Source organism: Phycodurus eques, chromosome 7, assembly GCF_024500275.1.
Source record: "Phycodurus eques isolate BA_2022a chromosome 7, UOR_Pequ_1.1, whole genome shotgun sequence".
Classification (NCBI taxonomy): Eukaryota; Metazoa; Chordata; class Actinopteri; order Syngnathiformes; family Syngnathidae; genus Phycodurus; species Phycodurus eques.
In genome coordinates, this window is record NC_084531.1 from 13,682,551 (window position 1) to 13,749,807 (window position 67,257).

Here is a 67,257-nt window from a genome sequence, read left to right on the forward strand (position 1 = left end):
GCAATCCGCCTCCCCACAAAATGGCTGCTTCGACCGGGACAAATTGGCTGCACGTGCCGCCACAAAAGGGATGAATGAAACGTTTGCACACTGCGACATGATTCGACCACTGGGCAATATTTTTGTTTGGTCTGAGGTTCGTAAATGGAATAGTTCGAACATTGAGGCGTTTGTATATCGGGGTTCCGCTGTTCAATAACGTTAATGGTAATTTATTTTAGCCCGTCCAACGCATTTCACATTAAATGGACTTTTGTTAATTGAAATTAGATGTTTTGTTTGGACATTTTGGTGTTTAAATATACAGTGTTTAATTCTCTTATGTTTCGTGTCTGTTTTACAGGGAGTGACAGATAGAAAGCTTGCAGCAAGCTTGCGTTGCCACTTATTTGGAGAACTTTGCAAGCGATAGTCTTTTTGTTTCGTTAAAGTAATGTTATATGATGGTCTCCCATTTCTTGACAGCGGGAGAGTGAGAACAAGTGCTCAGGAATTTAGTGATGCCTTGAAATACGAGTGACCCGACTTCATAATCAGAATCGTATTTATTGGCCAAGTATATTCAAAACACGCAAGAAATTTGTCTCCGGTAGTTGCAGCCACTACAGCAAACAAACCACTAAAACAAAACATTCATTGAGGACATAAACACATAAGTACAGAGAGTCATTAAGTAATGCAAGATTTCCAGTAATGCAGTAATACTGATCCAACGACAATTGCGCAAATGATGTGGAGAGTCCTCAAACAATTTAAAGTGTCCAGTAGTGTGGTAATACTCATCACCAGAAGTGCAAACAAAGCAGAGTGAAGAAGCTACAATGAGTACAGTAATAATGTCATTACAGAGATGTGCAAAATTGGCACGACACAGCAGGTGAAGCTGGGGGACACAACCTCATCCACACATACCAACAGCACTGGGGCGCCCCAAGGATGTGTCCTCTCTCCGCTGTTCTTCTCTCTCTACATGAATGACTGCACCTCAACGCAACCAGCTGTCAAACCCCTGAAGTTTGCAGACAGACGACACCACAGTCATCGGCCTCTTCAAAGACGGTGACGAGTCTGCGTATTGACAAGAAGTGGAGTGACTGGAGCTGCGGTGCGGCCAACACAAGCTGGAGCTGAACACGCTCAAGGCATAAGAGATGATCGTGGACTTCAGGAGGCATCCTTCGCCACAGCTGCCCCTCACACTTTCCAACTGCCCTGTGTCAACCGTCAAGACCTTCAAGTTCCTGGCAATGATAGTCTCTCAGGACCTGAAGGCTCTTCTTCCCCAATTGCTCAGTTTGGCCAGACGGCTAGCTCTAGGAAGGGTTCCGGTCGGCCCAAACGTCTTCCATTTAAGGATTATTGAGGCCACTGTGGTCTTAGGAACGTAAAGTGCAGCAGAATTTTTTTTGTAACCATGGCCAGATCTGTGCCTTGCCACAATTCCGTTTCTGAGCTCTTCAGGGAGTTCCTTTGACCTCATGATTCTCATTTGCTCTGACATGCACTGTGAGCTGTAAGGTCTTGTACAGACAGGGGTGCGGCTTTCCTAATCAAGTCCAATCAGTATAATCAAACACAGCTGGACTCCACTGATGGTGTAGAACCATTTTAAGGATGATCAGAAGAAATGGACAGCACTCAGGTTAAATATATGAGTGTCACAGCAAAGGGTCTGAATACTTCTGGCTGTGTGATATTTCAGTTTTTCTTTTTTCGCATTATATCCAAATTTACCACACCGGTGTGCTTGGTCATGGTGTGATTGTTGATGTACAGTACTCATCAAAGTTGCTTTCATGAGCTGCAAGGAATTAGTGTGCTTCCTAATTGCCAAAGGCGGACAGCTTGACAAAAACAATTCTAGTAATACTGTAGCAGAAATAGCATGTTCCACACTCCACAGACTTGTGTTTTGTATTTCTCAGAGTTAACACTGCACCCATGCCGCTCTCTTTCTGCACAGCGCTCCATTCACAATATACAATAGATGTAACTCTTTCATCACCATGGCTCCTGCGTCGATGCCTCACATTCAACATGACCACCACGTTGGCATGCGAGGCACGTCTTTTGGAATTGGATCTAGTCATGTTGTATATCTGTGACCTGGAAATACGTGAGTCCCATTCTCTGCCCGCATTGCACCACAGCGTCAATAAACAACATCGGCATATTCTTGAACTAAAAGACTTTGTCAGCGGCAGTTTAAGTGACAAATGGAAACTATTTATGGGCACATTGTTCAGTCCTGTCGGTCAGTTTTAGCCGATCTCCGTTATATCAGGGTCCGTTTTATCGAGGTTCCACTGTAGTTAGTTTTTATTTCGTTTTGACTTTTCTTTTTCAAATTCAGAGAGTTTTAATTTGTTTTAAGAGCAAGTTTGTTTGTTTTTATTACTTACAATAACAACTCAACAAAAAATACAATTTAATAAAATGTACTAACTTACGAACAGAATAACAACCATCCACAAATCAACTACAGGTATTGTATAACAGTCCACAGAATTTGAAGTGCAATAAGTGCAGTGCATAATATTGCTTCTCAGGACAGATTAGATGCATCGCAACACACTATAAAACCATTCATGTGACACATGCTGTAGTATGGCCTTTTTAAAAAGTTCTTATTTGCATGTTTTCCATCCTTTGTTGCTAAACTGCAAACTTCTCAAGTGGACTTTCAGATTTGTGACTGTTAAAATGACAGAGAGAGAGTAAGCTTGCTTTTACCGCTTATATCTCCAGTGGCATCCATTCTGGGTTTTTTTTCTTTTTCTTCTTGAGTGCATAGTTATTGTAACAAAGCTTTTCAAGTTTTCCTGCTGTTGCTGAAGTAGTGCTGTGAAAATGTCCTGTTGTTGCAGTAGTTCAATCGCCTACAGTGTCAGCGAGGCAAACTGCTTGCTTATCTGCTTTCACATCTGTATTTCGTGGTGGGAAACAGTTGCATTATGAGACTCTCAGCAGTTGTCCGTTTGTCTGAGTTTTCTACAAAAGACGAATAACCAACGTGCAGGTTCTGCGATGGCGCTAGCTAGTTGATAGCCGTCTTAGCCATTTCCGTCAGCAAACGTGGCAACAAAAACAGCTTGGACGTAAAAGTTAGCTTCGCAGCAAAAATTGCACTTGGTCTGGCGAGCCGTCAATAGGACGGCGCTGCCCTGCTCACTTCTCGGCAACACACGAGTGAACTACAGTTCCCAAAGGACTGTTCGACCTTCCTTCTGTATCCGTTCTGTATCTATGTATTTATCCAAAATAAATACATTTAAACTCAACGCAGAAAGCTGATGTATAAACTTAACTGACAAAGACGAAAACAAAGGACATTTTTGCTATAATTATATTTTTTAAAACTCTCATTTTTATTTCGTTTACGAAAATGTGTTTTCAATTTTAGTTTTAGTTATTTTGTTTGTTTTCATTTACTGTAATAAATAACCTTGGTCTAAAATCTGTTTGGCATATTACTTGAAGCACATTACTATTATTTATTTTTTTCTACTTATCTGTTAATACTTTGTGAGGTGTCTGTATGGGGAAGTTTCTCGATCCTTTCTACTCCCTATTTTGAATTCTTTTGGCCTCATGGAGAGTTTAAGGTGGGGGTAAGGGTGGCTAAAGAGGGGGATGAAACTGACTGGCTGTGACTTGCTTTCTCGCAGTAGTGCCCAGGAGAAGGCCTGAGCTAAGAGGTATCTGTACTTCAAAAGGAGGACATGTCTGTGGAGGGCAACTGGTGTATGGGGTGCAACTACAGTACTGCAGCAGCATGCTTTGTAACATGCAAAGTCAGTTAATGTCGACGAGCTGATGATGCGTTTGAGGGCTCCAGTGTACTTGCGCATACTGGAATTGTAAAATGATTCCCCAAACCTGACCATTTAAGAAAAATAATAATAATAACTTTAATTGTATTAGGGGTTGAAACGATTAGTCGACTAGTCAATGAGTCGGCTTTACTACTTTGCATTGCATTTGCGACTTTGCATTTTTAAAGCTTGAAGTCGACGCACCACGTTTTCAGCATCTCGTCCTCCAATCGGCCGATTTACAGAGGACTTTCGACTTGCCCGTCATGGAAGTTGTAAGTTATAACACGTTCCAACATGCCATCACTAGCCCTGTCAGAAAGCTCTTATATTTCCCATTTGCATATACATTATTTGCTTGGAGTTAATTTATATATATATATATCTATTCAAAAATACAACATCAAACCAGTGACATTTCATGTAACGTTGTGTGCTTGCAGCCAGAGGTGCATAGTAACGCGCTACAATTACTCCGTTACATTTACTCAAGTAACATTTTCGATAAACTGTACCTGTCAGAGTACTTTAAATGCACTGTACTTTTTACTTTTACTTGAGTATTTATGCGAAGAAGGATCGATACTTTTACCCCATTAGAATGATCAACTACTTTTATTTATCCATTCATGCGTGTGCGCCTTCGACTTCCGCATAGAGCACAGGGGGGACAGCTGCGCAAGTGTATTTACAGACCAAAAAACAACAGCTTTGTCATGCAGCTCTTCAATTGTGTCTGCCCAAACTTGGATATTTCAGCCCACTTCTAACTTGAGAAAACACCTTGCGATTAAGTTGCAGATGTTTTTGCTGTTGTTTTGGCAGTGGGTGTGGCAGAATTAGCACATGCACACACACAATCACTAAGTCTGGTCAGCAAACAGCTTCTTCATTTAAGTGAATAAAGCAAATAATGTTTCTGTAGAGCCCAATGCATGTGTTGTTGGTTTATGGGCAGTTAAAAATTTAAGTGGTGGCAGGTGTGTGTCGACTCCCATTTATTATTATTTTATGTGATGTTCATGCTCTGATTTTAAAAAATAATAATAATTTTAAAAATCTGAAATTACTCTTTTTTTTTTTTTTTTTTTTTTTTTTTTTTTTTTTTTTTAGTAGTTTTTCATTGAGTACTTTATTACTCTTACTCAAGTAACTATTTGGATGACTACTTTTTACTTGAGTCATATTATTCTAAATTAACAGTACTCTTACTTGAGTACAATATTTGGCTACTCTACCCACCTCTGATTATGTCACACTACAAGGAGTTTTGTCGATCCGGGAAATCGGCCGCGATAGGTCATCGGACCAATATCGGGACTAAAATCCTGTAGTCTGATCTAGGCATTACTACTTTGAATGTGTCTGGTTACTTCATGTACATTTCTGTGTAACCCTCTTATCTTAAAATCCCTAATTCAGCCTAGAAAAAAAAAAAAACATCCTTTTGGCGGTGTTAATCCTCTTAAATGCTGTTGTCCAATTTTTGAGGTGCATTTCTCCCTAAAACATTGGTCAATGGCAAATTGGACTTGAGAGGTACTGCTGCACAATTACAATGAAGCAACACGCTGGAGATAGCAGACCAAACCCTGACACAGACGCCTCGCGATCACCAGAAAGTTGCGCTAAAATACGGGAAGTTGTTCTTTTGCACGGCTCTAGCAGATGATGCCTGCCCTGAATTCTGACACCAATTATTTTTAAATCACATCCGTCGCCTTCCAGAGGAGGAATGCCAATTAAAAAGCGGTCGAGTCAGATGGCTAGAGAGCAAATAGAGGGACTCACACCTTTCCTTTTAATTAAACTGAATGTTGTGAAGAAATGGTCATTAATCAGTCAGAGACGTGAATTCCAAATGGAATTTCAGGATGGCATTGATTGAAATAACATACTTGCTGGGTTTGTTCTTAATTGTCACTCTTCCACTGTGTGTTTTTGTGCTTCCTAGCTGGAAAAAATACGACAAACGAGGAGCTGGAAAGCATGCTGGAAAGTGACAATCCAGCTATCTTTACATCAGGGGTAAGTCATGTAACTTGCCCAAATTCAATGGCACTCAGTAGAGCGTTGACCTCTGCGAAGGCCAAATTGTTCACCTTCATAACTAGCCACCGCATTCTTATGGCTAATTTTGGTCGTTAAAATGTACACATTGTTACTGAGACGTGAAGGAAAATAGGTTAAAAAATGCTGAAGGAAATCATGGAAATTAAGGAACATTTGGGAAAGGTTTCTCCCACCCCAAAATCCTGGAAATTATGGTTATGTGGGAAAAAAACTCCTGGAAATCAAGGCAAATGGGATGTAAATTGAAAAATATCGAAACATTAAGACAATGAAGAAAATGCCAAAACAAATCCTGAAAATTACTGAAAATGTGGTGGAGGGAAAAAAACAATTGAAATCTTGGAAATCAAGGAATATTATGATAAAATGCCTGAAAAATCCTGGAAATTAAGGAAACTGTAGAAGCATTATTTTATCCTGGAAAGGTTCTCAGCAGAAACAAACTCAGGAAGCACAAGATACAAATGCATGGCATTTATTCACAGGGTAAAGGGACACAGGTGGAGACAATCACCGTAATGAGGCGACAGGGACAGGAAGTAAAACTTCTGAAACGAGAGACAATTACTATGGCCACGTGCACACATACCCAGTAAGTGGTGCTCAAGCACCTGTCCTTTAGCCCAAGACAAAAAAGTGCCCTTTTTTCTGCAGCCCTTTTTGTTTTTCTGCAGAGATTACCCTCTCTGTCATCAATTCCATCCTAGGTGTTTTAATATCGAACAGGCATTTATTTGAGTCATTGGAAGAAGTGTACATATGCTGCTATTCAATCCACCTTGATTAAGGCCCCATTTCCAGAAGAAAAACCAGCCCATAAGCATGATGCTGCCATCAGTCTCCATGTTTCACTGTAGGCATGGTGTTCTTTTGGTGATGAGCAGTGTTGTGTCTGCAGTGCAAACTTTGGTGCAAACTTTGCACCAAACATACCTTTTGGAATTATGCCCAAGAAGTTGAACCTTGGTTGCATCAGTAGATTATACATTTTGAACTACACACATCCGGGAGATTGTGTGTTTTGTAGCCTGACTTAGATAAGGTAAGGCTATCTATCTTGATGTCCACTTCTTGGTAATGTCACTACCATATTTTCTCTTTGATGATGAAAGTCTTCACTATGTTCCCGGTTCTTTTGATGCTTTTGAAGAAAATAAAAATACCCTTCTTGTGACTATTACCCTCTGCACATTGAGTTCCCACTGATGCTGCAGAAGGTAATTGCAGACCATGACTTGTATTGCAAGATATCACAACAGAAATCTCAGCAAAACACGATGAAAACATCTTAAATATATTTGGGGTTAATCAGAATTACTTTAAATGGCAGGTGTGTGCTGACTCCCATTTAAGATGTTTGAACGTGCACACTTCATTCTTAACACAGCGACATCCCCAGTTACAGTATAAGAGGGTGTGCATTCTTGTGGTCTAATTATTTTACATCACAAAAACCTGGCATTTGAACAGGGGTGTGTAGATTCTTTTATATCCACTGTAGCTTCCCATCACCTCATTTGTGACTGTGTTGATTGTGTTCACAGAAATAAATACATAAGTTAAATATATACTACGTTTTTTTTCTTAATTGTATGAAGAGTTTTGCCGATGGGTACCTTTTTTGGGCTTGAGCACCTGCCCCCAAAAACGTCTGTGCAACGTGCCTGCCCCGGGAAAAAAACAGACATGGTTACATGAAAGACAGGACTAAAAACTGGTGATTTAACATCAATGAGAAAACATGACAAAAGGTGGAAAAAAAATTCCCCCAAAATCCCATTCACACCAAATGGAATCGGTTCCACAATGTTTTTATTTGCTGCTTAATCCTACTAATAATCTAGCTAACTGCAATGGAAACTACTAATAAACAAAAACCTCCTTTTCTCTCTTCTCTTTTTTTTTTTTTTTTTTTTTTGTAAGATCATCATGGACAACATCACCCAGCAAGCAATGAACGAGATCGAGACGCGGCACAATGAGATCATCAAGCTGGAAAACAGCATCCGAGAGCTTCACGACATGTTCATGGACATGGCCATGTTGGTGGAAAGCCAGGTGCTAATGCTTCTGTCGTACGTCATTTTGTGTCAGTACACAGACAAATGCCCTTGGGACACAAATCTGATCTTTGAATTCTGCCTTGAGGTTTCACAATATTCAGTTGTCTGACCAGCGGGTCGTCCCAGCGCATATTGGTTTAGCCTAGTGCTTCACTCTCTTACATTCTACTGTAAATGATGCGAACAAAAGTCATTTGAATCCCTTACTGTGGAGTATGTTGATGGATAGAAAAAGTTTATCCCTTACTCTTATTTTCAGTTGCTTTAGGTAGCTTTCAAGCTATCGTATCAACAATTGTTTGTTAGCTGGAAATGTTTTCTTCTGTGCACATGAATGCTTTAATCATCAATAATAATTGAATGAACTAACCTTTCTGTCATGAGGTGCCACATGATTGTGTGTTAATTTTACTTGTCTGAGCTTGCCCCCCCCCCCCCCATTCTTTTCTGTTAACGTTCCATGTTTCTGTCCCTCATTTTTCCGCACTTTGTCTCCACATCAATGGCACTAAGCACTAGAGATCACAGCAGCCAGCTAACGCACAAAGGTAATTTATTTATTTTTCTTTTATACACTTGGAGTCATTGTTGTGAATGCAATCACTTGTTCATTCAGGCTTTTGCCTGGAATATTATTGGGGATTTGCGTTCAGATATGAATGAAGCATTGTACTGTGTCTGCATTGTGAGTGTATGACTAGATAAACCCTCGTAGGAATGTTGTGTGATAACACTTAATACAAAGTTAATACGCAAAATACAGGGGAACCTCTGTCGGAAACACTTTGTTCTATGATGCTGGTTCAGTCGTTCACATTTTGAATAATTGTTTCCCCTCGTGGGAATAAAAAGAAAATAGCTCCATGGTCAAACTGTGGTCATCATTTCACAAAGTAAGGTGAAGAAAGTACAGATAACTGTGTTCAAATGCAGTGAATACAAGTAAAAGATTTCAAATACTTGAGTGAAGAAAAATCTACTTAAAGTCCCTGTAAATTTTAAATACATTTCTTTTATATTTGACATACCACAGAGAATATAGTTATATTGAAATGAGGCTTGAAAATCGGGGGAAATCAAGATATTCTCTCCACTCTCAAACGCTGCGGGCATGTCTGCTGAATAGGCTGAAAGCATACCCCACTCAACTACTGACTGTCAATCAAATACCACTACTACAACTTTCAAAAATGAATACTACTCCATCTAATATCTTGCTTATTCCTACACATACCTACACGTTAGAGCCACGAAAATACAGTATATCCCATCGTCGTTGTGGGGACGACAGCACAAAGCCCATCGCCACACGCTGGTTGTTATCTCTGACATTTTTACCCCCTTGTGCTTCCACCTTCTCTCTGTGTGATGCGTGCACTTACAAAGAGACAATGAGGCGCTTCAGAGCAGTCACCCCAGCCGAAAGCCCTGGACCACACGCTGGCTGTAAAGCAGAAATGTTTATAAAAAAAAAAAAAAAAAAAAACTTTTTTTTGTTGTTTTTTTTTTTTTTATAAATTCCTCCTCCTCCTCACTATTCCTCCTTTTCCGTATGACATGCATGCACTCACAGAAGACAACGTAGTGCTCTAATGCTATCAAGCCACCCCGAAGGCCTGGGCCACAAGCTGGCTGTCAAGTCGGGTTCAGAAAAAAAATAAAATAATTCCCCCCTCATTTCTATTCTGCCTTTCTCTGTGTGACATGCACCCATTCACAGACAACAATGAGGCCCTCTAAAGCAGCCACACCAGCGGACTATCTGAAGGGAAGAAGCATGCTTGGGGTTTAGGCATGGCTAGCTAGCTAACTGTAGGTCGCAATTGCAATGGAGAACCGCTGATGCAAATGAAAGCACCCAAGTTCTTGTATAGTGATGCAGGGATGCCTCATGCCGGACTCCCAAGTGTATCACTAGGCACCGTTTCAGCCACGCCCAAAAAATCAGGCAAACCGAACTTGTGAAAAAATGCTTAATGCTATATCCCCACAATTGAGTACTAGAGAGTTCTCAGTCTTTGCATGTTTCCGGGAGTTATCTTCAAGCATGTATGTATAACGTATTCAGAAACAAATGTCTGAATTTGAGGTCTTTATGTACAATAGAAAAGTATTTGTACTTGGTTCCCTCCCACCACTGGCACTGACTACTGCTGCTTTTGTTGTGTAGGGCGAGCTGGTGAACAACATCGAGCGCGTTGTGTGGGAGGCACAGGACTACGTGAAGCAAGCAAAGGACACCATCCCCAAATGCAAGAAGTTAAAAAAAACCAGCAGGCGGGTGAGAGGCACTCACAAAATCAGGAAACTAACTCTTCTTTTTCACCCCTCTCTTTACCCCACTCTTCTCTTTCATGACATCCACCCATTCTTCCTTCCCTTTCCTGGCCTCCTCCACTTGCACACATCTGCTCCCCTCTTTTCTGCTCTTCCAACCCTCTGCTAGGGAGAGATGATAGACCGCATAGAATACAATGTGGAGCACTCGGTAGACTATGTGGAGAGGGCCGTTTCAGACACTAAGAAGGCGGTTAAATACCAGAGTAAAGCTCGGAGGGTGAGTGACAAGCGGCCAGAGAATGTGACGACAAGCATGTGACGTGTGTGTTGTCGTGCAAGTGTTGTGTGCATGCACGCCGCAGTGTACGCTCTGCATGTGGAGCTTGTTTGTTGTGTGTTGTATTCATCTCAATTCAGATCTAAAGCGCTATCTTTGGCAGCTTTACACCCACCGGACACTTCATTAGGGACACGTGCACATCCGTTTTCTAAAACACGCAAGCTTGGGCAGAACAGGCAAACTCTACACAGAAAGGTCAGAGCCAAGGTTCCCATGTGCGGTGGAGATTATCCCAGCTGAATTTGGCGAAGTACACCCAAGACCGGTTGCCAGTCACTCGCAGGGCACAAATAGACAAACAACCATTGACACTCATACCTATGGACAATTCAGAATCTTCAATGAACTTAACATGCAGGTTTTTGGAATGTACCTGGAGAAAACCCACAGAAGCACGGGGAGAACAGGCAAATTTCTTGCTAGGCACACATTCTAACCACTAGGTCCCACCATGGTGACATCTACACAATCACCTGTTTAAAAAAAAACATAAATCCCAAAAATGAAGTCAACCCACTCAAAAATGTAATACCCATAACTCCTTACTGTCCATTTTGCAACTTGACTAAAATAGTCAATATTTGTTTTTTTACTTGCTATAGAAACTATAGCAGCCAAGGCCTATTTGGCTTTGTGGAAAAACTGCCACCGACTGGTTTCGACCAGAACAGCAACCATCCCTGACAATAATCAAAAAGTGAAAGGCATGTGTGTACAGTACTTAGCAATTACAATGTATTTTATTAGTCTTTGATCTAACAAAAACATAAATTCTTCATCAGCAGAGGTGTGATTCGCTTTTACTTAATTCTAATATCTAATACTACAAGTCCCATAATGCATTGCAGTCGCTGTCACAACCCCCCTCTTTTGGCAGCTTCACTTGTGAGCGCTTATGTAGTTCATAATAATTTTATGGCACACAAGTAGAGCAAAGGAACAACTACTTAGTTATAAGCTTAGCCTCTGCCGTTTGTAGGTGTCTCAGCCAGGAGGTACGGTGGCCTTTAAGGCAGGGGTTCCACATGGTACGGGAGCTGGAGCTTGGAGGTTCGCAAAATAATTCGCAAAAAAATTATTATGTTTTATCATTTAAAAAATGGCATATTTCATATGGGGACCGGTGGCCAAGAAAACAAAAATAATCAATAAATGTCTCTTACCTACCTTATCTTGGGCAAATTAAAAGCTCTGATATACAGTGGAGCCTCAATAAAAGGGACCCCAATATAACAGCTATCGAACAAAACGGGCCTTCGGGATTGAACGTGTCCAAAAATAGTTTCCGTTTGTCAATATTACTAGATCCAATTCCAAAAGACGTGCCTGCATGGCACCCATTTTGATTGTGGGGCTTTGACGTGTTGGCCATGTCATGATGGTTGTATCTACTGTCTATTGTGCTGTAGAGCGCAGCAGAGAGTGAGAGAGAGAGCGGCACTGCTCCAGTGTTAACGCTAAGGAATACAAAACAAGTCTCTGGAGTCTGGAACATGCTATCTTTGATGCAGTAAAAAAAAAATGTTCGAGCCATTCGCCTTCGGCAACAGATTTGGAACTAGGAAGCACGCTAATTCCCTGCAGTTCATGAAAGTGACTTGCCTATAATGAGTACCGTACGCCAACAGTGCCACCATGACCAAGCACACCGGCGTGGTAAGTTTGGATAAAATGTGAAACTTTTCAGCTTTTTTTATATATTTATTTATAATAACTTTGTACTGTACTGGGTGTTTTACTCCACACACAAAAAAACCTCCAAAACAATAATTTTGCACTGTACACTAATATGGGTGCATATGGCCTAAAAAAAAATAAAAATAAATAAATAAAAGTGCTTCAATGTGACGGCTAATCGGCTATATCGGACGACCCCCCGCCCGTTAGTCCGTTCTGTCGAGTTTCCACTGTAGTTGTGATGTATCCCATAAATCTGACATCCCAGCATTAATAAAGTCGGCTGTATTTTTTTCAAGAATATAGTACTATTTTTTTTGTGTATCTTTTCGGGAATAAAAGGCGTATTATGGCATTTAGGGGTTCACATGGTCATTCTGTTTAATTGTCATTAGGATTAGGAGGGGGTTCTTGGAAATATGTCTTTCCTGTGAGTGGTCCCTGCATCCACAAAGTATGAGAACCCCTCCTTAATGGGACCAAAAAAATACTCTTGGAAAATGGCACCGTTATAAAAGTCGAACTTGCAATGAGTTACCGAATGGTCCCGTAAACCAGGTCAGGGGATTAAGTCGTAAATAGCAGTGTGTAATGCCTCCTCTCGACAAAAAGTGATATATATATATATATCAAGGATTTGTTTTTAATCAAATGTACAGGTACTAATTTACAAGGTGGGCCATCATTTCACTGAGATTAACCCCTGTCAAAAAAACAACTGTAAACACTCTCTCCCTCTATGTTTGCTCTTAAACATTCCTGACACTCCCTTCCTGTCCCATTCCTCCCCCACGCAGAAGATGATCCTGATAGGAGGTTGTGTCGCCGCTTGTTTGAGCGTCCTCGTAATTTCTCTGGCGGTTGGCCTCAGCTAGGACACGAGAAGACCTTGCAGAACAATCCGACCCCTTTGACCCATTTTACTGTTCATGTGTTGTCAATGGACTTTCTACCGAGTGCTGCTAGCAAAGAAAGTGGGCCAACATACAGTATAAAAAGCCTTGCTTCGTCATTGTTTTAACAATGTTTAAAGATGCTACAGATTTCCCACTGCATGATTCTCATGCCTGTCACACGCATGACTGCTGCAGTGTTTGTATGGTTTTCCCACCAAATGGAAATCCACACACACAAAAACAAAACCAAAAAACTTAAAGGAGACATTATTATGAAAATTGACTGATTGTTTGTACAGTATACAGATAGTTGCGCCTTCGGACTGTACAGTGTAAAATTAAGCAACCGAGTTAATCTTTAGTTACTGTAGCTACATTTTTCTGAAAATGTTCACGGTTAAATTAGCCAGTGGTGGCTTCACGCGAAAAGGTTTTCCCAATTAGTTAACTAGCAGACTTTGCTACTTGATGTTTAACGTTTGAACTCGACTAAGCGCTAATAATGCTTTTTGGCCATCTCGTCTTCCACTCAGCCAATTTAAGGAGGACTTTCAACTCTTCCGTCAGCGGACCATTAACGCTCTGTGGAGCAGCAAAATGTCCGGCTGACAAAGCGGCACGTCTGTGCAGGTCCAAGAGTACAAAAATAAGATGGTTGTGGGTGACAATAGCGGTTAGTCTCACTAGCTTTATTCCAACAATATCAAGAAGGTCATCGATTAATCGACGACACTCATCGCTTCAGTCATCACTTTATAATTGACTACAACAAAAATCTAGTCGCTTCACCCCACATGGTGCACACGTCGTACGTGTGCTGTCTGGACGCGAAGGGGGGAATGCTCTGGAAAGGAGTCCCAGACTTCCCAGAATATTTACACCACAAAAAGTCAGTAGAATGTTTGCGCATTGCTTTATTTATGCAAATATAGTCAGGAGAGAGGTCACAAAAGTCGGCTCGCTTCATCGTATGTTCTACCTCAGCCTCTGGTCGTCAAGGTAACGAAAGGTGTATTGGGATTTCCAAGAAACAGAACTGCCTCTCCAAAAGCGGCCGATCCGATCCAGAGGGTGACGAGTGGCTATTAAGTCTGCTTTTTTTCATTATCCTTTGTGTATTCTGACCAACGAATGTCACAGACACCTGGGAACTCTCTTAAATGGTGAAACAAAAATGCATAACGTCTCCTTTAACTGGTGTGCTTGCATCATCACCAAACTTTGTAGACTGGAACAAAGTGGCTCATGTGAAAATAAACAAAATGCGTTGTATGTGTTTCTTACTGTAAACACTCCAAAAATGTCACGAGCAAAGAATCTCTTCTTTTGATTCACTGTGCAGACAAAAGTATCGGGACACTGCTTGAAGGTCAAAATCTTGTGCACCAAGCATGCCTTTTTGACTTTCCCCAAATTGTTCCCAAAAAGTTGGAAGTATACAGTTGTCCAAAAGGTCATTAATGGGGTCTTGTCAAACCTTTAATTCATTAATTGTGTCCCACTTAGAGTAGGTAGGTAAGTGTAATAGATTTATTTCTATCATTTGTCCATCACGAGAACCTTTTCCAAGTTTAAGAATCCATTACAGTCCCCCAAAAAACACCAGATTTTTGTTGCTGTTGATAAAGAAAAGTAGCAGTATATTGTAAAATATAGACATAAAAACATCATAGAAGAGAATGTAAAGATATTAACTGCTTTTATGAAGTGTAATCAAGCCACGAATCCCACACACACCGTCTCTCTCTCTCTCTCTCTCACACACGCACACTCACTGTAGTACATTTGCGTGCTGTGCCTTAAAATACGCTGCCTCTCTCTCTCTATCGCTCTCGCTCTCTCTCTCTCCCCCATACTTGCTCGATCCCCGCACCCCACCCTCTTGAGCAGGAAGGCTCTGTCTCTTGTCAGTGGTTCAGTTCCAAAAACTTTTGTTTTATGTCTTTCAATAAGAAAAGTTGCGCTCAACAGTATGGTATGGTATTGTATACAAACACACAGTAACAGCATTTGCACGCAAATGTAAAAACGATCTACAGTGTTCCCTCGCTATATCGCGGTTCACCTATTGTGGATTCAGTACACTGTGGATTTTCTTTTTCATATTGCGCATAATTCACCATATCGCAGGATTTTGAGTGTATGCTGTAATTTTGTTTCTTTATTTTAATAAATGCTGCCGAGCTTAAAACATTAAAACTGTCAAAAAAAAGAACAATTCATTCAAACACATACAACAAGGAATAAAATGTACATACTATACAATATACCTGTGCATTACTGTATGTTTAAGAGTTTAAAAGGTGTTGAAGAGTATAAAATGTTTATAAGTGTATGGTAGAGGTTAATAAGAGTGTGGGGACGGTTAATGAGTATGGGGAGGCTCATACAGCTTTAAAATTTAAAAAGCCATTGCGGGGGTGGTCCGGAACATAACGAGGGATTATTGTATTTTAAGGAGCTTACTCCTTACTTTTATGAAACACGAACTTATCCCATAAAGAATTGGAGGATATCTGTTGGGAGACATTGGTCATGTAGAATATTTGAATATTTAAGTGATTCAGAGTCCCAATACTTTTGCACCTGTACAGTAGAGTAGCATGTGTGTTTATTGGTCAATCCAAAAGTTTCTAACATGTTTTCTTTTGCTCCCTACTCGCTGCCCTGGACGACTGTTGCTTTCGTCACTTGTCTTCTTTTCCTCGCTAAATAGAAGAAAATAATGATTATTATATGCTGTGTGATTCTGGGAATAATCATTGCATCCGCCGTGGGTGGCACACTGGCCTAAACCTCTGAAAACACACACACACATGTCAAAAACAGACACGTTCCCACTTGCCATGAATGCAAACGTATTACGCAATGTTTGGAATGCGCCGTGTCACTTCCTGTACCATCCATCTGACATGACAGCAACATGTTTTGGCATGAGTTTCTTTTTTGTAAAAATGTGCAGTGCTGCAACAAATGTTTGAGTGTTGTCAACGATTTGATGTTTTCCCCTCAAATTGAATTATTGTGTGGAAAAAGTTACAAAAAGGAATTATGTACCACTCTATCCATTCAAAGTATGATGGTGTACTGAGTTGTCTGTTTTGTGTGTAGGCAACTTAAGAGGGGACTAATCTGCAGTGTTTTTTGCAATTACACATTTACTGACTCAAACCACTTTTTCCTGTTTTTAACTTTCTATCCAATGTCAACATTACACAGGAGTATTGTGGCCACAACAAAAAGAAAAAACAAAATGACACTAACGTATTGAATTTGTAATATTACAGGGGGAAAAAAATGTGTATTTTTTTTAAACAGAAAAGTCGTATTTACGTAAGGTTAAAGTTGTATATTTTCAAGATAAAAAGTCATATGGTCTACAAAACCACTTTTCAGGGAATAAAAAAAAAAAACGCCATTTTGCTTGAGTTACCAAACATTGCATCGTTGAAGTTAGTATTATACCTTATATTGCTATCATATACTGTTGCGCAACATCAATACAACACCACCACCAAACAACAAAGTCATTGTTCAGTTGCTAATTTATTAAGAGTCTGCGCTCACACCAACCCCTGACCAGACAAAACACTTTTAATACTTAACAAAAGCCAAAATACTGCGGTTACATCATCTTCCCAAATGCTTTCTCAAAGGTCTTAGAGCCATGAGTGATGCAATCAATAAAACAATGAGCTAACTAAGCAGAGATCTTTTTTTTAACAAAACAGGCCGACTGCAATGTAAACTAACTATTTTCACTCATTATTGTTTAAAAGAACATCCAGACTTTCAATCTTGAGGCGACATACGGCTCCCACAGACTGAAGTACGAGGCGGAGTTTTACAGCACTTCTCAAACAGTTAGTTGAGTCTTCAAGAGCGGATATCGATTTTTTTTCTCAAGCTATTTTCAGCAATTTAAATGTGTTAATAATGCATACAAATAACAGACAAAAGTGTGGACACAAAATGTTTTTTTTGTTTGTTTGTTTGTTTGTTTGTTTTTAACATGAAGTGGACTGCATTTGGACAGACGAGGTTTTCCGCCCGTCAGCGACGATGCAGTGCTCTCCCCCATACTCGCAAATTCACCTGTTTGCAGATTATTTTGGTTTTGTGCCCTGTCACATAGGAAAGTAGTGCTTTAACGCCATTTATGGCATCTTGTTGCCAATGAGATAATGACTTTAATCTTGAAGAGATTACAACTTTATTGTTGTAAAACTACGACTTTAATCAAAATGTAGGGTTATGACTTCAATCTCCAAAATATGTAACTTTTTTTTCTTGAAAATACACAGGGTTTTTTTTGTGGGAAAGAAAACCCCTTTTTGTTTTACTTGAATTTAATCTTGAAAATGTAATGTCTTTTTTCTCATGAATGCATGACTTTGTTTTCATAAGATTATGATTTAAATCCATAATGGGGGGGTTCTTCTTCTATGTGTGGGGTGGCCCTAATACTACTTCGTAAATGTCCTCAACCTCCCTTACAAAACAATGGCAAAAAATCCTGCATGGTTAAATCTGGTGTCAAATTCTGATTGTATTGAGAAAGGAGCTCAGTTGCAAAAAAAATGCTCTTGTGCTTTATTTGCTCCCAACTTCCCCTCATCATTAGCATCTCAGACTGTTTTTTCCAGTAGTGAATGTGCGTGAGTACATGCGGATAAGCAAACGTGTTTTGTCTCGACATGCTGATGCGTGCTGAGTGGCATGAGATAAAAGGACTGCTTGGCACTTTTAGTATTGTGTAAGCTCTCTTAACACTGCCAGTATGTTCAAAAAATCTGAGTCTGCTCTGATCGGGATGCGTTATTTATCTTTTTTGTGTGTCTTTTGATAACGCTTATGCTTTAAACGTTCATTCTGTTGGTTCTCACTTGAAAATAGGGTTGGGCATCGAGAATCGAGAACCGTTTGGAACTAGCACAGACATTGTGGTGATGGGGACTATGGGACTAACATTCCGGTTCTCCCGGAATCGTTCAAATTAAAAAATATCGGTTCCCAGTTTCGAAGCCAACAGTCCGCCGACCCGAATAAGAAAGTGGCAAAAACCAACGAAGAAGAACGTACACGAAGACATGCCTGTGCCCAACGGCACCAACGAACAAAAGTGTTAACAATGTTAAAATAAATGACCAGTCACCTCAGTGCGACACTTGGATTAAGATTATATTGTGCAAAGGAGGCGTTCCGGATGTGTAGATGTCTGACGTACTCCCTCTCGTGCCGAGCCTTAATTTACACCGCGCGGAGCTTCAGTGAAGTCAATTGGGTGAGTGAAACCGTCAAATATGTCTTTGCCAACATTGAGGCAGCTAACAAGTTAAACGGTAGGTTGCACTTTTGCAGTGATGGTTTTTAGCGTTTTTTTTTTTTTTTAAATCTTCAAACCAACGTAAGAGCTGATGACAGACACAAAAATAAAATATCAATGACTTTACCATGCTGGAAAGAAAGTAGAAACAGTCGCATTACAAACTTAGCATTGAGCTAAAACTTCACCAAACGTCAAACTAGCAACTTTACATCACAATGAATTGGGACGAAATTCACAAAAACGTCTCACAGTATCATCGGTGGGTAGGTAAAGGAAACAACGTTTTACAGAGCAATTGGTTCCATTCATGACTCTTTTTCTTGCGTGTCGTTTTACTTTAGTTTTTACCGGTGTTGTGTGAAGTTATTTTTCGTGCCAGAATGCCGAGTTCCGGTGCGTACCTTTCAAAATAAAAAGCCACATGCCTAAAACAGGAAGTCAAGTTAAAACTTGCACATAAAACATTTGACGTGATAAAACAGTCGCAAATAACTATTTTAACAATGCTGTATTTAACTTTTAGCTGAAGCAATAATTACTGAATATTATTTCCACACACATTGCCTTTTAGTTCATAGGTTTGTTATTGATACTGGTTATAAAGAACCCCGAGTCAAATGTTAATTTCAGTTTATGCTACAGGGTGTTAAGAAAATTGATATTCATAATTTGGACACCCTGTATTTAAACCATGCAAACGTTTTTGACCTAGCCTCCTAAAAGAATCGGAAAAGAAATGAGGAACCGGAATCGCTCAAATTCAAATAATGCCCAACCCTACTTGAAGATGTCGGCATGAAGTTAAAGTAGCCCTGTTAAAAACAAAACAACGAAAAAACTTATCAGACTGCAACCGTGTTACCATGTTGCCTCCTCGACCTGCTGCCTTTGTGTTGTGTCGTGATAACATGGTTTTCGTTTTTCTTCTTGTTTTTCCAAGTAAAGATTGTCTGCAAAAAGAAAAAAAAAAAAAGCTGTGCTCGTGTATCTCTCAGACCGTCATTTCCCCCCAAAGGCCGAGTCACAGATGGGTGTAGGCTCGCGACTCTCAACTATTGTGCCGTGGCACAATAGTGTGCCGGGAGCGCTCTTCAGATGTGCCGTGGGAAATTATCAAATTTCACGTAATTGCTCAAAAAATTCTTTATTTACAAGATAGAATGCATCTTTGTTCATCTATTTATGCCAGTGAGGCATGGAGACAGACAGAAAAAATAAATCAGAATCATCTTTATTTGCCAAGTATGTCCAAAACACACAAGGAATTTGTCTCCGGTAGTTGGAGCCGCTCTAGTACAACAGACAGTCAATTTACAGAACACTTTGGAGACATAAAGACATTGACAAAAAACAATTGTGCAAAAAGATGCAGAGTCCTCTAGCACTTAGAGCAGTTCGAATGACTCATATTGCAATAGTCCGGTGCAATGACCATTGTGCAAAGGGCGCTGAGACTTCAAGGAGTGTATGCGGTTTAAAGTGACGAGTAGTGCGATCATCTGGGACAATGTCGGTTGTGCAAATGTTACAGATACTCCTCAATCAGTGTGCAAATGGAGCAGATGCTACTCTGGCATGAGTGGCCAGTATATGCAAATAGTGCAGCATGGCGAGACAACTACAGTGAGTGCACGAGTAATACATAATTGGCCCCACAGAAATGTGACAACGAACTCAAGTCAAAAAATTGCCACAAATGCTATTCTATTAGATGGCAGGAAGTACATACAGTAATTAATGTATCCACTTTTTGTGACATTTTTGTCTGTGTGTGTGCTGTGAGATCTTTCAATTGTAAAATATGTGCCTTGGCTGCAAAGGTTGCAAATCATTGGTGTAGGCAGACAGCGTAGTTCAGATCTTCATCAGTGACTTGAATTCTAGATCAACAACATAAAAGGACATGTCTACTCTAATTGGCGCAGTGGAACTTCTGAAAACTCAAATTTCATACAGTTTGGATTTTGTTTTCTGGAAAGGTAAATGCTTAAGTACATCAGTAAATTATCAAATCTCGTGAAATTTCAAGTGTACAGTGGCGCCATGAGTCAATGCCACTCTCAGTTGAAGTTTTACTCTCAAACTAAACCTAAAACAAGTTCAAATTGTGTATTTAAAATAAGCGCATCAATCAAACTTTATTTGTCAGCGGTTTTCATACACTACATGCAACTCAAAGCTCTAACATAAATTCAAAATATCAAAATAAATCAATCCCACCCTCCGCTTTTCAACAAGGACACAGACACGCACACACATACAGGTTAAAAATAATACCATAATGACCTAATAACCAGCGCCCAGTTTTTCAAAGGGAATTGGATTGGATTTTTGATGGATTGGATCAATTCATGAGAATGGGTTTCATGATACACTACGTGCTGAGGGCTGAAATGACCAATCGAAACGCAACCTCCGTTCACATGATTCCAAGATGGCGGCCCCCATCGAAGTTGTCAGTAACCCGTAACTCGTGTGAAAAAGGTTGGCATAAACTCCATGCCCAGCCCTTCTCTGTAGCAGTGGCCTGGTTCACTTTGACGTTCTCCAACATGCTTTAGAGCAGTGGTGCCCAACATATGGCCCACAGGCCAAAACTGGCCCGCTAGCGGGTACAATACGGCCCACAGGATGAATTTGAAAGTGAAAAAATAACCCAAGACATTGTAGTGGTGGGGACTATGGGTAATTTTGAGAATGATTATGTTAATGTGGAAAATTAAATGAAAATAATTCCTAGCTCCTCATGAGTTGATTTCATTTTAAAGTGCAATACTATATTCATCAGTTCCAAATACTTGTGACTAAATGTATTGTGCCTTAAAAGACAATCACTGTGATAGTTATTATGCACACATATACTGCAGATGACAAACTGAAGCAAAATTTTCCAAGAAATCTGCAGTTGTTTTGTTAAATGATTTTTTAAAAGTGATTTAATCTTGAGATTTTGCTAATGTACTTGTTTTGCATGAAAACAAAGGGTAACACTTATTGTTATCTGTTATTACTTTAAGTATAGTATGATTTTTGTGGTCGGGCCCCTTTGACATTGTAGTATGAAATAATAGTGTCTGATCTTATTATATACAACAACATCAAATTAGGCTGCGGTCTCCAGTTTACGTCTCCAGTTTCATTGGATGGATCCTAGTCAGTATCATTCAGGTTGCCAGGAAGAAAAAAAAAAAAAGGTGTTTTGGCAAAATAATCAAAAAGCAATCTTGTCTTTATGGGATTTATTACAAAGGGCTATTTACATAGTAAGTACAGAGAGAGAGAGTGCAATAGTGGTTTACATCCAAACATCTGTCAAATCCATCCATCAAGCACTGCTCACTTTCTGAGACTAGCACTGGACTTCACTTTCTGGGATTTTGGCTCAGAATGTTGCACTGATGAATTCGGAACAAGTGTTGAGTGCTATAATGATAATAATTTCTGCACCTAAAACTGACAAAAATTGAGTTACCATGACTTGTGTTTGTTTCACTCACTGTCTCTCCGACCCCCGCTTGTTGTTGTTTTTCTTTTGTGTGTAGAATTGGGCGAAGGTAACGTGTGTGTGCGCGTGCCTGTGTGCACGTGCCTGTGTGCACGCATGTGTTTGAACTATACAATTTGAACCTTTGGATGGAATAAGAGTTTAAAGAAAATACACAGGGGCATACAGTATATTAGTAGACATTAACAATAATATTAATGACAATATAGCTCTTGAGAATGAAGTTTGGCTTGGAAATAGCACTCTAAAAGTGATGAAGTATGTGGACTATTTGATGATTTGTTTGCTAAAAAGAAGCATGCACAAGTGGGTTTAAACGGCACAAAACAAACAAGTAAGGGGCCCCTTTGCGGGTATTGCTGACAGCCACACGTTGTCCTTCCACTCTAATGGAGTGCTTTTTTTTTTATTGATGTGGGTCATCTCCTGGGGCCCCCTTCAGCTCAGGGCCCTAGGCAATTACCTGCCTTTTCTACCCTGTTGCGATACCTCTTTGTATACAAACAATAAAAGTTCCATTTTTCATAATGTCCACTTTTATTTTTCTTAGAAATGATTTGTCACTCAGCTTCAATCTAGCTTCTATAGATACCTGTTTGGTCTCATGCTTACTGAAATTGAAATGGGGAGAGAAGAAATCGAATAAATTGCTCTCTGTGTGAAATGAACTGACATATCCTGCTTGGTATTTGTTACCTCGTCCAGAGAATGAAAGGCACAACAATGCTTGAAAATACCTTTGTTAGAAAACATCTGAGCATTCATTGTGTGACTCATCCACTCCTGCACCTCTTTTGTATGCACCTTGTTATCATAATCTGTTTTGTCTTTTTTGGTTGTTGTTGTAAAACTACAAAATCGCAGCAAATTGTGACCAAGACTGTCTGAAAAGCCTGTGAGTCAATGACATTATTCCCTGAAGCCCTCATATCTGTGGAATCTATAGTTTATGGTTGTTTTCCATCATGGTGACTATCATTGTCCCGGTTGTTAATATTTACTCAGCATGCAGACACTCCCTCAATAAGTAATAAAAAAAAAACCTGACCATGGGTTTGTCACGTGAAAACCTTATCGTGAGTCAAAAGAAACCGTTTAGAAATGGGCTGACACTTGGTAAATTGTGTTCCTTCCGATTTTGAGGATAATCAGATTGCCGCCATTGTCTAAACAAATTTACCAATTAACTGAAAATGACATTTTCCAAACATATGCTGTGCTGTGTTAAAGCATCACAACAACACAATCTTCATAAATGTTTTATTTTGTTATTGAGAAGTTGGTCAGACCATAAACAGTGGTAGATTAATACAGGAAAATCTTTATCAGTTACACATACTGTACTATATATAGAGGGACAGCATGCATTAGATAAAGAAATGTGTTCCATACTTTTTATTTGTAGTCAAAACATTTAATGCAAACAAAGTAAGAGCTTTCTGTGCCTGTGTGCCAATGTATACAAATCTGTTTCAGTTAAAGTGATGTCAAAAGTTTGAAATTATTACATAATTTTGCAAGAATGGAACATCTAACTGTAATGGCAACAATAAGGTGTACTTTATCATTTACGATTTTTGTAAAGAACCGCCACAATATGAGAGTGATATGTTCCTCTGAAGTAATGTCTGGTGTCAAATCCCAGGAAACAGGTAGAAGCGCCTTGTCAAAGTGCATCTATCTTTGGTTGGCATCTGTTTTATGGTCACAAACGGCAATGTTTCAAAGCGTTGCATGACCTGCGTGGTTGAGACAAAAAAAATCATGAGATTAGCAGTGCAACCCAAAAAAAAAACATCATCAAATCTCCATACTACATCATAAATGGGTTGTACAGACTAGTCGATTTACTTTACTACTCCACAATGACATCTAGAGCGTGATGTCGACTAGTTTCTAATCTCGTGATTTTGACTTGAGGGGGAGGTAGAGTCGCTTGAAGCAACATATGAGTGCGCTGAATAAAATTATTCCATCAACTGAATTGATTTAAGCTTGTCTTCTATTTCTGAATGCACAGCTTTGGTTAAGTGAGGGAGAACAGGATTTTGAACAACTTTTCAGCCCGCTCTATCAAAATGGAATGAGAGCAGGGCAGGGGAGTGGGGAATGATTCCACCGCACATGTAGATGTCCAAGATTATTTGCATCCATCTATCACTTATTGCCATTACGGTCATGGGTGTGCTGCAGAAACATCACAAATTCCCATCAAATAGAAACCATGCAGTTAGTTGTGTTGGCCCCAGAACGAGGAGAGGTTTTCCAGTTTGGCCAGGTGAAAGGATTTTTTTCTCCGGCTGGAATACCATCACACAGCGGCAAGCAAGCCTTCAGCCAGCCCACGTAGATGCGCCTGTGTTCTAATGTGTCTGTTCTGTAAATCTGTTCTGATAATAAAGACAATGGTAACATGGCAAAGCAGTCTCTTCTCCTGTGATTTTTTTTATCTTTTACATTTTCTTTAATGATAGCACTGCACTGGGGAAAAAAATGACATCATCGGGGACTAGTTGACTTTGACAGCTTTCATCACATTCGTGTCCACTTAAAAAAAATCTGAAGTCTTGCAACAACTACATTGTGCTACTAGAAAAGTCATAGAATTAAAGGAATACGTGGACATTTTTGCTAAAAGAATAAAGTAGCGGTAGACATATTACAAGAATAAAGGTGTAATTTTCTGGGGATAAAATAATGAATTGTCTGAGAATAAAGTTAGAGTCACAAAAGTGGAAACACTGTATGAAATGGGAGTTTTATGCATGTGAAAATATTGCAAAAGTAAAGATATCATTGTACAAGATAAAAAAAATAAAATTAGGTTAAAATCTTATGATTAAAAAAGAGAATAAAATCAGCATGTATGAGAAAGAAGTCAATTTTTGTTTGTTTGTTTGTTTGTTTTAGAATACAAGCGGTGTCAGAAAGGTTCCAGGATTGGTGTCACAAAAGATATATTTCAAATCCAAACTACAAATTTTGCTCTTTGAAGTAATCCCCGGCAGCATAAGGTCTGGTATATACATAAGGATTTTTCTATCTCAAATCTAGCGCACCAACACACAAATTTCGTGTGATCAAACATGATCTAACAAAACACTACCGGCAATGTTTCACCGATGTTTCCTGAGTGTTGCCGAAAGGACCGAAGACGGCAGTGTTGTAGAATGCTGATGTAATCAATAAAAAGAGTTGTTTTGGAAAATTATTATTGCTGTCTGGTGAACCCACTTATACAAAAGACGACATCAGGTGGGACTTGTTTGTTTTTATTTACGGTCGTCATCTTGTTCCTGAGTCAGGGTGCTTCATGATTGGCTACATTCTGTTCCACGTCGCAATTCACGTGACGACTCTGCTTTCCCCAAGAGTTTAGGTCAGCCCCGACCAGTTTCTGACCCTATTAGCAGGACAAATCTACTCAACACCCATCAATCCCAAGAATAATCTTAAACGATAATCTTATAAGGCATACGATAGTCTGGCGTTTGACGTCCTTGATTGGGAAGGGGCAAAAAAAAAAAAAGGCTTTTTCACAGCCTTCTCTGTCACACTTCCATCCATCTCTGGAAGGATTCTTCCATGATCCTCGGCAGCTCTGAGATTTGACTCATTAAATGAACCATTTTATTGACGTGAGTTACTTTTCCTTTGTAATAATATTTTTGGGGTAACCCTAACACGCCCTGATTATACTGTACATATGTGTATGGAGCATCTGGAATTTCCTCTGTATGCGACTATTAAACATTCACATGAGTGCTGAGTAAAACTTACCATTCGGAACAGCTCCTCAATGTCTTTCTCACATGCATAAGTGTTCAGAGCATCAACAATATACTGAATACAGAAAGCGCCGTTCTCTGGGTGTCTGTATGAGACGGTATCTGCAGGGGGGACGAGAAAAAACATTGTTTTCCATACACGGAGATTGTTTACGAACATATCAACTGACTCGGGCCAGGGAAACTAAATTAGAGGGTGTTTTCACACTGGGAGCTCGATTGAGTAAGTTGTTGGCTTTGTAGCTAAGCATCGAAGTCATTTTCTGATATTAAATGTACTTCAGTATTGGAAGTAAAAGTATTCAAAATGATGAGTGGTTAAATTTTGATTGTGACGAACAATCAAAATGTGATCTGCGGTTCAGGCATTACGCCAACTAACAATTTCAGGCATTATGCCAACTAACAATTTTTTTTTATAATTTGATTTTGGAGTAACGAAGATGGTTCGGAGAAATGAATCAGAGTAAAATTATATCTTTTATTTAAGAAATGTAAAAGTGAAAGTTGCCAGAAATACACGGTGTCCCAAAAGTCACTATCCACTTGCTTTTTTTCGGTTTTGTAAGACAGACATGAGGCCATTATAATTTGATAGCATAGGCTTTGCAGTTTTTGTAAGCATATCACTCCCTTGCCCCTTGCATATTGACCCCAGAGCAGCATTACAAATTTGCCACCTGGCAAGAAGTTTTTCTGTCCCTGACTGCAGTTCAGCGCCAGTTTAAGAAGCTTTATGGTCATCATACTGCTCAAATGCGTACTACAATTTACGCTTCAGGTTGTTGTGCATCATAATATTCTGCTTCAAGGTCAGTTGGATAAAGTTTTATCACGCTCTGAAGCATTCGTTGAATCGAGGTTTTGTTGATGCTGAATTCCAGTGCAACTCTCTGGATAGAGGTTTCCTGGCTTTGTGGGAATGCCTGCTCTAAGAGTTTGGTGTTTTCATCAGTGGCGCTATTAGCAGGCGTTCCAATGTGTGGTTTGTCAAGAACTGATCCTGTTTCGGAAAACTTGCCATTGGGAGCGTAAACTGTACAAAGCTTCTCGAAATGGCGCTGAACTGCAGTCAGGGACAGAAAACTTCTTGGCAGGGGGCAATTTTGCATCGCTGTTCCAATGCTGATTGGTGAGCCATATGCAAGGGGAGACGCTTAAAAAAAAAAAAAAAGCAAAACGAAAGCTGTCAAATGCTTATGGTCACACATCTCTCCAAATGAAACCTGAAACGAAATAGCAAAAAGGAAGTCTATAATGACTCTTGGACACCCTGAGTAATTTAGTTCTGTACCGATGCGTGACCATTGTACTTCGGTACAGTAACAAAGCATTTGTACGCCGTTTCGGCGTCCTTGTGGTCTCCTTCAGTGAGACACATGTACACGATAAGTAGTATAAGAGGGGATGCACTGACCAGGGGTGCAAGAGAGAAGAGCGAGGAAATCTTTCTCTTTGTGCACAAATTGATAGCCGTCTTCCACAATGTTGCCGTCATCACCAGATGTGGACGGACCCGGCTGCTGGGTATTAGCGCACATCACCGCCTTTGCGTCATCCCTGATGGCCACCGAGCCTTTGTCCACTGAAATAAACATGTACAAAAACGGTCACGACACCACTACAACGGTGCAAAAATTGAGAAATGTGCCTTCAATCTGAGCACCACCGTGATCAGTCACCTCCTCTGCAGGCCTGGATGATGATGATCTTGGGTTTATCCAGCAGCGCACTGCAGTTCACTGAGGCCAGGTGTTTAAAAATGTTATCAATGGCGAAGACATCTTCTTCGTCCTCTTTTTGCGCCTCGTTCCAGTTGACGCCGAGTACTGATCCCAGCTTCCCGTGAGACATGATCACCACAAACACACTGTCTGTGTCTTTAAGTTTGGGATGTTCGGAGAAGTTGATGACGGCCTTGTCGATTTCCTGCCAGAGCCGATATATGTCGGTCAGTAGCTCAGCAAATGCAATTTTAAGCCATCAAAAATGTGTTTATTTGTTACCTTTCCTGTGCAGTCCCTGTATTTGACCACTTGATATCCTAAATCACGCAAGAGGCTCTCCATGTTCCGCTCATCTGCCTCAGCTCCATGTCTGTTATAACGCTCATCCTTAAACTTTATATTGGTGATTAGCAGAGCCACACGACTCTGTGTGGACTCTTTAGTCACGCGGTAGATCTAAAAATATGCAAATTTGGACAAGATAAATATGCATCTATGTATTAAAATGCACATTGTTCATGATTAATACAATGGACACCCATTGTTTGCATTTGGCAAGTTGTTAAAAACTTGTCATACATGTATCCTGCTTAAGCATTTGTGAACTTGTTTTGTTGACGTGTCACTCCAGTCCTGTTGGTGGTGAGAAAGAACCTTACAAAGTGGGTCGGGCGGCCAAATAACTGACAGAGAGGATGCCCCGGTGTTTACATTTTGTTTGCATCCACTTAAAGATGATTTTATTACTTATTAGAGTATAGTATAATTTTATAAACCTATTAAAAACCAATGTTATAAACACATCGTAAAGGCTTTTTAATACATAGACAAAAATTGCTCGCATAGAATGTATAGAAAATACTGTAGCATATTGTGTCTGAGTGTAAGATATGTGCCTTTAAGAGGCGGGGTCCTGGTGGGGTGGCGTGTAACGTAGGTGAATCTTCGTGTCTGGTCGTTAGCTGTGGCCGACACCAGCTCCAGCCTGAATGTGCTCATGTTTTGCTGTTCTCCCGCCATTCACTAAATGGCTGAAAAGTGCATTGACGACTGTGGCTCTCCTTTCCCACGTGAGGACATTGCAGTAAGTATATTGTGAAAACAAATGTTTTCTCTATAAACTGCAGATTTCCACGACAAACAGATGGCTATGGTCTACAAAAAATCTGTGCCAGTGGAACATTGTACACTCTATATTAGGTTGTTCACTGGCTTTTAGTTACTAAAAAAAAATACATGATAAAAAACGTCAGAAATGAAGGGTGGCGCAGGAACCAAGGAGAAACCACTGACATTTTGGTACCAATCTTTCATTTTGCAGTTAAAATCACAGGAATGAAAATGACAAAATTCCTCTATGAAACTTTTATGTCATGTTTTCCAAACAAAACCTTTTTTGCGTCATCCTTGGAATTCCAGAAGTTCTTTTTGCAGGGGATGAGCGTGTTCGACCACTGGCGTTCCAACTCGAAAGTGGCTGGACAGAGCGACACATTCAAACAGGGGTCAAAGAGGTTTCGTTTCATATCTGGCACCTCCTCTGAACCCGGTCAACTCACCTTTGGGCGGCTCAGCGGTGAGGCCCAATTCCTTGAAGAGCATTTGGTCCCTTTTGCTAATGTGAGTGATCATCTTCCAGCTTGCGTCATCACCTTTCGTCCGCACCGTGTCAATGAGGGTGCGAGCCCTCTTTGCTTTGGTGTTTTGCGCCTCAATTATAGCCTCCTGCTCCCCGCTGTTCAATACATGGTCATCCAAAAGATTGTCCAGAAGTTGTTCGATCACTGTCGCGGAAACCTTAGCCACGAAATCCGTTCTCACGGCCTTAAGTTTCTCTGTAAGAAGAAGCATAACACCACAGCTAGCAAAGTCAGTTTTGTGGGTTCCCATTAAGGCTTGGCTTCTTGCATACAGCGGATATAAAAGGTCTTCACACCCCTGTTTGAATGCAATGATTTTGTGATTTAAAAACAACAACAACTTTGATCAACTTTATTGATTTATTCATTTTATCCAACCTCTAGTGTTTTTTCACAGCAAATTGCTGACATTATGCTCGCGCTTCAGTTTCCATCTTGCTTTCAGTGCTCTAACACACTATGCTTGTCATGAACGGAACAGAGGCTAGGACCCAAAAATGCAAGACTCCAAAACAAATGGACAGTTTCCAAAAAGAGAGGTTTAATAGACGGGCATAGGTCGGTACACGGGCAGGCAATCCAAGAAGGGCAACAGTATCCAAGAACATGAGGCAAAGAGACAAGGTCGATAATCGGAACAGGGTCAAAGTCTTACTGTGAGTCTGTGACAAGGAATGCTTGAACGTGACGACAAGGTACAACGAACTGGCAACGAGTGGGAATGAGACACGAGGTTAAATACAATCGGTAATTAGGTATGAACGAGGCACAGGTGGTGAAGATGCTCACAGGAGCAGGTGTGTGAGAAACGAGAGAGAGGAAGACAAAACCTGGAACACACGCACACACACACACACACACATGACAATGCTATGTGTGAATGAAAAGGGAAAAATTGATTGAACACACATTGAATGTCCCAAACACGTCCGATTACACGTCCAAATCATCTTGGTTATTGTTACAAAAACATCAGTTATTTTAATTGTGACCCCCCCCCCCCCCCCACCCAAACCCCCCGGCCCCCCTTCCCCCCTCCCGCCCACCACACACACACACACACACACACTCCAAAAGTCGTTAAATCGCGTATCCTGTTGTACCTTTAAATGAAGTTGACTTGTCGATTAATTGAATCCGTTATCATACTTTCTCATCGTGTTTATTATTACGGGTATTCTTTGGGCGCGAAGCTCCGCGGAGGAACGCAAAAGTGAAAGTAAAAACAAGAACAAAAAACGGAAAAAAAAAAAACAAGGAAAAAAGTTCAAGAAATTGAAAGCTCACCAGCCATTGTTTGTGTCTCTATTGCCGAAGAAGTGCTTGAAATAAAGTTTGGGTGAGAGTTAAGAAGAGTTCGTTCTCTGCTGTACGACAAGAACGAATGTCTTTTCCAGAGTTTCAGACGTGCTTGGACGAGCGTGGGCGTGGCGCAGATGGTGTTGTAAATGGAGCGGGATCGACGGAAAAACGGATCATTATTAAAGTCTTAGATTTATAGAGGGGAAAGGAAATCATATTTTCGTGAAAAATCATATTTTTGTAAAAAATAAAAACATTTTGTTGGGTGGTGTGCTGTGACATTTTCCAAGTGTAAAATTAGTGCCTTGGCTCAAAAAAGATTGGATTGGATTTAACAATGGTGCCACATACTGTATGCATATGGTAGCCACATGCAAATGAGCTGTCCACTGTTATTCACACTGCGTGTAAAAAAAAAAAAAAAAAAAAAAAGAGATTAAAACATACCAAGGATGCAGTGAATTATGGTGATTTTGGGTTAACACGGGGCAAGGAACCATATTTCATCATTTCGTCCTGATGACCAACACAACACACCAGACACAAAACCATAGTCTTCTCCTCAACGCATAAGTCTGTTTTAGTATCAAGACTCACTGTATTCCAAGTCCTGTGTTGTGTTAGAGCAATAGAACAACACAGACTACAAAAAAAATAGTTTATTTTTTATATTGAAAACCTGCTGAGACCAGAAACAGTCATACACAGGAAATTCCTAATCAGTTATAAGGACTAAACATTACCTCAATTCAACTCAATTTTAAAGAGCACTTTAAAAACAACATCAGTTGAACCAAAGTTCTGAACATAAATACAAATCAAATATAAAACATTGAACGTCAACAAAACAACTAACTTGTAAAAAAACAACAACAATACAAATAAGACAAACAAAACAAAAGCAGAGTGTAGAGATTTCATGCGTTTGATAAAATGTGTTACATTCTTTGGATTGGTGGTCAATACATTTAATGCGACTCAAAAAAATGCTTTCTGTTTATATGTATCTATGTCCGTGAATGCAAATCTGTTTCAGGTAACGTGGTATCCGAGGTCATAAAAACAATTAAAATTGTACAATTTTAACACCTTGCTGGGTAAAAGGCATTTAAATTACTGCCTAATTTTGCAAAGCCTGAACTATGAACTAACAATAATAAAGTGTACTTTTCAATACGGTGTACTTTTCAGATCTCCCCTAGAGCAGTGATGTTTTGTTGCTGTCGCTGGGCAACACAGGCTTTCAACTCCCCCCAAAGATTTTTTATGGGGTTGAGATCTGGAGACTGGCTAGGCCACTCCAGGTCCTTGAAAGACTTCTCACGAAGCCACTCCTCCGTTCCTCAGGCGGTGTTTTTGGGATCATTGTCATGCAGAAAGACCAAGCCACGTTTCATCTTCAATGCCCTTGCTGATGGAAGGAGGTTTTCACTCAGAATCTCACAATACATGGCCCCATTCTTTCTTTCCTTTACACGGACCAGTCGTCCTGATCCCTTTGCATAAAAACACTCCCAAAGCATGATGTTTCCACCCCCATGCTTTACAGTAGATATGGTGTTCTTTGGATGCAACTCCGCATTCTTTTTCCTTCAAACACATTTTTGCCAAAAGCTTCTATTTTGGTTTCATCTGACATTCTCCCAATCCTCTTCTAGATCATCCAAATACTCTCTAGTAAACTTCAGACGGGCCTGGACATGTAAGAAGAAGACTCACCTTTTATTGTCATGAACAGGCATGCACGCACATGAAATTTGTTCTCTGCATTTAACCCATCACAGTGAACACATACACATGTTAGTGGAACACACTGGAGCAGGGGGCAGCTGAAGCGCCCGGGGAGCATTTCGGGGTATCAGTGTCTTGCTCAAGGACACCACAGCCGTGAGTCCAGGGGATGTTGGCGGATGGTCCAGTCGGGGTCTTGAACCTATGTCCCCCACGGTGGCAGGCGATGATCTTAACCATTGGGCTACGGCTGCTTACTGGCTTAAGCAGGGGGAGACGTCTGGCACGTCAGACTGAGTCCCTGGCGACGTAGTGTGTTACTGATGGGAGCCTTTGTTACTTTGGTCGCAGTTCTCTGCAGGTCATTCACCGTGTGGTTCTTGGATTTTTGATCACCGTTCTTGTGATCATCTTGGTAACACTTTTTACTGTTGTCAAATAGGTACTGTAAGTAAAATTTACCCCATATTTCAGGGTACCTCTAAAAAAAAAATTCAATTTTAGATGATTTTCATGGATTCTATTTACCACTCTCCAAAATCGGTTTTTACAGTGTAAAAACACAAGCTGTACTTATTGCTAAAACACACAAAGTTATAACTGTAAATAAAATCATAACAAATTGGATTAATAAATGCACTTATAAAATCAAAGATGTCGTCCCTCGCCATATCAATTAATTTCATTGATTTGATTCATCATTTCAGGGTGGCACGATGGAGACTGGTTAGAGCGTCAGCCTCACAGTTCTGAGGAGTGGGGTTCAATCCCCGCCCCCGCCTGTGTGGAATTTGCATGTTCTCCCTGTGCCTGCGTGGGTTTTCTCCGGGCACTCCGGTTTCCTCCCACATCCCAAAATCATGCATTGATTGGAGACTCTAAATTGCCCGTAGGTGTGACTGTGCGTGTGAATGGTTGTTGGTTTGTATGTGCCCTGTGATTGGCTGGCAACCAGTTCAGGGTGTACCCTGCTTCCTCCCCGACGACACCTGGGATTGGCTCCAGCACGCCCTGCGACCCCAGTGAGGAGAAGCGGCTCAGAAAATGGATGGATGGATGGATGATTCATCATTTCATCCATTCACTTTTTGGGGTTTCACTGTAATGTTACTTTAATGTTAAACAATTACAGAATATCAATTAAGTAAATAAACGTTGTTGGTGAAACACATGTAAAGACATACATGTTGATAAAACACACGCAAAAATGTCCCTGATGTACAGCAGTGCCAATGTTTTGTCATTGATATGGCCCGTTGCCAGCTGTCCGTCAGCGCCCCCTTCAGCTCGGGGCGACTGTGGCAGTCCTCTACAACATGAGTTCTCCAACTATTTGGGTCCAGGGACTCCTTCTATTCTATGTGTATATTCTCATTAATCCAAGTCATTTTTTATCCACAGGGCATTTGAATCAATCCCAGCTGGACAGTTTTGGTTGCCTTAGAAGACATTGCGCCTCTTATCCGAGCAGGTTTCATCAGTTCATGCCCAGATAGCCTACGTAGGGTTAGACAAACAATATATTGTTTTTAAATGTGTTTATTTATTTTTTTAAGTGTGTTAAAAGACTTTCGAAAAACTTAAGTGAAGTAAATGCTATAAAAACAAGCCTAAAGTAGAGTGTCTTTAAAAGGGGTACCTTGAGCGATGCCCGGAGATGGCGCTCCCGACCGCTAGATGTCGTACGTCGAACTACAATCCAGACCCAAAGCCGACATCGCTCCCTGGAAACCCTCCTGGTCGCAGATTCGGTAAACTCTCGTATACCGAGGGCTATTTCACAGTCAATCCACTAGAGAGCGATACAGCATTTTATTTCATCTTTACGTGATATGTGAAGAAAGAAGAAGAAGCACGGCGCAGCACAGCCAAACGACAAAATGGCGGAATCTATTAGTGGGACGGAACTAACCGTAAAGCTAATGTAAACGTTCCACATTACAGCCGCCTGGAGCAGGAGCGACGTTGTGTGACAACTTTGCCCATCCTGCGGGTGACACTGTACGTCGACAGAAAACACACTTCTTATTTTATGATGACTTTGTTGCTCGGTGTCAAGGGTAGCTTTGTAGTTAGCTTCCCTAGCTAGCCAGCCAAAGACAGTTATTGTACTGCTTGAAGCCAACTGTTTTACAGTTTGGATGTAAAATTTTCCACAATCACAATGTATGACTCTGAATATCAGGACGGAAATAGATATCTGAATGTTTTTTTTTTTTTTTTTTTTACACTTGATTTATTGGTTTCACGTTCTTACCTCTTCTGTCATGAATAAGAAGTTACAATAACAAACTAGTTGTTTATCACTGTTACAACCTAATATACTAACTGCGTATAGTATATTAGGTTGTATTTACATTGTGTTCTCCGTGTCTTGTTCCCCGTGCAGCCTCCTGTGAAGGATGATGGCCCAACGCCCTGAACGGCGTCGGATCCATCTGGACCAGTCCGAGCTGCTTTGTACAAAAGGATGTGGTTTTTATGGCAACACAGCTTGGCAGGGCTTGTGCTCCAAGTGCTGGCGAGAGGAAAACCAGCGAGAAAAACAAAAACAAATCCAGGACGACTGGGCTCTAGCTGAGAGGTTAGTTAGCAGCCTCTAGAACAGGAGTTCTCATACTATTTGCCTGGTCGAGGGACTCTTTAATTTTCTACATTTTCAGTCATCCGGGTCATTTCATTCTCTTGGTATTCAAGCAATTGCAGCTGGACTGTTTTGTGTTGTCTAAGAAGACGTTTTACCTCTTATCCAAGCAGGCTTCAACAGTTCATGCACTGACAGATAGGCTAGACCAGCCCACCAGACAATCAAGTATGTGGATAATAGGCTTTCCACCATCAGGATTTTTGGGGCCGATCAGCAAGTTGAATTTTTTTTTATAACTGATCACAAGATGGAGCAATGTGTCTATTTACATGACCCCCAGGTCTTGGGCTGTTACATATGCTTCCCAATTTTGGTTGACCTCGGTGAAACGTACAGCTGGGGCTGCTTTTTTACAAATTTGTAGGGGGCGCTACTGAGCCTTATTTATTTACTTATTTTTTTATTCCACAAAAAAAACTTAAATATTGAATGTTATTGCGGCAAAAGCGGTGGCCAAAATTCACTTGTACTCGCCCACCACAAATGTATATGTGGGAAACCCTGATTTAGGTTAGCAGACATTTGTTGTTTAATTATGTTTTGTGACAGTTTTACAGTAAACAAAACAGGAGCGACAAGTTGAAGCAAGAACGTTTTGCCTCTTTGGCGAATGTTTTGCGAGCACTATTGAAAGTACTATTGGGATTGATAGACTGATGCGCGCAGTGCATGTTGGGTACCTGAGTTCTTTTCCCTCTACATCATTGGGACCTTTGCGATGTGTCTATCGCACATGCACACATCGCAATGACGATGATCAAACAATATTTTGTGCAGTGACATGTTGCCTATTTATATTTTACTAAAACAATAATTTTGTGACATGTTGGAAAATTTAGACTTGAGGTATGTGGTTCCAAATATTTTGCTGAGGTCGCCTTACTTCACCTTTACCAACTTTACATGAGGAAAAAAAAGCATAAAGAGGGCTGGAAATGCTTCACATATGCACGGATTTTAAGTTTATTGGAAATGTTAGAATCGTAACTCTTTTAATTGGCTCGTAGCTAAGGTAGTAAGAATTGGTTTATTGTGTTTCATTAGTGCACCCTGTTTTATTAGTGCACCCTGTACCCACTTATATGTAGGTATGTGTTTTTTTTAATGATGTGACAAAAATAGTTTCTGGCACGTGGACTCCAATGGTTCCTTGGACCCCTGTTTGAGAGCCACTGCTCTACCATGTGTGTTTAAGTTGTTCATGATGGTCACTTAAGTTCTCCTGACAGCTCATCAACATTCCCTTGCTTCATTCGTGTCTCTCACCCGTCGCAGGCTGCAGAGAGAGGAAGAGGAAGCCTATGCAACCAGACATCAGCGGGCGCAGTCACAGCCCACTGTCGCACCTTTCAGCAAGTTTGAGGAACGAAAGACCAAGGAAAAGTCAAGCAAGGTCAACACTGTCGCCAAGTTTTTCACTCCCTCCATCAAAACACCACCAAAGAAAGGTAGGCCTTTGTAACTGATGAGTATCTGACTGGTGTGACAGTCAAGTAAAACATTATGCAAATGGTAGTATAAAATAGACCCCCATTTGTCGCGGGGGATACATTCCATACACACCCGCTGTAGGTGGAAAATCTGCGATATTCAGACCAAATATAAACACATTTTACAGCTTTACCACTCTCACATGGTTTAAACTAATTTAAACATTATAAAACACACTTTAAAATATTTCTTAGCGCGTTCTCTCTCTCTCTCACACTGTCGTATTACATCCGTTTGAGGAAACGAAGACTCGCTTACACATTTCTCCAAATGAAAGGTCCCCGATTAACACAAAGGCGGGAACATTATCTGTTATTAGGCATAACCTCAGTGGCAGACGTTATTCAGACAGTAGTTGACGACAGCGAACGTCAACGTATATTTGATTGACAGTCAGGTTAGCTGAATAACCACACAATAGCCAGGATTACATGGAGACATTTTTTTCATTCCGATTGAAATAATTCCAGTTGATCTCTGGTCAGAAATGTTTGCATGTGATGTGATCTATTCATATCGGGTGTATACAGCGATTGAAATAAGTATTTAACACATCACAATTTTTCTCACTAAATATATTTTGAAAGGTGCTATTGACAGGAAAAGTTCGCCAGATGTTGGGAACAACCCATGTATTCCATACATACAAAGTCGAACAAATAAACTCAGAAATTAAGTTGTGTAATAATGTGAAATGACACAGGGGAAAAGTTTTAAACACGCCAACTGGTATTTATTTAATGTAATAATAGCTATTTCCTAAAGAAAGCTTAAAGGTGAGATAAATATATGAAATATGTATTCCACCCCAGATGCTGCCACCCCTTTGGACGCTCAGTCCAGCCCAAGCTCCAGCTCCACAGCAAGCCGGCCATCCCCCGCAGACACCGACCACGCAACAAGGGAGTTCATCGATTTCCTCAAGCCTCTGAAATATGGCCGACAAATTTTCAAACAGTGTCACGCTTTTACTGAGAGCATGGCCTACAAGCGAGTGAGCTCAAGTACCCTAGTGCCAGATAAAGACATATTTTAAGGCTTTTTGGAACATTATAGGACCATTTGCCATATTGTCTCTTATTTTAGGACACATGTGCTGATGACATGTCTGAATGCGTCCAGGACTTCTACCAGTCTCTCTCAGAACGCCTTCACACTCAGTTCAAAGGTATGAAAAGGCTAGTGTGGTATCCTTCTACTATTTTTAGTTTTTTGTTGTTCTCATGATGTTGTCTTTGCTCTTAGGCTCCTCAGACTACGTAGAGGGCATAATGGACGAAGTGGAAAGGTACATGATGACACGTCTTTACAAGGAGGTTTTCTGTCCTGAAACGTCAGATGATGAGAAGAAAGACCTGGCCATTCAGAAGAGGATTAGGTCAGTAGATGTAAGATACAGCTGTAATTCAAACTGTCGCAGGGCACATATTGACAAACAAACATTCACACCTATTAAAATTTTTGTCGCAAGTACATCTATGTGGGAGGAAGAAAACCCCACACAAGCACAGGGTAACATGCCAGTTCGATACAAGAAGGCCTGAGCTGAGATTTGCAACCCGAACCCGAGAACTCTAAAGGCCTCTTTATACTCCCGCGGCCAACAGCGTCCGCATTGCATCACGTGACCGACGCACTGAGCCACGTGGCCCCGATGCGTCCCGCGGAGATCATCTCTCGTGATTGGTCCGTTTTAGTCACATGCTGTGATGACGTACTCGGCGTTCCCCTTGGTTCCACATAGCACCTACACTGCCGCCTTCTTGATCGATTTTGCAGCATAATTAAATGTATCATCTGATCATCTAGGTCCATTTGTTCTCGCAGACACTGTTCCACAGTCGTCATGGTTGTTGCTTTGTTCCTTGTTATGGAAAGGAAAGTAAAAACGGCTAACAGAAATGGTCAAAAAATGCAGAGGAAACTCCATCCTGTGGTCTCCTAGCGAATACCAGCCATAGCGACACCGCCGGCTTGGAGGGGAACTGCAGTACATTTTCAAAAACTGCGCGCGTGGGTTGCGTTCGAGTATAAAGGGAAACTAAACTGCGTGCGGGATAGCCGCAGTGACGTCAGCGTGGTCACCACCAGCGCAAGTATAAAGAAGCTTTAAAGCAGATGAGTAGGGCTAATCCAACAAATAACTTTTAGAATCAAGTATTCGCCAAATTATCCCGTCAATTTATCGAGTAATAGGATAAAATTTGATTTTGCATTATAAAACAACAATACTAGTACAGTAGAAACCAGAAGTTTACATACACTATTAAAAGACATACACTTTTTGTTTCTCACGGTCTGACATGAAATCAAACCAAACTGTTTCTTTTTTAGGTCAATTAGAATGACCAAAAATATTTATATTCGCTAAATGCCAGAATAAAGAGATGTTTTTTTCTTTTTGACAATTTTTAGTTGCTTTCTTCAATGTAAAATGTTTACTTACATTTCATTATTTGGTACCATTGCCTTTAAACTGTATGACCTGAGTCAAATGTTTTGGACATCCTTCCAATAGCATTCGATTAAAAAATCAAAACAGCTTACCACGATAGTTGGCAGGAATTTTGGCCCATTCCTCCCGAAAAAATGGGTTTACTGAGTTTGTAGGCCCCTTGCTTGCATGCCTTTTCAGGTCTTCCCACAAATTTTCAACAGGATTGAGATATCAGGGTTTTGTGGTGGCCAATCCAAAACATTGACTTTATCCTCAAGCCACTTTACAAACAGTTTGGCAGTATGCTTGAGGTCATTGTCCATTTGGATGACTCATTTGCGCCCAAGCTTTAATTTCCTGGCTGATGTCTTGAAATGTTGCTTCGGTAGTTCCACATAATGTTCTTTCCTCATGATGCCATCTGTTTTGTAAAGTGCACCAGTGCCTCCCGTAGTAAAACAAACCCACAAAATGTCGCCACCCCTGTATTTCAAAGTTGGGATGATGTTCTCCGGCTTGTAAGCTTCCGTCTTTTTCCTAAAAACGTGTACATTATTGCCAAACAGTTCAATTTTACTTTCTTCAGACCACAGAACATCCCTCACAATTTTGTCCACAATTATCTTCCTGATATTTTGGCTTATTTTATTTTGACTTTATTTCCATGATGTTACAAAAAGAAGCAGTGTTTGTCAGGTTGTCAAGTTCAAATACAGCCAGAGGTCTGTCTCTAATTAACTCAAATGTTGTCAATAAAGTTGTCAGACGCTCCCAAAGTCATGGCATCCTATATCTGGGTGTCCGCAAAAATTTTAAAGGCATAGTAATGCCTTAAAAAATCCTCCTCTCACTATTTTGGCATTTAGCAACTAGAAATACTTTTGGTCATCCTACCTAAAATCTGAAAAGTCTATAGTCTGATTTCATGACAGTTAGATTTAAAAAAAAATCTTTTTATATTGTGTTTGTAAACTTCTAGTTTCAACTGTATATGTGAGGTGCAGGTATTATTTTTGTCCATGTGGAGCCGCCATTCTCACATTCTACATTGTAGCATCTGACTTTTTTATTGACAGAGCCTTGCATTGGGTCACCATCGAGATGCTGGGTGTTCCCGTTGATGAGGAGATCCCCGAGGCTTCCGACAGCGTGGTTAAAGCCATCACAGGTTAATCTCCCGCCCATGTAGTGATACTACAGGGGGTCTTCGGTTCACCACAGTACCATCATACGACCATTTGAAGTTATGAATGGGGCGCAGCCGACTAGTTTGCGCTGCGACCTAAAAATACATGGTCACATGGCACAAGAATGCTCACTTGCCGCAATATATATATATTTATTATTATTATTATTATTTTAATTAGATTTATGGCCAAGAAGTGTTTTTCATGCAAATATTTACTATAAATCTAACTTTACCATGGGGTTAGCATAGGTTGGTGATAGACTACGGTGTTTTCTGATTTAAGTGCAAATTCAGGTTACATCGCTGCCATGTGAACAGAACTCCGTCGTAAACCTCAAGGACCCCCTGTCCACGCTTTGGCGTCCCCTCAAATAACATACGCCTCTCCCCAGATGTGATCGAAATTGATTCCAAGCGGGTACCCAAAGACAAGCTGGCATGCATTACACGCAGCAGCAAACACATCTTCAACGCCATCCGCATCAGCAAAAAGGAGGCGGCGTCGGCGGACGACTTCCTGCCCACGCTCATCTACATCGTGCTGAAGGCGAATCCCCCACGGCTTCAGTCCAACATCCAGTACATCACTCGCTTCTGCAACCCCAGCAGGCTCATGACCGGAGAGGATGGCTACTACTTTACCAATCTGGTTAGGAAAAATATTCATTACATTACATTCATTGACAGCTGAATTTTGAAAAGTAGAACCTTTAAAGTTGAACACAAACCATTAATTATGTGATGCTAGTTGACTTCCAAGTAATTTCAAAGCAAAATCTTCCATAGGGAATTAACTTATTTCAGGGTCAAGCTGTCTCCTTCCAGAAATCTTCATTAGCTGTAATGGTTACGTTTTAAAGGAGACATATTAAGCATTTTCTTCTCCCATATCCCCCTGTTTCTACTAATGGTGAACATGACAAGCAATTTAAAAAGTACATTTTCCGTCATTTGTCCTTTAATGTAGCATTAACATTCCTATCATACCAAAAATTAGTGTAGAGCCCTGTTTTATACAGGGTTTCTGTGACCCCTTTAAAAAGCTGTTAAATTAGATTTTCTAAAACGAAGGCTACATTATTCTTAAATGTCCACCTCCACCAAATCCAGTTTTTCTCTACTGTTTTATGCATAACATAGGTCAAATTGAGTCTGTGACCTGGTTTAAGTTTGACATCTATGCAGTTTGCCGATTGAATGCAAAAGATGATAAACGCCAGACATAAGTCTTGCAGAACGACCGGATAGGGTTCGGCAACTATATGATTGTGATAAATTTGACAAAGATCAGCTTTGGGCATATTTACTCGGTCAAACATGGCGCAAATGTGTGGGACAAAAGTCAAACAGAGCTGTACTTTTCCTGCTCCACTTGCGTTAACAATTTGTAAAAGTAGTGACCGAAAGTGGGGCTAAATGCATCGCTTAGCACAGCAAAATAGATGTCAGCCATTACTAGGAATTATCCTCCGAAGATGGAAAGTCCCTCAGCGTCAGTTGTGTGACGGTGTGGCCAAAGAAGGAGTGATATTAACTAGCCGATGTGTGCGATATGTTAGTAACACAACCTGCTTATTCAGATCAAACAATCCTCTTAAGGTCTCCCCCAGCGTTTATTATTTGAAGTATCACCCAAGTGATTATGTCGGAAAACATAAAATGCGAGCTGAGTCAGTATAGCCTGTCACTCAGTGCTACCAGCACACGTACGTGCTTATGCTACGTAGCATTAGAAGTTCAGCAACTACTAACAGTGCTGCCACCAAACCAAAGCAGCAATCAATCGTGTGTCATCGTCATTATTCAGGTGCTTTGTAAAATGGCAAAACTAGCTAATCTGTATTGAACGTGATGCACGTTTGAAAGTAGCAATAATGTTAAAAGGGTATTGTGGCATCATAACTGGAGAGTGATCATGTATATAATCCAAGGTGTCTTCGTTTTCCTGGAGGGGCCAAGTTTGTTTAATTTGTATGTTGTGTACCTCCAAAACTACTCGGGAGTTCTCTTGTATTTTTTTTTTTTTCCATTTATTGCACTGAGCGAGTGAAAATTGTTCTTGTATTTTTCTGTATTTTATCACAGTCATAGGTTCCTGGAATCGTCATCACTTTTCTCCCCCCTCATGGCACCCCGTGTTTCCAAGCAACTCAAGAGTGTTGCATTCATGAATGTGTACACTTTCTCTCCTCAGTGTTGCGCCGTTGCCTTCATAGAGAAGCTGGACGGCAAGTCGCTCAACATGACCTCGGAGGAGTTTGACCGGTACATGTCTGGGGGCCAGGCGTCGCCCAACCACCCACTGGCGGGCGGTGCCACGCTCAGCCAGGTCCACAAGCGTCTTGACCTGCTCACGGGCCTGGGTCAGCGACAGGAGCTCGTCATGGAGCGAGCGCGCCAGCTGGAGAGCGACCTCATCGACTGGACGGACGAAGTGGAGCAGAAGGTGCAGAGCGTCCTGGAATCTTTCGAGACGCAGAACCCTCCAGTCGTTGCCGGCGCCGCCACGAGTGTGGCAAAAGGCGCGGCAGCGGCGCCGGCCTCCTCAGCCATCGATTCTGATAACGTTGAGAACGAGCACCTGCCACCGCCACTAACGCCGCAAGTGTTTGCTGGTTGATACGAGCGAAACTATGCCACTCATCCATCCATCCAGCCAGTCATCCAAATTAGAAGGTCTGAATCTCCTTCTGATATTTGACAGGAATAACCAATCATGATTGGGTCATACTTATTATTATTCCCTCTGTGGTCAAGACAGAGTAAAATAAAAGGTGAGGATATGCCTTACAGAAAGTTAGGGATTTACAGCTTTTAGGTGAAATTTCAGGATGAACCTAAAATGAACTATAACCTCTATCGGTGAACTTTTAAGACTTGAATGTCCAAATGTTCAATGTTTCAGTACTTTTTGCATAACTTACTGTTCTTTCATAAGATACTGTTGATAAATGTTTAGGTGTCGTCCTGGTGTCATGATGTCAGAATGCGAATAGCGTGATGAAGAGGCCTATTTAAATTACCAATTCTAATTGAACGAGGAAATATATTGGTTTCCGTCACAGAAAGGCATTGAAGTGGATGTCTTTTATCCTTTTTTTATTCATTGGTCAATTAATGGGTCAAACACTTGTTGTGAATTTTGCCATTCCTCTTCTGTTAGAGAGCAAGGTTTGAAAAAGAAATACTGGAACAGGGGACAGTTGGACATGTGCATTTAAAAGTTTAGACAAAGGCCAAATTAAGTTGTAAAGTTTAAAGTGCATTTTAGGTTATCCTGAAATTTCACCCAAACCCTATTATGCCTCTAACTTTTTGCGGGTAGTGTATTTTACAATAGGTCAAAACTGTCACTGTAGTATTGGGAATGCCAAAACGTGAACAGCATGTAAAATTGGGCTTGTGGCAGAAATCTCCCATGATGCATCCCGCAATCGCTCTCTGCTGCCACATACAGCCGACGTGCGTCATTCTAGTTGTTAGCGCAGTGGAACCTCAAACGTCGACCGTGTTTGCGTCCATTACACTCAAGTCAACCTCCAATTTGGTTGACTCTGAAAACAATATTTCCCAGATTTTAAATATGAAAGTAACACGTAATTAAGCACTAGCTTTTGTTGTGAAAAATGTCATCTAGCGCATGAAGCTAACGCAGCAGTCAATTCTTTCAAACTGGTGGATTCCGATGCACGACTCAGTCACAGGAGGTCTAAATTAAAGTCCTTAGTTTGTAAAACATCAGTGTGTACCGGTTGAGGAATGGAAATGGAAAGGAAAGCAGGATAATCAAACCGCTAACACTTGTTAAAAATCTATTTCTACTTTTATACTTCATTGAACACGCTCATCTACATCGTGCTGAAGGCGAATCCCCCACGGCTTCAGTCCAACATCCAGTACATCACTCGCTTCTGCAACCCCAGCAGGGGTTAAGTGCATTACATGCACTTAGAGGATAATACGGAAACATTCCGTTTAGGTGTAGGTTTTTGACTTTTTGAGGTTCCACTGGGCTAGTTTTTAAAAGACATTGTTTCTGTCAATTCAATTCTGAGAACGCAGTCATTTGGGCACATGTGCGTTTGCATGGATTTTTTTTACATTCAGGTCAAGCAATCCTCATAAGGCCTCCCCCACTGTTCATGGACTGAGGTGCTTTTATTTTCCTATGAAGTGATTGACGTGTGTCGCACTAGAGGAGATGCTAGTGGTAACCCAGTGATATTTCCATCTTAATTGCAATAGAACCCTTCTACAAAGGATTCTATTTCTCCTTGAACAACCACATCGAATATCTATAATCTATTAGTGCGGCAGAATTTTTATTTTAGTTTTATTTTGAAGCACTTATGATTTTAAAGATGGTATTCTGAACGATAGTCACTGCATTTTTAGGTATGCCGTGTAGTGGCACCAACCATTTGGACATTGTGTGTGTAATATTCCGATTTTAATCATTTTCTTATTACTGCTTTGCAGCCATATATGGTGTGTTTTTTTTTTCTGGTTTTGAGACCAGACTTTTAAACTGACTAGCTCGAGTACGTTTTTAAAGCACTCTATAAGCTATCGGTGGGGTTACTCACATTGGCCTGAATTGGGAAAAAAAAAAAAAATTCCTTTACAAAGATAATTCACTCTTTTCATGGACACTCATATTCGTCACTATTGTGATTGGTAATTTTCCGTCGAGTATTATATTTTTGTAAAGGAGTTTTTTATTTATTTATTATTATTATTTCTGTGGGGGGGGGGGGGGGGGGGGGGCTGGAGAGTAGTAAGAGGTTTAAAACATCCTTATAGGTTTGTTATTGTATCATATATGAGATTATAAATCAATACTGTCCTTTATTTAAATGTAACTTATTGGGGCAGAGTTGTGTTCTTCACATCGGTGGGTCTGTTTGACGGTGACGATGATGACTTAATAAAACCTGAAAAAAGAACGCCTGTGTCTACATTTTTAGCTCACACTGTTCTTTCCCGCAAGGACCCAAGATTGTGCAAGCCCAGACAAATAGGGTTGAAATCTATTTCTACACCAGTGTATTGTATTCAGAGAAAAAGAAAAAAAACGTCCCTGGTGGATTTCAAGAAATATTTTCAAATGTCCCACAATTTTTGGAATCATGATTTCAAAGACCTGGTGTTTCATTTCCTTAGTTCTTTAATTTATTTCCCCATTTTTGTTGTTGTGGGCGGGGTAATTTTTCCAGCATTGAGACACGAGTCCCAGCAGGTGCCAAAGGGAACGTTGAAAATATGACCCCGATGGTGATTGTAGTACAAAATATTCATTTAACCTATTCACAGCCAGTTGTTTTCAAAGAATGGTTCGCCATATTGCCAGCCGTTTTAAAGCATTTTGACTGCGCTTTCAAACTCAGAATATTATTTGACAATGTAAGGACCAAACGTACCACAGAGTAGATTCTGCTTACACCAGAAACAAGTTTGTTACTAGCTTATTCCTGTCCTTCATAATCAGTATTAGAACATGGGTTGGTTTCACCCAAAACACTGGTTTCTAACCAAAAAGTAGAGAGGAGAAGCTTTTTGTGAAAAAAAAAAAAAAAGTCAAGTAGAAAAGTGACTTACGCTAATATTGTTTGTATGCCTCAACTTATAAAACAAAAACAACTGAGAGAGGGGATTTGATGATAAACTCATTTATTAAAAAAAAAAAAAAAAAACACGCTTTGAGCGACACTGACTGACGCATGACACTGCATGACTCGAGTTGGAGATAAGTGGCTTTTTTAATGCAGTTTTGTCATTTCACCTTTTGTCACGATCACAACACATTCTACTTACTACTGCGACACATACTCTGTTTATACCATACCTCTCTATACTCTGTTCAAGTGTAAGGTGCCTCAACTTGTCCAACTGTTTTTGTGCCTCATAATTGATGTGACAAGCTGAGATTCGCTGCCTAATCTTTATCTTCTACTTGAAAGCTGTGCTGATCTTGAATCCAAAGCACCGTAATGCAACACTGCCATCTGCAGGGATATGATAGTCATTACAGTGGTTTACAAACCTGAATTTCACAGACAAGCTAGGCGAAACCCTCTTCCACACCTAACCGTTGAAAAATTCACTTGACATATGTATGCGTCGGTGGCAGTATAAACGTTGGATTACAATCGATGTCTCTGGCAGTGAATGAGTTCATTTCAAATTTTAATGTACCTAATTGGCTGGGACAAATCATATGGTTCCTTACACTATAGTGAGGTGGTTGTCCTTGAAGGGCAAAGAGCAGTAGAACCTTGTGATTTCACCCAGACAATCAAATTAAAGGACTACATTGGGAAATTTGAATATTATTAAAGAAAATTGCTTTCTACTGTGATGCCTTATAACTTTGGTGTCCCTCCAAATGTGTTTTATTTTGTCATTTTTATCCAAAACCCAAATATATGTATGATTTTTTTTATTTAGATTTTTTTTTTTTAAAGGATACTTGCGTCTTATAATGTACTACTTGTCCAAATTTATTGTGGTGACTTATAAAAAGTTCAAAATGTCAATGCCCTCAAGGTTCTTTCCGTGTGTTCCTTTTAGAATAAAAGTGAAATGAAAGAAGAGAAAAGAGGAATTCCTGGTTGTAAAAAAAAAAAAAAACTATTTTCACTTCCCTTCTCTTGAAATAAAAGTTGGCTGCTTCCCATCAAGAAAAGGAAAAGTCAACCATGATAGCCACGATATCCTTTCTTGGTGAGTGTATATCGAGTGAGACAAATTTCATGGAAACTATCATTTATATTTGTCAAATTTGTTTTCTATTTCAGTTCTTTCCACTCTACCAACGCTCGTAGTCCCTGCCGGTATGAACCATTTATTTGTGTATATCATGGTGGTCGGTGCATATTTTCACTGTTTGGGTTTATTTTCTTTCTGTGTAGAGACCTCGTACGGCGCAATAGCAGAGTTGGTGTCGGGATATTCCCGGGTCTTCTCTGGGGAACGCGTCCAGCTCAGATGCAGCATTCCCGATGGCCGCAGGTCCACGTGGAATTATTTGTGGTTCAAGGGATCCAAGCGCCTCGCGCATCACGCACAGATGTTGACTCTGAAGGGCTCCCTTAACGACAGTGGAGTTTTTCAGTGCCAAGGAGTCAAGGACACGGCTGTGGGAAACATATATACGCTCAAAAGTCCCCCTGTAGACATAAATGTGGACGGTAAGGGTCATCTGAATGCATTTTTATGTAATCTCTCAGCTGTATACAGGGGCGGCAGAACAACTTAAAAGTTGGGGGGCACAGAACTTAGGGCCACATTTTACTGCCCGATAACCAATCGTCGCCGGGAGGGGTGGGTGTTGGGTGGTGCTGATCGAAATTCGCCATTGCTGAAATAGGGTATTGTGGCCCAGCAAAGGGCCGCATCGTACACAGCTGCACGTAGGCTTTGAGCCAGTTTACCCGGTTCCGCCGCCTCTGACTGTAATGACAACTCACTTGTCAAGCAGATAGCCGCTCCAAAATGCTGCTGGAGTTTTTGTAACCTCTCGGTTGACTCCGTCTTTCTCCGCGCTCTTCTCTTCAGGAGGTTGGGCCATCCTCCAGGTCCCGCAGCTTCCCGGCCTCGTCGGAGGGACCTTGAACATGATGTGTCGCGTCCGCGGCCGCCGCCAATATCACGAGGTGATTTTGTACAAAGATGGCGTGGAAGTCATTAGGCAACGTGGCTTTAACCCACAACTGAGCTTGCCCCAATTGAGCACGGAGGACCAAGGACTGTACACCTGCAGGGTGTCTTGGGACACCGACAGACAAACTCATTCAGCGATTTCAAATGACATTCAAGTGAATGTCTTAGGTGAGTTCATGTGTTGGTTTTGTCTCGTCACAAGCTGTAACATTAGACGCATAAAAGTCAGCTATGTCATCACTACTTGTGGTAAAAGGGTAGTTGTGAATGGGTTATTGACCACGAATCAAGCCTGCACCAGCTACTTTAAAACCAGCTATGTTGGAATTGCAAACGGAGCATTGACAACAACATAAGTCAGCTTTGTGAACAACTATACAACCAAAGGCCTTCATGTAGCTGCAAGATTAGAAAACCACTGGAAAAATACAAACGCAATAATAAATGTACAGTGGAGCCATTAGATGCGAGTGACCCGACGTACAAGGCTTTTTTATGAGTCGTCGTTCGACTGATTTTATTTTTAAAAAAAAGTTTTACTTTTTGAAATATCTTTATGGAATAATAAATAAAATCGGTGCCACGGTCTTACAGACCTATATGCAAATGATATTTGAACAGAAACAGTCGAGCAACATAAGTAGACAGATAAAACAATACTTCTTCTTTTCCTTTCGGCTTGTCCCTTTCGGGGTCGCCACAGCGCGTCATCCTTTTCCATGTAAGCCGATCTCCTGCATCCTCCTCTCGAACACCAACTGCCCTCGTGTCTTCCCTCACGACATCCATCAACCTTCTCTTTGGTCTTCCTCTCGCTTTCTTGCCTGGCAGCTCCATCCTCATCATCCTTCTACCAATATACTCACTCTCTCTCCTCTGGACGTATCCAAACCATCGAAGTCTGCTCTCTCTAACTTTGTCTCCAAAACATCGAACCTCGGCTGTCCCTCTGATGAGCTCATTTCTAATTTTATCCAACCTGGTCACTCCGAGAGCGAACCTCAACATCTTCATTTCTGCTTCCTGTTGTCTCTTCAGTACCACGGTCTCTAATCCGTACATCATGGCCGGCCTCACCACCGTCTTACCTTTGCCCTTCATTCTAGCAGAGTCTCTTCTGTCACACAACACACCTGACACCTTCCTCCACCCGTTCCAACCTGCTTGGACCCGTTTCTTCGCTTCCTGACAACACTCACCATTGTTCTGGACGGTTGACCCCAAGTATTTCAAGTCTTCCACCCTCACTATCTCTTCTCCCTGTAGCCTCACTCTTCCCCCTCCACCTCTCTTATTCATGCACATATATTCTGTCTTACTTCGGCTAATCTTCATTCCTCTGCTTTCCAGTGCATGCCTCCATCTTTCTAACTGTTCCTCTACCTGCTCCCTGCTTTCACTGCAGATCACAATGTCAATTGCGAACATCATGGTCTATGTGGATTCCAGTCTAACCTCATCTGTCAGCATATCCATCACCACTGCAAACAGGAAGGGGCTCAGGGCTGATCCCTGATGCAGTCCCACGTCCACCTTAAATTCTTCTGTCACACCTACAGCACACCTCACCGCTGTTCTGCTGCCCTCGTACATGTCCTGTACTATTCTAACATACTTCTCTGCCACTCCAGACTTCCGCATGCAGTACCACAGTTCCTCTCTGGGTACTCTGTCATAGGCTTTCTCTAGATCTACAAAGACACAATGTAGCTCCTTCTGACCTTCTCTGTACTTTTCCATCAACATCCTCAAGGCAAATAATGCATCTGTGGTACTCTTTTTAGGCATGAAACCATACTGTTGCTCGCAAATACTCACTTCTGTCCTAAGTCTAGCCTCCACTACTCTTTCCCATAACTTCATTGTGTGGCTCATCAACTTTATTCTTCTATTGTTCCCACAGCTCTGCACATCACCCTTGTTCTTAAAAATGGGCACCAGCACACCTTTCCTCCATTCCTCAGGCATCTTCTCACGTGCTAGAATTCTATTGAACAAGCTGGTCAAAAACTCAACAGCCACCTCTCCTAGATGCTTCTATACCTCCACAGGAATGTCATCAGGACCAACTGCCTTTCCATTTTTCATTCTCTTTAATGCCTTTCTACTAATCATTGCCATTTCCTGGTACACCACACTTGCCTCTTCTACTCTCCCTTCTCTCTCATTTTCCTCAGTCATCAACTCCTCAAAGTATTCTTTCCATCTATCTAGCACACTATTGGCACCAGTCAACATATTTCCATCTCTATCCTTAATCACCCTAACCTGCTGCACATCCTTCCCATCTCTATCCCGTCTGTCTGGCCAGCCTGTATAGATTTTTTTCTCCTTCTTTAGTGTCCAACCTGCCATACATGTCATCATATGCCTCTTGTTTGGCCTTTCCCCTCCTCGGTCCTCTCAGTGTCCCACTTCTTCTTAGCTAACCTTTTTCCTTGTATGATTTCCTGTACTGTGGGGTTCCACCACAAAGTCTCCTTCTCTCCTTTCCTGCCAGAAGACACACCAAGTACTCTCCTGCCTGCCTCTCTCATCACCTTTGCTGCAGTGGTCCAGTCTTCTTGAAGCGCCTCCTGTCCACCGAGAGCCTGTCTCACCTCTTCCCGAAAAGCTGCACAGCACTCGTCCTGTCTCAGCTTCCACCACATGGTTCTCTGCTCTCCCTTTGTCTTCCTAATCTTCCTCCCCACCACCAGTCATCTTACACACCACCATCCTAAGCTGTCTAGCCACACTCTCCCCTACCACTACCTTACAGTTGGTAACCTCCTTCAGATTACATCGTCTGCACAAGATGTAATCCACCTGCGTGCTTCTACCGCCGCTCTTGTAGCTCACCCTATGTTCCTGCCTCTTCTGGAAAAAAGTGTTCACTGCAGCCATGTGCATCCTTTTTGCAAAGTCTACCACCATCTGTCCCTCCAGGTTCCTTTCCTGGATGCCGTACTTACCCATCACTTATTCATCACCCCTATTTCCTTCACCAACATGTCCATTACAATCTGCACCAATCACGGCTCTCTCTCTGTCTGGGGTGCTCAGAACTACAATTTGTGCCATGTGCGCGTCAAGTGTCGCAAAGGGGCCGCGCGGCCTAATGCGTCGATCATGTGATGCAATGCGAGTGCAGGAGTATAAAGAGGCCTTTACTGTAGTTTACCGAGTTGTGACCACACCATGTACTGTCTATCCTTAAGTCTGTTTAATACTGCCCCCCCTATTTTTATTCAATAAAACACATTACAAAATCTTTAGGGGAGCAGGCCGGAACAGATGAATGGCATTTCCTTTCATTTCAAAGGGGAAAGATATATTGACATACAAGTGTTTTAAGTTAAGGGCGTGGTCACCGGAACAAATTAAACTCGTATTTCAAGGCAGCACGGTATTGTTAATTTAAGATATACAGTAAATGGATATCCTTACACTGTACAGTTATACAATGACTGTATGTTGAGTAGGATGTTTAAGTAGTTTGTTGGAACTTGAGGATATATGTGTGTGTATATATATATATATATATATATATATATATATACATATATTTAATGATTGTTTTCCCTCAGAGGTTCTGACACAGCCCGTGCTTGAGGTCATCGCAGACAACAACCTACTTCCCATGGATCTGATGAAGCTCATTTGCCATCTCCAGTACAACGCCCGCGCTCCAGCGCCTCCCGTAAACTACTACTTCTACAAGGATAACAGGCGGTTGGGGCTAGCCACGTCTGAGAACTTTGACCTGGTCAAACGGAGACCGGGCCTGTACAGCTGCAAGGTCAAGGTTCCCCAGCTGCGCCTCTGCAAGTGGAGTGAGGCTGAACCATTTGAAGAGTGACGAAGACATGACAGTAAAAAATATGCCAGATTTTGGCTGAAGATGATACCTCCAATTCTTTGTTCAAGAGATGTAAAACCTGTTGTAAAACAGTTCCTCATCTCATATTTATCCTGTTAATTATAATTATGATGAACTGAACAAAGTAATAAAACATATCCAAATCACATTGGACTAAGGTAGTTGTGTTGCAGATAGTGATCGCTACTCTGATAGTTGCTCAGCCACATTTAATCCATTAACCTTGAACGAATAGATAGATGTGAATTACGATACAATAATCCCTCGTTTATCATGGGGGTTAGGTTCCGGACCACCCCAGCAATCGGTGAAATCCAGGGCGAGACCACAGTTTAAAGCTGTATGAACTTCTCAGACTCTAATTAATCTTCTCCACACTCCTATTAACCTCTACCATACGTTTATAAACACTTTCAAAACTCTTAAACACCTTTTAAACTCAAACATACAATAAGGCACAGTAGTACTGCACACTATATACATTTTATTTTTTGTAAAATGTGTTTTAATTTTTTTTTTTGAAGTTGTGTTTTTGGCTAGGAAGGTTCTTTTTTCACAAAAAATTCAGCAAACACTCAAAGTCTCGCCATATGATGAATTATGCGCAATATGAATATGAAAAAAAGTCTGCATTTCACTGAATCCGCAATAGGTGAACTGTGATATAGCGAGGGAACACTGTTTGTATGTTGATAGATGTACCATCTACAAAGTACCCAACACGGTGTGTTGTGATCTTGCAGTATCATGAATGACCAGCATGAATTGTAGTACGTAAAAAAAAAAAAAAAAAAGATGTTTATTGAAAAGCATTAAGACAAAATGGGATTTTTACATAGAGGATGGAAATAGTCAAACAAAAATACAGTCCATAATTGTACAACTACTTGTACCACAAAGTCCAGTTCATGAGTATACGGTCCACCGCCACCCCACTTGATCAGAGGGTATATATTCAACATCAGGGTGAGTAAAGTAGAAATCCGGAGAAGATGCTGTCATCCTCACTGCTGGCGTACACGCCGTTCCAGTCTCTGAGGGTCTCCATCCACACCTGATCACCCGCCGCCAAACGAAGCACCACCAGAGTGGACGCCTGGTCGATGTCTTGGCCGTACAGCGAGTCCCGTGTCCTCACCCGCCGCGAGCCATTCACCACCAGCGTTGCACGTAGGGGTTGATTTCGTACAGTGATGTGGAAAGAGAACACGTACACGCCGGCGTAGACGCACGAAAAGCTGTTGCTGGTGACGTTGAAGTGGTTGTCTTCGTTGTAGAACACTTTGTCAAAGCGGATTGGGAAGCCGGACGGAGGGAAGGACTTCCTCGGTGAGATGCCCACACTGAAGGCAGACCGTTTCTGGGGGACGCCTGAACCCTTCGCTCCTTTGAAGCCACGCATTCCCCGCTCCCCTCTCATTCCGTGGTAACCTCTATCCCCTTTTGGCCCCTGAACCCCTCGAACACCTTGTGGTCCCTGTGCCCCTCTCACCCCGGATTCTCCCTGCGCTCCAGGTGGTCCAGGATCCCCACGGACACCGATGGGACCCGGAGCCCCGTGCTTGCCGTTGATTCCGGGGATTCCCATCACTCCCGGAATTCCCGGAGAGCCAGTGTCTCCGCGATCACCTTTTGACCCTCTCTCCCCAAATGTCCCACACTCTCCCTTATCACCCTTATCTCCTTTAGGACCAAGAGTTACTCCGGGGGGTCCAGTCGGCCCCTCTTTTCCTGGTTCTCCTTTCTCACCAGCGTTTCCATTCTGTCCATGTTCGCCTTTCTGCCCTCCTTCGCCTTTGACGCCTTGCACACCTGTCGCACCTTTCTGTCCTTTTAGGCCACCATCACCTGCAGAGTAAAAGACATTCATTGAGAACTATCCATCCATCCATTTACTATAGTGTTTTTCTTCATGGGGTCATGGGTGAACTGGAGTCTATCCCAGCTGACTTTGGGCAAAAGCCGGGGTACACCCTGGACTGGTCACCAGCCAATCACAGGGTACATTTAGACAACCATTCACACTCACATTCACACCTATGGACATTGTAGAGTCTTCAGTAAGCATCATTTCATGTTTTCGAATGTGGGAAGAAGCCAGAGAAATCCTACCAAAGCACAGGGAGACCATGCAAACTTCTCACAGGAAGGCCCAAGGTGGGATTTGAACCCCACAACGCAGAACTGTGAGGCAGATGTGTTAACTCATATGCTGACGCTCTTTCAGGACTGCCACAACAAAAATAAAACTTTGTATAAATTTCATACCTTTTTGCCCTGGTTTCCCCATAACTCCAGGGTATCCAGCTGGGCCAGTGTTTCCTCTTTCACCCTTTTCCCCTAGTAAACACAAATGTAGTCAAGAAATTCGCCAACATCACTAATGGATTTTTAAAAGAAGTCAACATCACTAATGGATTTTTAAAAGAAGTCGGTGGTGATACTGCATCAGGGGAAGCTCCAGCAGATGGTCGTTGAACCCCCATTTCAGTATTTTATATTTAATACAAAATAGTGATTCAGTTGCAAAATTTAGATGGGGCAATTACGATTGAGCCCAATGAATTCCGCCTAGTAACAAGTAAAAAAGATGATAGATGACAAGGAAATCGAATCCGAGCAATTCTGTTGATCTATAGCATGTAGCTGCACATACGATTTGCAAAGTTTTTAGAAACTGGAATGAAATCTTACACACCTTTGTCTCCTTTGACTCCCCTAGGACCACTCGCACCCTTCGGTCCAGGTGAGCCAACTGCTCCGGTAAAGCCTCTTTCCCCTGGTGGCCCTAGATATGTTTATATAGTTTAAAACTCGGGGAAAAAAACTGAAAAACAAAGTACCTCAATAGAAGAGAATTTCCTTCTCACTACCTGCTGGGCCACCGTCTCCCTTTGGCCCTTGGGGGCCTCTCTCAGGTGGACAGCACTCGCAGAAGTTGAAGTAACACTCGTTGTAATCCAGTGTGTAGTTGTCAGGACCTACACTGGGGTGCTCCGTGCTCACGGTGTGGGCCTGAGGAAAAACATGACTGGGGTAGGTGGGCAGCGGGTGAAGAAGCTCCGCAGGGTTGCTGCCCGTCTTAGGCTTTGGTGGGCCGGGCATCCCGGGGTTGTGTACCGTGACCTGAGAGACAGGCTTCTTGGTGTACTGGTACTTGGGCTTGGGTGTCATCTTGGCCTCAATACAGGATGTCACATTGAGTGCCACCATGACGACGGCCAGAAGAGTCCACTGACGCGAGATGAGCCTCATGGTTCTTCGGGATCTGAGACTGGAGGACCATACGGATCACCAACAGAATAGCATGGAGCACTGAAGAGAGTCTCTTAACTGCAATCTGAACCTGTCTCTGAATCTCTCACAGTGAGCCACCCCAAAAAAGCAACGCTTTCTTACTAGCATCCAAAATGACAAACCCGAGTTATAACAACCCAGCATACCAAAGTTGAACGGATAAGCACATATAACTAAGACTCACCAAGTTAGGCATAAGTGGTATTGTCGTTTATCCTCTGAGCCGGTGGTTTGGATGCATCCCCAGGTGCTCACGGACCATCTGATCTCAGCAATAAGAGAACAAGTTCACCAATGAGGGTGTCTACTGGAAGAACTAGGGGGAGGTCTGAAATCCAACGAGGGTAGAGACTGGTAGACCCATACAGAACCACTGTGCTGTGGCCTCATTCTCAGTGCAGAAAGGTGCTTTTGTGACACGGGATACAAGCAGCCGCTAGTAGCACTCCCATTACTGCGAGCTCGGCGACGAGCAGAGGCCCTTGGTCCATGGGTCACCCGATACGCAAGGGCATTCTTCCAACGGCCAAGCAGCTAGCTTGCTCTCAAGGTGGGACAAAGCAAAGCAAAGAAGGTTCAGGGACAGAGTCCAGGCCATTAAAGCTAATGAATTTTGTGTTTAGTTTGCCCATTTAGCCATTTTTCATCTAAACTCTACACAGAAAGGCCAGAACTGAGATTCAAACCCCGAACCTCAGAACTGTGGGGCAGACGTGATGACCACTTTTTTTCTATTATTAATAATTCTTATTTACAACCCCAATTCCAATGAAGTTGGGATGTTGTTAAACATAAATAAAAAACGAATACAATGAATTGCAAATCATGTTCAACCTATATTTAATTGAATACACGACAAAGACAAAATATTTAATGTTCAAACTGATGAACTTTATTGTTTTTAGCAAATAATCATTTTCTTAGAATTTTATGGCTGCAACACGTTCCAAATAAGCTGGGACAGGTGGCAAAAAAAAACTGAGAAAGTTGAGGAATGCTCATCAAACACCTGTTTGGAACATCCCAGAGGTGAACAGGCTAATTGGGAACAGTTGGGTGCCATGATTGGGTATAAAAGGAGCTTCCCTGGATTGCTCAGTCATTCACAAGCAAAGATGGGGTGAGGTTCACCTCTTTGTGAACAAGTGTGTGAGAAAATAGTCGTACAGTTTCAGGACAATGTTCCTCAATGTACAATTTCATCATCTACGGTCCATAATATCATCAAAAGGTTCAGAGAATCTGGGGAAATCACTGCATGTAAGCGGCAAGGCGGAAAACCAACATTGAATGCCCGTGACCTTCGATCCCTCAGGCAGCACTGCATCAAAAAAACGACATCAATGTGTAAAGGATATCACCACATGGGCTCAGGAACACTTCAGAAAACCAATGTCAGTAAATACAGTTCGGCGCTACATCCGTTAAATGCAACTTGAAGCTCTACTATGCAAAGCAAAAGCCATTTATCAACAACACCCAGAAACGCCGCTGGCTTCTCTGGGCCCGAGCTCATCTAAGATGGACTGATGCAAAGTGGAAAAGTGTTCTGTGGTCCGACGAGTCCACATTTCAAATTGTTTTTGGAAATTGTGGACGTCGTGTCCTCCGGGCCAAAGAGGAAAATAACCATCCGGACTGTTATGGATGCAAAGTTCAAAAGCCAGCATCTGTGATGGTATTGGGCTGTGTTAGTGTCAGTGGCATGGGTAACTTAAACATCTGTGAAGGCACCATTAATGCTGAAAGGTAGATGCAAGTTTTGTAGAAACATATGCTGCCATCCAAGCAACGTCTTTTTCATGGACACCGATGCTTATTTCAGCAAGACAATGCTACACCACATTCTGCACATGTTACAACAGCGTGGCTTCGTGGTAAAAGAGTGCGGGTACGAGACTGGCCTGCCTGCAGTCCAGACCTGTCTCCCATTGAAAATGTGTGGCGCATTTTGAAGCGTAAAATACGACAACGGAGACCCCGGACTGTTGAACAGCTGAAGCTGTACATCAAGCAAGAATGGGAAAGAATTCCACCTACAAAGCTTCAACAATTAGTGTCCTGATTGATGGTGTTGTGATACATTAGTCTAACCTCTGTGCAATCAGGTGTGGATTCAGTTCTCACGCAGTACCCTGTGGCATGTAATTGTCTGGCGACCAGTCTGGGGTGTGGTCCATCTGTCTTTCACCTGTCGTCAGCTGCGATAGGCTCCAGCTCACCCGTGACCCGAATTAAGACAAGCAGGGTAGAAGATGCATGGATGTTTCATTCTCAGAGTCACCACCAGTTGTAAATCATTCACACACTGACTTACAACTGATGGCAACTCTGCATTAAGGTTAGGGTGGAGCAGTGCTTTTACTTATTTTCCATGTACCGCGTACTTAATATAGAGCATTACTCCAATTGTGGAAGTAATGTCTCGTGGCAACCCTGCATTGAGGTTACGGTGCCCCATCAGATGCCGCTGTTTTGGGTGCGGTTCAATGTCTTTTATATTCAACACAGAGTACTGCTCCAAATGTGAAACTGTTCTATGGGGGGAAATCCCTACTCCGAATAGCGAAAGCTGCAATTTACTGATGCCCCCACAAAAAAAAAACGTAAATATACCACAAGCTACAGGCCCGAAACAGTTTCATATGCAGTAATTTCAAAGTTATCTTACACCATAACTGTTAAATTTATAAGGCTTACAGATGATTTGATTTCGGAAAAATGCACCGAAAGTACTGTACGTGCAGATGCAGCGAAGACTCTCCGTAACCTCCACTGACAACCCAGGCTAAACTTAACTCCTCCCCAACACACAGAGATTGTCTGTCAGTCAAGATATACCACTTCACTATACTTTTTTTGACACCAACTACTGTAGTGTACTACTTTCCTATTTAAAGGGCTTTGGCGGCATCTTGTGGCAACTTCGGGTATTTCAGGGAACCACGAAAACCGCGATTATGTGAGACCCACCAGATGCTGCTTTTATTTCCGTCTCCTATGTTTTATATTTCAATTTGTTTATTCATTTACATTTAATACAGAGCAAGGAATGGAATGTAAAATAAACGTCTTAATTACATCACATCAAGCCTTCAACTGTGTTTTAGCCTAAATTCATTGATGTGTGTTATATTTAACACACAGCAGAAATATGTTTAACTAAAAACTTGCAAGATAAAATCTGCCGAGCGACAAGTGGTCGGCGGTAGCAAGAATCCGGGTCATTGTGTTTAACTATGTTTATGCGTCTCCTAGTTCAAATGTAATTCATTCATTCATTCATCTTCTGTTCCGCTTATCCTCACAAGGGTCGCGGGCGCGCTGAAGCCTATCCCAGCAATCTTCGGGCGAGAAGCGGGGTACACCCTGAACTGGTTGCCAGCCAATCGCAGGGCACATATAAACAAACAACCATTCACGCACACATTCACACCTAGGGGCAATTTAGAGTCGTCAATCAACCTGCCATGTTTTGTTTTTGGGATGTGGGAGGAAACCGGAGTACCTGGAGAAAACCCACGTAGACACGGGGAGAGCATGCAAACTCCACACAGGTGGGGCCGGGATTTGAACCCCGGTCCTCAGAGCTGTGAGGCGGATGTGCTAACCAGTCGTACACCGTGCCACCTCAAATGTAATTTAAGTTGCGCATTTTTATTAGGAGTTTGTGGATACAGTGTGTGCGCTGTGTATAACAGGTTTAGAAAGCACATCCAACAATCAGAGAGCAGTGCAGCTCCTGGTTTATTTCCTTCCTCGTATAAAAACTCCACAGGACACAGATCTCTGTTGGTACTTGGTGAGCGTCCAGAGGAAAGTTCTAGCCCAAAGAGCACTGCTAATCTCCTTAATCACCCATCCCTCAACTTGAGCTCTTGGTCAAAGCCACAAACTTATCTCTTTTACATCTGAGCAGTTCTAAGGCTTGTGCTATGGCTGCTATTGACTTTTTTCATATGAGCGCTGCAAGACTATGTTCGCTAACTATGATTCATACAGTGTGGCAGGGCAATGGTTGATTATCATGTTACGGTTGAGGGAATTTTGCCGTAGCTGCTCCATCCAAAATGTCTGCTCATTGTTAGTGAATGTTTGAGCCGGGGACACACTTGGCTTGGCAAAGACCCCACACCCTCAGAGGGATCCGTGACAGAAAGGAAGGAAGGAAATGGAATTTGGGGAAACAGAGAGGACCGATAGCAACAAAGCGTGTAAAAAGGAGACGATTGTGTTGATTTTTTTTTAAACAGCGCTCCTCTCATTCCAAGGCCCAAATCCATCACAGCATGGGTGTGATGGACAAATATAATTTCCTTGTTACCTTTAACCATTGCCAATACTGAATATTTTGTCTTTAATCCTCAGTTGTCAGATCTTGAGTGGGATTTAACTTTTAGCAGCTATCAGTTGCTTTGATTAAGTAGCTGGGTTAGTAGAAGCTCAGTAGTCCATAAGGATCTGGTCTAGGGACCAAAGAGTTGCAGGCTTAAAACCAAGCAATTACCGATCCATGGGCAAAGAGTGCAGAGACAGATCGACAGGATAATGTATCATGAAAGTCGTTTTTGTAGTTTTATTATAATTATTATTATGTTTTAATCATCACCTTAACTATCTAAAGCTCTCTCAATCAAGAAGTATCACTTGAACATACTTCCTTGAGACCGATTCCTATTTAGACAGGGCTTTTGCGCCATCTTGTGGTATCTTGTTATCAAAAGAACACAAATAAATGCAAATAGAGGACGTTTTAAGCGAATAACACTCCAGAAATTCCCAAAAACTCAATTTTAAAAAATGAAAGCTAAATTGTGTACTCACTGCTTAATGAGTGACCCTTGCGATTTGCGTTCCGTGAGATTTTTGGAATGTAAAATGAGTGCCTTGGCTCAATAAACGTTGGGAAACACTGGTGAACACAATAGTTAGTCCATACAGTAAGATGGTGTGTCTGGATGTTCCTGTGCAACGAGTAAATGTTGTTACCCCTGTCAGCCAGTGGGTGGCAGGCATTAACTCTAAATGTAAATGGGCACTCCTGAGGTTTGGACACTTCCGTTTGAATAGTCAGGTGTGCGTGATGTAAACTATATAGCAAGACTACACAGCTCCTAAGTAGGGAATGACAATCGTACAGTGTGATTCACTGTGCCCCACCCACCTGTTATGTGTGATTTTTTTGTTTTTGTTTGTTTTTGCAACCTTTGAAAGGCCTACATTGACTTTCAATCGCACTGGAGCCAATACAATTTAAAAAATACACAATTCTCCAACATTAACACAAAACAAATCATTTAAAAAATATTTACAAAATCTCGTGCCAGTCAATCAGAGAGCACATATCGACAAACAAACGCTCACAATCAAATCGCAACAATTAAGATTAGAGTCTTTACTGAACCTAAGAAGAATTTTGGAGGACTGTGGGAGAAAGATGTTGGCCAATTTCCCAAAGCCCTTAAAGTAGCTGCCATTAAGCCTCTTCTAAAAAATACAACGCTGTACGCTTCCATGTTAGCAAGCTATAGACCCATCTCAAATCTCCCTTTCATAGCCAAGATCGTTGAGAAAGTTATTTTTAATCAACTCAGCAATTTCTTCAACTTAACTCGGCGGCTTTTGATACGGTAGCTCATAACATACTGCTGAACAGGTTGGAAACATGGGTAGGACTAAATGGAACACTCCTTAAATGGTTCAGGTTCTATCTGGAGGAAAGGAGTTATTTTGTAACCATTGGAAGTGTTCAATCTCGTCGAATGGCAATGAACTATGGGGTCCCTCAAGGATCAGTTCTTGGACCCCTGCTGTTCAGCCTGTATATGCTACCCTTGGGTCAAATTCTTCATAACTTTAATTTTGACTATCATAGCTATGCAGATGACACACAGTTATATCTAGCAGTGTCTCCAGATGACTACAGACCACAAAGTCGATCATCAAACGGTGAACTAGGGTGTCCTGGTGCCAAGTGCACGTGGGGACACCCTTATGCTTGAACATGATATTCGTGATTGGACAATCCATGATGAGCACAGAAGTCCAATAACAGAACACCACTGGCGTTCTGATCGGGGGATGTTCCTCCCAATCACGCCCTTCCAGGTGTCACTGTCATTTCCTGCGTGAGCATTGAAGTCCCCCAGCAGAACGATGGAGTCCCCAGCGGGAGCTTTCTCCAGCACACCCTCCAAAGACTCCAAAAAGGGTGGGTACTCTGAACTGCTGTTTGGTGCATAGGCACAAACAACAGGTGGGACCCGTCCCCCGACCTGAAGGCGGAGGACTACTATGTTTTTCCCATGCTTGTGGGGTTTTCTCGAGGTACTGCGCAGTGGTGGTTCTAGGAGGTCAGGGGGGCCAGCGCGCCCTTAATGCTGTGCCTGGACCCAACTATTGACCCCCTCCATACAGTTACTACACAGTAAGACAGCAGCATTAGCAGCTCATGTGCACTGACTATGCATTTGCCTCACAATGAAAACGAGCAAGGAGTCACGAGACAAAGCACAGCCCGCCCTTGCGGAACAACAATACAAGAAAAATTAAAACCAACAGGTGTAAAACACAGACAAATGTTATTATGGGGAAACACAAACAAAAACAATGACTATCATTATGATTGACATGTAATTACCACATGTATAACATGCTGTGAGGGATGCCGGGAAGTCTGTTTCCACTTCTCCCGGCACTACAGGTAGTTAGAGCTCTCAATGCCGTGACGCACATTAGGCCGCAGTTGCGGTTTCTGTAATCTGTAGTTTTTTACGGGAGTAAGTGATTGGCCTATTGCCCAACCCCATCACCTGGTATTCCTAGGCTGTCTCCCATCCAAGTACTAACCAGGACAGACCCTGCTCAGCTTTCGAGATCAGACGAGATCTGGCAGCATGTCTGGATTGGGCCGGCTGGCACTGCAGTACATACTGTAAATATCAAAATTGTGATATTGCACAGACGTGAGGAACTTATGCAAGTCACTCAAGTTCATTATTTTATCTTTCTAGTGGGATCCTTTATTGCGTTTTGTTGAAAATTCCAGCACAAAGTTACCATTAACCTGGCAAAAGACAATCTGAACCAAGAAATAACTACTACAAATATTGTTGTTGGCCAACTACATGAATTATAATAGCAACCTGTCACAGCAGTCGTTAATATCATCTTATTATCATCTTGAGTTGATTGCATGCTTCTAGCTAACATTAATTCACTACATTCTTTCATTCTTGTATAGTATACAAGAATGAAAGAAAGAATGTAGTGAATACATCCATCTATCCATTTTCTGAGCCCACCGTGCCGCTGTCCATCCACCCATCCATCCATTTTCTGAGCCGCTTCTCCTCACTAGGGTCGCGGGCGCGCTGGAGCCTATCCCAGTTGTCATCGGGCAGGAGGCGGGGTACACCCTGAACTGGTTGCCAGCCAATCGCAGGGCACATAGGAACAAACAACCATTCCCACTCACAGTCATGCCTACGGGCCAGACACAGTCCATCCAGACACAGTTTGTGTTTGTGTGTTTGTGTGTGTGTGTGTGTGTGTGTTGTCAAAGGTGTGATGAGATGAATATTTAAAGCCTTTCCGGGCTTTCCTAGTAAGATGAGACTGAGTGTCTGGTAGCCATGGGGTCTGTGTCCTGTGGAGGTTTTCAGTTCCACCACACACTCAGCCACTCAGCCCCCCACCCCCACTCCCAGGCGTTTTTATTACCAACCGTCACAGAAAACTGACTCGTCATCATGGAGATAACCTTTGACCCAAATGAGGTGTAAATACAGGAGGCTCCTTCAAAAGGTAGACGGCGGTTCCAGACAAGCACCGGCTCAGCGGGAACAATTGTTTTTTTTTGTTTGCAGATAGGGGAATTGTGCAGAATTGTAAAAAAAACAAAAGCTGTTTTCACGGTTTCATGCTCCCATAAAAAGATGGAGGTATCCGTTTACTATTGATTCTGCGTCATCACAATTTTGCAAGAAAAATGTTTATTTACCATGTGCTGTTTAGACCACGGCGGCACGGTGGCCGACTGGTTAGCGCGTCAGCCTCACAATTCTGAGGACCCGGGTTCAATCCCCGGCCCCGCCTGTGTGAAGTTTGCATGTTCTCCCCGTGCCTGCGTGGGTTTTCTCCGGGCACTGCGGTTTCCTCCCACATCCCAAAAACATGCATTAATTGGAGACTCTAAATTGCCCGTAGGTGTGAATGTGAGTGCGAATGGTTGTTTGTTCCTGTGTGCCCTGCGATTGGCTGGCAACCAGTTCAGGGTGTACCCCGCCTCCTGCCCGATGACAGCTGGGATTGGCTGCAGCACCCCCGCGACCCTAGTGAGGAGAAGCGGCTCAGAAAATGGATGGATGGATGTTTAGACCACCAAAATGGTTGATGGTTGAGAGAGGCACCAAACCACCACGGGCACAGTTCAAGGCCAATGCTTACGTCCACTGCTGATGGTCTCGCTGTGATAGAATTGAACTGATTAGGTTTGAATGCTTATACTGACATAAAAACGAGGAAAAACCAGTAAAAAATAAATCAATCATAATATAATCAATCGAAACTTTATTTATGCAAACTATTTTGCAATATGAATCAAAATAAGAATTACAAATCTCATATAAAAATACAATTAATATTTTCAAAATTAATAAAAACATTAAAAGGTTTGTATCGATCCGTTGTGGTAAAGAAGGGTCGTGACCGAAAGAACGAGATCCCGGATACAAGCGGCCAAAACGACATCGCGGGGTGTCCGGGCTCTCCCTTAGGGATAGAGTGAGAAGCTCGGTCATCCGGGATGAGTAGGGCCGGTGCTCCTCCACATCGAGAGGAGCCAGATGAGGTGGCTGGGGTATCTGATTCGGATGCCTCCCGGACGCCTCCCTGGTGAGGTGTTCCGGGCACGTCCCACCGGGAGGAGACCCCGGGGACGACCCGGGACACGCTGGAGAGACTATGTCCTTCAGCTGGCCTGAGAACGCCTCGGGATCCCCCCGGAAGAGCTGGATGAAGTGGCTGGGGAGAGGGCAGTCTGGGTGTGTCTGCTAAAGCTACTGCCCCCGCGACTCGACCTCGGATAAGCGGTAGAAAATGAATGGATGGATGGATTAAAAAGTACAATAATAAACATTTTTTCACTCATTTAAAGAAATACATAAACATATTTTTTAAATGTTAAAATATATTTTTTTTAAATGGACCTTGACAAAAATAAAACAATTCTGATTGAAATGGAACAATATGATCCATCCGTTTTCCGTACCGCAGATCCTCACTAGGGCCACAGGTGTGCTGGAGCCTATCCCAGTTGACTCTGGGCGAGAGGCAGGGTACACCCTGAACTGGTCGCCAGCCAATCCCAGTTTATCGTAACAATATGTTACGATAAAAATAGTAAAATAAATTAATCAAAATGTGAAAAAAGTATTTTCTTTAACATAAAATAGAAATACTAACAAAACATGTACAGTTGAAAATGAAAAATGAAACAAAAATAAAAATGTAAAAACATATTTTTGGCTGTTTGGCTGTGAATACATCAAGAGTTGAGGTAATAAATAAATCCATCATATACTTCATTAGTCTTGTAAGGTAAATTAAGGTGAATGAAAAAAATATTTGCCATATGCAAAAGATCAGTAAAGGTGTGTGATTTAATGTTGCTCAGTCTCGTATTAGATCAATACTGTTATACTTACGTCATTAAGACTACAAAGATGCACACACACACACGTACAGCGGCAGCATGTGCAGAAAAAACAGTCATGTAGAAAGTGAAGCCCTTGAGGCTTTTCATTCCTGCACCATCACCATCAGCGGTGGAGAACAGGTTTGGTGACTTGGTCTGTTATTGGAAGAACCAACACTATTGTGTCAGCAGCGTGCTCATTTCCCAAAGAAAGACCTGGTGACTGCTGCCGAGTTACTGTGCATGAGCCGCACAAGAGCAGTACTATATGTGTTTCTAATGTCTTTATTTTGGATTTGATAATAAAACAAAAAGAGATTTTCATTCATGATACATGTGTAAGAAAAGCACATCAAGTTGGAGCAAATTGTATGGTGTGTTTTAGGGCCACAAGAGAATGCAACAGATATAAATATCTATATTTTTATATCTATATATTTTTTTTTTTTGGGTGTGCAAAATAATTTCTATTTCTATTGGGCGCACCAATAAATATATAAAAAAGTGTATTATTACAACCCATATTTTTTCAAAAATACATGAGGCGTGTTGGAAAAGTCCCAGGACTGTCGTCTCAAAAGATGACAAAAGTGATGCCTTGAGGTAAGTGTTTAATCATTTCCTTGACCACGCTTATAACTCAAAACACTCTCAAACCATGTGACGGAAATACCAGTAATCCATTCTTTCCTCTAAAAAAAAAGGCTGTAATATTTTTTTAATAAGAAAACTAGCACTCTTTAAAATTATAATTTATAAAAACATCATATGATTCAATAGAACGTTATAAGATTTTACAGACTTTGCCATTTAAAAAAAATAAATAAATTCAATAGACATTGTGTTCCCCCTGATGGTGTGCGTGCCATGGCCACCTGGGGACACTGTACTGTAATACAGACATACGGATGTACTGTACATGGACAGTCACAGCTCCTCAGTAAGCAGCACTAATATTAGTCATTCTTTGCAGAGGATAAATAATATATGCCTGTGAGTATTGTCATATTGTCTGTCTACATGTGTTGATCTACCATTTGTGATCAAATATCAGTTGCTTGAAAGGTTATAACACTGCAAAACCAATGCTATTTGTTAGCTTGTCTATGGCATTTTCAGTGTTCATTGTAACATTACGCTACCGGAAAATTCTCAGGCAAAGTTGTTTGGCTGTTTCAAACACAGAATGTGTAATTCTCTCTGTTTTATGTGTAGGTAATGGTAAACGTCAACTGGGAGTGGCAATAAAGAGTTTGAAGCCTCTTTTGATTGTTCATTATCTGCCAAACTGCTGTTTGCATAGTGAGTTGAATTAAGGTCACTGTCCTTAATTACAGTGCTCGTATCGCAAATGTTTGCTCGCAATTCAAAGCAAAAAAAATTCCGCAAGATGGCTTGTATCGTGACTAACTTGGAAGTTGGGTTACCAGCATCTCAAAGAACCACTGTATATCTTTTGTTACACCAGTCCTGGAACGTTTTAGGCACACCTCATAAGTCTGTTTCTTTTGTTTGTTTGTTTGTTTGTTTTCTGAAGAGAGATAATATCTTTAAAAATATATATTTTCCAGCATAAAAGCTGTAATATTAGGACAATGAAGTTGTATTTATGAAATTTAATTGATAAACTATGACTTTTTTCTCTTGCTTAAACCGTGACTTTAATATCATAATATCACAAATTTATCTTGGAAAAATATGACTTTTCTCTTGTCTTATTACCCAGATAAAATTCAACTTTTTTTTTTTGCTAAAAAATAATAATTTATCATCATAAATGTACGCCTTTTTTCTCGAAAACAGGAAACTTTTTGATTCCTATGGCTTTGATCTCTAGATCAACAATAGGCCGAGCGAGACTTTGCTTTTCATGCAGGGCTCTTAAATCTGCGGCACGTGCGGACAAAACATTTCCCATTTGGGCTCAGTAGGCCGCAGATGAAGTAAAGCCTTATCAAAGCGAAAGCCAAGCCCGCCATGTACGAGAGCGTGCTGTATCAATATTTGCTGGAGCTCAGTGGCGAGTACACCTTCCTGGAATACCGACAGTTAAAACACTGGAGGGATGGAGGAATGGAAGGATGGAGGGATGGAGGGATGGAGGTTGGGCTCACAGCTCATGCAAAGATTTGGGATTCATTGCATAGCGTTCACCTTTTCTGTTTAGCGTTTCAGTGCATGCAACCTTAAAATCCCTGTAAAGAGTTTTGTTTCGAGATATATTATCCAGGTTTAAAGATAGTTGCTTAAAACATGGAAAGACTGTGAACTATGTATTGCTGAATTGTGGAAATATAGCATTCAACTGTTTTTCACCATTTCAGTTTGCCTGATTTACTGTAAAAACCTGAGCGCGTTCATGCTCATCAATGATTATCCAGCGGTATTACGAGATAGTTCCTACAACTAGGCCCATGTCTACGACTACAGCATGCAGTTAGCTCGCTAGCTATGCCTACCCCCCGGAAAATGCTTCTTCCCTGGATGCCATAATTTACAGAACAGCTTGGTGTTGTTATATAAATATCCAAGCGAGAAGGTGATGGAAGCCTGTTAGTTGGCGAGCTAGCTAGTGGCTAGTGCCTCTCATCGCGGAATTTGTAGCAAAGAAAGGTTGCTCGATGAAGCAGAAGCAGACACACCCACAACATTCGAGAATGGAGTGATTTTCTACGATTTTGAAGCCTCATTTTATATACTTGGCAATTATTTTAATTGTTCAAATTGGGCAGGTTTGTTAACAACACTCTTCTCTGCAGTGCTTAAAGTTCCTTCATTCATTTATTTTCCGTACCGCTTATCTTCACGA

At 41.5% G+C, this 67,257-nt stretch overlaps 6 protein-coding genes across 11 annotated transcripts in view; 3 read left to right on the top strand and 3 right to left on the bottom strand.

The window, feature by feature from the left end:
* The window catches only part of stx1a (syntaxin 1A (brain)), a 78,239-nt gene extending 61,656 nt beyond the window's left edge, over positions 1-16,583 (top strand). For 2 of the 6 annotated variants that reach the window (XM_061682572.1, XM_061682573.1), the window contains exons 7-9: positions 5,770-5,843; positions 7,812-7,946; positions 10,122-10,477. In XM_061682572.1, the coding sequence (XP_061538556.1) occupies positions 5,770-5,843; positions 7,812-7,946; positions 10,122-10,397 (485 nt within the window). In that variant the 3' untranslated portion in view covers positions 10,398-10,477. Of the gene's footprint in view, positions 1-5,769; positions 5,844-7,811; positions 7,947-8,464; positions 8,500-10,121; positions 10,509-13,045 lie in introns of those variants that run through there. The other 4 variants (XM_061682575.1, XM_061682574.1, XM_061682577.1 and 1 more) reach the window with 4 other exon arrangements.
* Positions 16,584-23,223: 6,640 nt separating this feature from the next.
* On the bottom strand, positions 23,224-30,563 carry LOC133405528 (caspase-1-A-like). The gene is made up of 8 exons (XM_061682570.1): positions 30,421-30,563; positions 29,053-29,328; positions 28,885-28,970; positions 27,773-27,949; positions 27,449-27,695; positions 27,184-27,351; positions 25,759-25,868; positions 23,224-23,717 (listed from the first exon to the last, which is right to left on the bottom strand). The coding sequence occupies exons 1-8, from the start codon at positions 30,425-30,427 to the stop codon at positions 23,613-23,615; spliced, it is 1,176 nt and encodes a 391-aa protein (XP_061538554.1). The 5' UTR covers positions 30,428-30,563; the 3' UTR covers positions 23,224-23,612.
* A 3,431-nt stretch (positions 30,564-33,994) lies between these two features.
* On the top strand, positions 33,995-44,677 carry rabgef1l (RAB guanine nucleotide exchange factor (GEF) 1, like). The gene is made up of 9 exons (XM_061681707.1): positions 33,995-34,167; positions 34,556-34,750; positions 36,089-36,261; positions 37,117-37,298; positions 37,391-37,472; positions 37,550-37,682; positions 39,818-39,909; positions 40,323-40,579; positions 42,125-44,677. Exons 2-9 carry the CDS (start codon positions 34,569-34,571, stop codon positions 42,548-42,550), a joined length of 1,527 nt encoding a protein of 508 aa, XP_061537691.1. The 5' UTR covers positions 33,995-34,167; positions 34,556-34,568; the 3' UTR covers positions 42,551-44,677.
* A 1,900-nt stretch (positions 44,678-46,577) lies between these two features.
* Positions 46,578-51,602, top strand: LOC133405064 (low affinity immunoglobulin gamma Fc region receptor III-like). Its single transcript, XM_061681709.1, has 5 exons — positions 46,578-46,653; positions 46,728-46,763; positions 46,842-47,120; positions 47,488-47,760; positions 51,162-51,602. The coding sequence occupies exons 1-5, from the start codon at positions 46,629-46,631 to the stop codon at positions 51,431-51,433; spliced, it is 885 nt and encodes a 294-aa protein (XP_061537693.1). The 5' UTR covers positions 46,578-46,628; the 3' UTR covers positions 51,434-51,602.
* An 813-nt stretch (positions 51,603-52,415) lies between these two features.
* otol1b (otolin 1b) lies at positions 52,416-54,709 on the bottom strand. Its single transcript, XM_061682173.1, has 4 exons — positions 54,328-54,709; positions 54,153-54,242; positions 53,723-53,794; positions 52,416-53,302 (listed from the first exon to the last, which is right to left on the bottom strand). The coding sequence occupies exons 1-4, from the start codon at positions 54,707-54,709 to the stop codon at positions 52,416-52,418; spliced, it is 1,431 nt and encodes a 476-aa protein (XP_061538157.1).
* Positions 54,710-64,647: 9,938 nt separating this feature from the next.
* Positions 64,648-67,257, bottom strand: part of sptssb (serine palmitoyltransferase, small subunit B) — a 5,975-nt gene continuing 3,365 nt past the window's right edge. Inside the window, exon 2 of the mRNA XM_061681755.1 lies at positions 64,648-67,257. This exon is cut by the window's right edge and continues 1,833 nt beyond it. The gene's annotated coding sequence lies outside the window, so the exon portion shown is untranslated.

Excerpts from the sequence above, each read along its gene's own strand:
- LOC133405528 (XM_061682570.1), bottom strand. Across the intron at positions 28,971-29,052 it reads CACCGCTGAGCCGCCCAAAG|CCACTTTCGAGTTGGAACGC; the intron begins GTGAGTTGACCG and ends CGCTCTGTCCAG. Across the intron at positions 25,869-27,183 it reads TCTTCTCTCTTGCACCCCTG|ATACCGTCTCATACAGACAC; the intron begins GTCAGTGCATCC and ends TCCCCCCTGCAG.
- otol1b (XM_061682173.1), bottom strand. The coding sequence starts at position 54,709 with ATGAGGCTCATCTCGCGTCAGTGGACTCTTCTGGCCGTCGTCATGGTG. Across the intron at positions 53,795-54,152 it reads GGGAGTCAAAGGAGACAAAG|GGGAAAAGGGTGAAAGAGGA; the intron begins GTGTGTAAGATT and ends TGTGTTTACTAG. Across the intron at positions 53,303-53,722 it reads GGGGAAACCAGGGCAAAAAG|GTGATGGTGGCCTAAAAGGA; the intron begins GTATGAAATTTA and ends TTTACTCTGCAG.
- LOC133405064 (XM_061681709.1), top strand. The coding sequence starts at position 46,629 with ATGATAGCCACGATATCCTTTCTTG. Across the intron at positions 46,764-46,841 it reads AACGCTCGTAGTCCCTGCCG|AGACCTCGTACGGCGCAATA; the intron begins GTATGAACCATT and ends CTTTCTGTGTAG. Across the intron at positions 47,121-47,487 it reads TGTAGACATAAATGTGGACG|GAGGTTGGGCCATCCTCCAG; the intron begins GTAAGGGTCATC and ends TCTTCTCTTCAG.
- rabgef1l (XM_061681707.1), top strand. The coding sequence starts at position 34,569 with ATGATGGCCCAACGCCCTGAACGGCGTCGGATCCATCTGGACCAGTCC. Across the intron at positions 37,299-37,390 it reads AGAGCATGGCCTACAAGCGA|GACACATGTGCTGATGACAT; the intron begins GTGAGCTCAAGT and ends CTCTTATTTTAG. Across the intron at positions 39,910-40,322 it reads CGTGGTTAAAGCCATCACAG|ATGTGATCGAAATTGATTCC; the intron begins GTTAATCTCCCG and ends GCCTCTCCCCAG.